We start from the raw sequence: 72,089 nt of genomic DNA, 5'->3' as shown, positions 1-72,089 counted from the left end.
AGAAGAACTACACCAAGCAGCAGAAATGACAAGGAAGGAGCAAAAGCATCAAGAAAATGAAAGATGCCAAGAAGAACTCACCATTCAAAAGGAGGAAGCTTCTTATAAAAAATTACATCATGTACAATAACCTGATCAAACCGAGGTTAAGCCGCAACCTAAAGAAATTATTACTCACAAAAAAGAAACGGTGTACGAACAAATGCAAAGAGTACAAGCTGGCACCAATCCTAAATCAGAAAAAGCTGCTAAATTGGTGTCAATCATCAGTGATCTTTTCTCACCATACAAAATACCTGTCAGATACAGCGAGGTAACCTAGGACAGTAATTCTGAAATTGATTCCAATGAATATGAGTGGGGTAGTTGTTCTGTTGTTACTGAAGACATTGAGGTGGATACCATCCATGCATACACACCCATTTCTCAAGAGGGACGAAGCTCAGAACCTCGACCGCTTGAATTTGGACCACGACATATCTATGAGGCTAGTAAGAACGAGCAGCAACAATATGAATAGGGCAATATCGAAGATAATACCATCGAAGACCTCAAAAATATCATAGACCTCACCAGTATCCCAAACAACTATAACGATGACTCCATCATGACACTTACAGCAGTTGATCTTAACTCACCAAATGACTCCTTACCGCTCATATATCTTGATCTCATAGACTGGGAAGAACCCGAACATCATGATATACCCATTTTCCCAAATGATGAATCAATTGTCCAATACCTATGCTCAGTCAACCCGGAAACGTGCCCCACCAGTGAACAAAATAACGATATCTGCAATCAGTGGAGTGTCAAGTCTCTCAATCGGAAAAGTAAAATAAACAAGGGATCTAATGGTGAAAACCAGTCAATGGCAGTATTAGATCGCAAAAAAGTCAAAATAAAGGACGCATTTGAGGGTGAAAACATTTTTGAGGCACCTAAAGATGGGAGACTTCACACTCTTCCTGAACATTATCAAGAAAGGTCACCAATATTGATTGAGCCAACTCAATCAATAAACATAGGCACTGAAACAGCAGTCAAAACCATACATCTGGCATAATCACTCACAAAAGAAGAAGAACTAGATTTTATCAAATTTTTCAATAAAAAAGCAAATCAATTTTGCTTGGTCTTACGCTGACATGCCAGGGATAGATCCAAATCTAATCATGCATCACCTATCCATCGCTGCTGGAGCTAAACCTGTCAAGCAAAAATTAAGAAAGATTAATCCACATGTGGCATTATTGGTCAAAGCAGAACTCAAGAAGTTATTAGATGTTGAATTCATCCAACCTATAGACTATGTTGAATGGATCTCAAGCATTGTACCAGTTTCAAAACCTAACAAAAGTATCAGAATATGCACAGACTTTAGGGATGTCAACAAAGCATGTCTGAAGGATGACTTTCCTTTGCCAAGCATTGAAATTATTGTGGATCTAACAGCAGGCCATGAAATTATATCTGTAGACACCTAAAAATGTCATGTCTAATTAAATAAATATTTTATTTATTTAATTATCTAAGCTTAGTTCTTCTATTAATAAAAATATATCTTTATTTATTTAATTAATTCATTTATCTTCTTCTAGCCTTATTTCTCATTTAAATAAATACATTTATTTATTTAAATTATCCTTTTCCTAAATTAAATAAATATTTTTATTTATTTAATTATCCTACTTCTTCTATTAATTAAATAAATCTTTATTTATTTAATTAATTCATTAGCTTTTTCTACACATGACACATGTCATTCATCTCTTAATTCCTACACTACCTACCCCTTTCATTATTTTATTATTTCTTTTACCTACCCTCTAATCATAGCCGACCTCTTTTTTACACCTCTCAATCTTAACCCTCCATTTCATATTGTGTCTTCTATTTAAGAAGATGCTTTCTTCATTATCAAACCCTAATGACCTAATCACTCATGCTAATGATCTTTCATGCAACTTGCTACACTACGATCCTACTTGCAACCACATTCCGTTCTTTGTTGAGCTCTTGTGCATACAAAAATCTGAGAGCAAATATATCAAGCAAGATCAATGGAGATAGGAAGAATGGAGATCAAAACCCTATTGGACATGTGATGGTATAATCTTTGTGATTTTGTTTTATTTTGCATTGTCTTAGGTAATCTTCATATGTTATGGTGGATCTTTGTTGATTGTTAGGCTAGGGTTTGGTGGTTGAATTCATTTAGCCTTTCAATATTGTTGTCATTGTTATCCATTTTCACCATGAACATTTTGGCACGCCCGGTGGGACCCTTGTCCCTTTGCATTTAACATTTTTGTTGCAGATTTTGCGTTTTTGAAGTTGCAGATCAAATACTTTTCGACAACATTTTAGGTATTTCCGCGTCTGCGAGCATTCGGATCGCGTCTCTGAATTTCAGAAGCGTCTGCGGGATCGGGAATCGCGCCTGTGTTTTTGCCAAATTTTATTTTGCAGGTTTCTGGAACCGCGTCTGTGTGTCCGAAACGCGTCTATATTACATTTGATCGCGTCTGTGTCCTGGAAGGGCATCTGTGAGTTCTGAGCGCGTCTGTGAATCACAGAATCGCGTCTGTGTCATACAGACGCGTCTGTGTATGGTATAACTGCGTCTGTGTTTTCTGTTTTGAAATGTTTCAATTTCTTTGATTCAATTTTTCGGATTTCGCGCTTAGGGTTTCAGATCTGGTTTATTTTTGGACTAACCCCTGCAAATCTAGCTAACTAAGTTTGTGCAGCTTGTTTTGGGAGCAAAAAAACGTTTTTGTTGAAGGCCCCTTTTTCACAAAGTCTTTTTGGGTCTTCTAAAATTTACCTAACTTGTGTTCTTGCAGGAAGGGGTGATCATTTGAAACAACCCAAACTACTAACAAATTTTGTTGTAGGGCCTTGGCTAGGGTTTTGTAATTTTGTTGTGTGCCTTGTTTTCATAGATTAGCAAACACTTCCATTGGTGCACTAAAATTGAATCATTGTCTTTTGTGTCTTGAGCAATAGGCTCTTTTCGTTTAATCTTTAGAGGGCCTATCTTCCCGTGTGGTCATTAGGACTACTAGTGAGAAGAGAACGACCCAAGTGGTAGCAAAAGAAAAGCCATCTTCTTCCAAGCCACTATAATCAAATGTAGTCATGGTGAAAACTATGAATAACGTGTGCTGATTAGTTCATACCGACACTATGTCTCCCCATAAACCCGTTTGATCAAATTTATTTGATCATTTGTAGGGCGTAACCCCTACCAGCTGGGAGCCTTCTGTATTTACAGAGTTGAAAGTGTCGCATGTATGGCCACACGAGCGGATGCCCTTACTAGCACCATTTTGTTTTAGAGGCCCAAATCCTTCTAGTTGTTGGGGCAGGAGGTCGGACCTCTGGTAGCGGCCCACACACATACGGTTCTTAGTAGAGATACAAAGTTCGCCATGGGGAGTTTTCATGGGGACTGATGCTTGGCTAACCTGAGAAGTGAGTGTCGAGGGTGGAGCCAGTGAGGTCAAGCATCTAAGTATCTGCTCTGAATAGCGTAGCCTCGGGGGTAAAACCCTATGTGAGATCAACAACTATTGTCTTGGCCAGCCATAAGAATTGTGCTTGACTTATTTTAAACATTCAAAACATTCAAGACCAAACAACAAAACATTGTGTCTTTTGTGTTTTCAAGTGTATGCAAAACATTTTTACATCAAACAACACACTTTTCTTGGAGTCATTTTGGAGTCTAAACACTTGCAAACATTGAGTCCTCATCAACATTGTGTCCTCTTGTCATGAAAAATAGTCAAACAGTCGGATTTGGTCACAGCAAAAACAACTTCACAGATTGGAAAAATTGCACAAAATTTACAGAAACGCGTATGTGTCTGTTCTAACCGTGTCTGAGTCATCTAAGCACGTCTGTGAAGGTCAGAATAGCGTCTGTGTCAGTAATAGCGTCTGTGTCAAATAGAGACACGTCTGTGTCTGGGAATCGCGTCTGTGAAGGGCAGAATAGCATCTGTGTCTGTAACTACGTCTGTGTCAAACAGAGACACGTCTGTGTCTGGGAATCGCGTCTGTGAAGTATACAGAAGCGTCTGTGTCCAGGATTGAAAATTTCACAGTTCAGCAAATAAAAGAAATCAGTTTTGGAATACTTGAGCTTCCTAGGTTGTTTCTTCAGGTTTCATCTAGCATTCAACCTGTCCTTGGGTCTCATACAGTCCATCATTGCTTCACATCTCATTTTACATTCACAATTGTCTAAACTTGAGTCAAAAGGTCACTTGCTTGTCCTCATCATACTTTGTCAACACACTACATACAACAACACTTTGCTAAGTGGTCCCTCATCAAGGTTTCTTACCTTTGGGTCTCATTTGGTCTTAATTAGAGTCAAGGTCAGCTTACCTCATCAAGAGAAACTATCCTCTCTTTGGAAGTCACACCTACTCTACTACATACATACTTGGTCTTACACTTTGGACATTGCAAGTACACCTCAAGATTCATTTACATTCCATACAACTCTTGGTCTTCCATACTCTTTTCATTTTTCATCTAGTCTCTCACATCTTGGTCAAACACCTAGTTCATGGTTGAAACCCGCCTTCAAAAATCTAGGAGAAAAACTAAAGAAGCTCAAGAATCCGCAAACATGAGTTCTTATGAGTATGACAATGATTTATTTTTCAATCCTGAGCACACTACATTTCCTGACATGGATGTTTATAGAAACATTCCAAATGTGGAAAACATAGACACTACAAACAACAATGCTACATACAATGACAATGTGGACAACTTTTCAATACAATCAGCAGATATAGAAGAATCCATAATGAATCCTCATTTCAATAGATTGGTTGAAGAGATAATGAAGAGGGATAGACAATACTTCTTACACATGATGGCACAAAGTGGAGCTAAAATACCTCATGATTTTGACATGTCTCAAATAATGGAACATAGACCTTTGCAACAACCTCACTCCAATATGGATCAAAGGAGACCTAATAGTGGAGGAAATAGAGGACCACATATGGTACCTGAATCACCATCAGCTTTGCTTCAAAAACCAGAAGTCCCACATACACATGCTCAAACATATGATACTTACCTTCGAAGACCATTATGGAAGTCTTATGCAGATAGATATGCTCAATCACATGCTCAAGCTATGGATCAATCAAAACAAGTGGACATTCAAAGGCATACTCAAAATTTGGACACAAGGAAACCTCATGTCAAATTTGGTGGCAACACAATAGAACATGACATGCCTATAGAATATGGTATACATGCACAAAATAGATATGGGGTTCCTCAACATGAAGCTATACCAAGTGCTCCATATATGCCGCATCAATATAGACCTCCATATGGACATGTCTACGATCAGTATCATCCATACATGCAACAAGCTCCTCCTCAAATGGGTGTTTCAAACACGGGGTATGTTACAAGAAATAGATCTCCTCCCAAGAGTAATTTGGAGCAACAAATAAGAGGTTTACAAAAGAAAATGGAGGACATGAGTACACCAAAACCAACATACACTATGAGAGATATATGTCCTTATCCATTTGATAAGAGCATCCCAATGCCTCCATTTCCTGCACACTTTGTGACATCAAAATTTGACAAGTATAGAGGAAAAGGAGACCCCAAGGCACACATAAGACAATTTTTCATAGCTTGCATTGAGGTAGCGGCAGAAGAAACATATTTGATGAGGTTGTTCCCGCAGAGCTTAGGAGATCAAGCTATGCAATGGTTTTCTCAATTACCTCCCGGTATTAAGTCATGGGGCGACTTAGTAGAGGCATTCATTCAGCATTTCTCCTACAATATAGAAACAGATATCTCAGTCACTACTCTATGCAATACTAAGCAAAAGGAAGGAGAATCTTTTGCGTCATTTTTACAAAGATGGAGAAATCTAGCTAGCAGATGCTCTTGCGAAATCCCACAGAAACAAATGGTAGAAATGTTCACTCAAAACGTTAACAAGGATATTGGCTATGATCTCAGGAAAGCTTGTTTGTCTACATTCAAGGATGTTATTGAAAAGGGCCTAGCAACAGAAAAGGTCTTAATTGAACAAGGAGTCATTAAGATATTCAAAGAAAACAAAGAGGACTTTAAAGGAAAAGACAAGCCAAGATTTTGGAATAAGAACAAGAATACAGTTAATGATGGTGTTGTTGATGCCAACACAGTGAGACCCAAATTCGTCTTTTCGGGATCAAGTTCTACAAATAATCAAGTATATACTCAAACAACTTCCAGATCACGAAGGAAGTACACCCCATTGGGAGAACCACTTGAATCAGTCTTCAAAAAGCTTGTGGCAAACAAAGTGATCACAGTTCCAGATTTTCCTCCATATGAACCAAAGGTTAAGCCGAATTGGTGGAATGATGATGAGTATTGTGAATTTCATAAGAGCAAGGGTCATAAGACAGGAAATTGCCATCGACTGAAGAACATTGTGCAAGATCTCATTGATAGAGGTGACATTGAGATTGAGGGACATTCATCTAATCAAGAACATGAGATGTTTAAGGAACCATTCCCAAAGCATGACAAGGGAAAAGGTAAAGCCACAGATGATCAAGCCAACTATACTAGAGCACCTTACAACTATGACTCAACTATCAACCACATCTCGATGGACAATCATATTTCTACTATTACTATCAAGAACAAAAATCCTAAGAATCCTCCTCAGAGACCCAAGATTGTTCTAAGAGGTGTGGGACCTTCGTCCGAGTCTACCTCTGAATGTCATGTTACAACCCGTCGAGGTAAGATTACTTTGCCAGGTGCTTCCACTAAAAATGCCGCTTCTTCATCAACCAAACCTGAGTATGACCTTGTAGAACAGTTAGGGAAGACACCCGCACTCATCTCCATCCTTGAGCTATTACGCATATCTCCCGCACATAAAGCTATTCTTGACAAAATCTTGAGAGACACCGTCGTTCCTACTGATCTGAACGTGGACCAGTTTCAAGCCATGGTGGGATACCTTTCCATTCCACATTCCCTTACATTCACAGAAGCCGATGACGCATCTGTAAGTCAGCCACATAATGCACCATTACATATTGAAGCCTTCATACACAAACATCGAATAAAGCGAGTCCTGATAGATGGAGGAGCTGGTTTAAACATTTGTACATTGAGCACCATTAAACAATTGGGATATTCTGACAAAGCTGTGAATTCTACAAATCAAATCACCATCAAGGCCTATGATGATGAAGAGAGTTCATCCAAGGGCACAGTCACCCTACCTCTAAGAATTGGGCCAGTCACAAAGGATGTGGTTTGTCAAGTCCTAGATCTAGATCTCACATACAACATATTGCTAGGACGTCCTTGGATTCATGAAATGAGGGCAGTCCCATCAACATATCATCAATGCATTAAGTTTCCTCATAATGGAGTCGAGGTAACAGTCAACGGTGATCCAAATCCGTTCATATATTGCAATAACCTGAGATCACATACTGAGACCATCATTCCCAGTAATCGTGAAGCTGTTCCTTTTTCGGCATACATTGACCCTGAGTCATTGAAACCTTCGACATCAAAACAAGGTGAACTTAAAGGCAAATTTCAAGACAAAGGCATGGGAGAATACACTCTAAATCAGACAATGTATTTACGACAAGTCGTGAGCTCTCCAAAAGAATATGGAAGGCCACATCCTAACAAACAAATCTCCATCATGGCATTCAAATGGGATCCTACTACCTTTCAAAGATGGGGCGAACTGGAAGAGGAAAATTTATACAAAATGCTTTACAAAGACATTGAAGAGGACACACAAGATCAGATCAATATACCCTGTGAGAAATATGGCAAAGGCTTCAAGATTCTACAAAAATTTGGGTATGATGGAAAAAGCCCTCTTGGGTTACGCAAAGAAGGCGCTATGGAGCCCTTACAACCTGAATTGACTGTAAAAAGGGAACGCTCAAAGGGACTTGGTTTTCTGACTTCCAAGATCCACACTAAAAGGACAGAAGAGGCATCACAAACCAAAGTTGCCAAAGTTCAACAAGAAGATTACTATTCCACAGATTCCAACGAATGGGAATGGGGTTCAGACAAATCCTCCAGTGACTATGAGCTCACCAAGACATTCAGAGAGCCAGATGAACCCACAGAAGAAGAGGAATTTTACAAAAAATTCAGAGTTGGTCAAGAAACAACTCTTAAGGATTTCCCACAGTCTCCGTTTCAAGGTTTTAGGTCGAAATCACATAGGATGAGGACACCTATCCCAGAATGCGCTAATAGTGATGACAATTTGGATTCGCTCACGGTCGAAACTGATGAGGAGAGTGCTATCGATGACCTCGATGATTGCCTCGATATACCCGAATATAACCACATCTTCACTCTTAGCCCTGCAAACTCTGAAAACATTAAAAGCCTTCCCCTTGTTCACCACCAACTCATTGACTGGGATTATGAAGGACCAGCACAATTTGACACATTTCAAAATGACGAAGCTGTTATTGACTATCTGGGCATACGAGATGATCTTCCCCCTGGGGACCACAAAGCAGGATATACCATAGAACTCAACAACGTGGCATATTTCGGTGAGGGTGTCGGACCTTCCAGTCGCAAAAATGTGAAAATAAGAACAAAACAAGGGTCTTATGGCGAAAACCACACTGTGGCGCTATCTGACTCCAAAAAAGTAAAAAGAAAGGACGTATCTGAGGGCGAAAACCTCTCTGAGGCACCCAAAGATGGAAGGCTCGACATTCTCCCAGCATCATATGAGGAAAAATCATCTATGTTGGTAGAGGAGACTATCAAGACAAACATTGGTACAAAAGAGGTTCCACACAACATATTCCTGGCTCAATCATTAATAGAGTCCGAAAGATCAAAATTCATAAGCTTCTTCAAAGAACGACAAATCAACTTTGCATGGTCATACGCTGATATGCCTGGACTGGATCCGGATTTGGTAATGCATCATTTGACAGTCAAACCGGGGGCAAAGCCAGTGAAACAGAAATTAAGGAAAATGCATCCGCAAGTAGCTTTACTAGTCAAAGCAGAGCTAGAGAAATTACTGGATGTTGGATTCATACGCCCAATTGATTATCCTGAATGGATCTCTAATTTAGTACCTGTCAGCAAACCAGATTGCAGCATCAGAATATGTACAGATTTCAGAGACATCAACAAAGCTTGTCTGAAAGATGACTTCCCATTACCAAATATCGACTTGATTGTTGATCTCACAGCAGGTCACGAAATGTTATCTTTAATGGATGGGTTTTCTGGTTATAATCAAATCAGGATTGCACCTGAAGATCAACACAAAACATCATTCACTTGTCTGTGGGGAACTTTCTATTGGAATGTCATGCCCTTTGGGCTAAAAAATGCAGGTGCTACATATCAAAGAGAAATGACCACTATCTTTCATGATCTCATGCACATAACTGTGGAAGATTATGTTGATGATCTCTTAGGTAAATCAATAGACAAAGATACACATTTGGACATACTTTCAGTCATCTTTGATCGGTTGGAAAAATACAAGGTAAGATTAAACCCCAAGAAATGTGTCTTTGGAGTGACCTATGGGAAGCTCCTAGGATTCATTGTGTCTAAAAGAGGAATCGAAGCCGATCCAGCAAAAGTCAAGGCTATCTTGGACATGCCGCCACCCAGAAATATCAGTCAACTTCGATCCTTACAAGGGAGACTCCAGTCTATACGAAGATTCATAGCACAACTTGCAGATAAGTGTAATCCTTTTCAGCACCTGCTACATAAAAATATCAAATTCAAATGGGATGATAACTGTCAACAAGCCTTTCAGACGCTCAAAGACTATCTTTTGAATCCGCCAGTTTTGATGCCACCAATTCTAGATCAGCCTTTGCTACTATACATATTAGCTACTCCAACAACACTGGGGGCACTCCTAGCACAACAAATAGCTAACGGTAAGGAAAAAGCAGTATACTATATCAGTCGCACATTGGTGGGATATGAGCTAAACTACACACCGATCGAGCGCACATGTCTCGCTGTGGTCTTTGCTTCGCAAAAATTATGACATTATATGCTCACTCACAAAACAAAGTTGATTGCAAGAATTGATCCACTAAAGTATCTTCTCAACAAAGCTACACTTACTGGTCGACTGGCCAAGTGGGTAATGATCCTGAGTGAATTCGACATTGAGTACGTGGATAGAAAAGCAATAAAAGGACAAGCAATTGCAGATCAATTAGCAGATGCTCCCATGATAGATGATGTTCCTCTACAGTCAGAATTTCCAAATGAAGCAATTTTAACAGTATCACATGCAAAGTCATGGCAACTATACTTTGACGGCTCATACACACAGCATGGGGCAGAAGCTGGTATTCTCTTTATAACTCCTCAGGGTGATTCTATACCAAAGTCATACCGCTTATCATTTCCTTGCACTAACAATATAGCGGAATATGAGGCATTAACAACTGGATTACGAATCGCGGTTCAATGGAAGATCCAAGAACTTCGTGTTTTTGGGGATTCTCAACTGGTTATCCGTCAAGCAACTGATGATTACCAAACAAAAGACGAAAAACTAATGCCTTACAAACAACTGGTAGATGATTTGAAACAGCACTTCATAAAGATAGATTTTGAGCAGATACCAAGAGAGCAGAATCGTGCTGCAGATGCCATGGCTACAATTGCTTCACTAATTAACCTACCTCAAAATGAAACCTGCTATGAATTTCTGGTAGACAACCTGTTGGTTCCTTCATATGAGATCACTCCTACTGAAATGATATGCGTTGTTGGTCCCGAATCCCAGTTATATGGGTCCATATTCACATACCTTCGCGACAATATCTTACCTCCTTATCTATCAAACAACCAACGCCGCACTTTCATTCGCCAATCCTCTCGATATGTCATTCTAGCTGATATCCTATACCGACGAGGTCTAGATGGCACTCTTCTTAGATGTTTAGAAAGCAACGAAGCTCAGATTGCGTTACGTGAAGTGCATGAAGGGATATGTGGTCCGCATGCTAGTGGTCCTACCTTGGCCAAGAAACTCATCAGGACTGGATATTATTGGCCCAATATGGAAAGAGATTCATATCAGTTTGTCAAGAAATGTAAGCAGTGTCAAATTCATGGAGACCTAATACATGCACCAGCACAAGAATTACAACCACTTGCGTCTCCTTGGCCCTTTTGTCAGTGGGGACTCGATCTCATAGGCAAGATTCACCCTCCTTCTTCCAATGGTCATAAATTCATTATCACAGCCACAGAGTATTTCACAAAATGGATTGAAGCCGTGCCTCTCACACAAGTCACTGGGAAACAAATTGCTACCTTCATCCTGAACTACATCATTTGTCGATACGGTATTCCCAATTCCATTATCACTGATAACGGGCGTCCATTCAAAAATCAGGATGTTCGTGAACTCTGTGAGCGCTTCCATATCTCCCATTGTTTATCCACACCATATTACCCCCAAGGTAATGGCCAAGCTGAGGCGTCTAATAAAACAATTATTAAAATCCTCAAAAAGACAGTCGACGACGCTGGCCGTAACTGGCATATCCAACTCAATCCTGCACTTTGGGCCTACCGCACAAGTGTCCGCACACCTACAGGAGCTACACCCTACTCACTTGTCTACGGCGCTGAAGCCATCTTGCCTATTGAGGTCGAGTTACCTTCTTTACGAGTCTCTTTGCAAAACATCATCAACGATGAAGATTACAGGGTCTCTCGCTTACAAGAACTAGAACTGCTGGATGAACGGAGACAAACTGCTTTTAATCATCTTAAGGCTTACCAACAGCGAATGAGTCGCAGCTACAATCACAAAGTCAAGCCTCGCACATTTGAGGTAGGTGACTTAGTCCTCAGAGAAAACCCCAAGAATCAGCAAGACAGAGATAAGAAGGGCAAGTTCAAACCAAACTGGCTAGGTCCTTACATCATCACAGTAGTATATGGCTCTGGGGCATATCAGCTCTCAACTACAGAAGGTGAACCTTTGGAGGATCCTATCAACAGCATGCACCTTCGCCGGTTCTACACATAGCTCATCAGAATATCCTAATTCAAAAATACAAAAAAAAAAAATTATAAAACAAAAAAATCGTTACTTGGTGAAAACCTGGCAAACAGGCACCTTGTGACACAAAAAAAATTGAAAAAATCAAAAAAAGTAAAGAGAAATAATTTCGTCCAACGGTGAAAACCACTTCGGTGGCGCCCTGGGCAAGTACCATGGTGAAAAATGGGTCACCAGCGCCATGCGTAGAGACATTGCTCCTCCCTCCTTCAGGATTCACTTTCATCCTTTCACTTTGCACACACTCACAACCTATTCATTCATAATAAACTTACCCAGTCCCATCATGGCTTGTTATTGATCTACCTAGGATTGGTTAGCCATTCATAATAAACCTCCCTTTTCGCATCCCTTTCCATCTATAATAAATCAGATCCTATCTGTGGCTAAGACAAATCCTACGTCTAATGATGGGTGTGGAACTAAGAACATCACATGTTTCGAGGAGTACAGTTTCTTCCAGTGTTCTTCAGTCTATCCGCGCACAATCCGCAATAAAGCAACATTTGCATCACAGATCCGCAATAAAGTTTCATCTTCTCCGCAATAAAGTATCAATTTCATGGATTCAGTCAGTTTTAGATGAGACACAGCAGCAACAATGGGCTTCAACAAATCAAATCTTTCAACAGACTCAGACAACATATGGTTCAGTGCTATCTATCCTTTTTGTGAAAGTAAACATTGTGACCATAATCAAACATGACTTATACAAGTGACAAGAGACACTAAACTTGAGGACTACAGTGGATGTTGGTGTCAATTCTTGGTTTTCTTTTGATTTCATCTTTTTTTTGGTGACATGTCTTTTAGCTTTTCCGGGATGTCTTTGACTAGAGATTCTATCTCCAGGATGTCTTTGACTAGAAAGGCGAGGATGGGGTATCGTCACCTATTTGTATTTGCTGTCTGTGGATTGTCCCTTAGTAATGCTATGACTTGTCCAAGGATATGAGGACACTGTGAGTCTAGTATGAACTGGGGCATTCCTTGTTTGTGACTATCTTGTCTCCATGCAAACAGGTACAATGACTTTCTGGGTCGAACATATGCCTCGATTGTCATAACCTACTTGCCATATTAAAGCTCAATGATGATAACGCACAAGAAGCTCTTTCACTTTCATATCTTTTGTCTTTCATCCCCCCTTTCTTGATTGACTTCCATCGTCCTTCTCGAGTCCGCGTAGCCCGCTATCACATGACTGAGTATAATGACACACCAAAAACACTTGCATCTCATATAGTTTACACCTGCATTATCACATATAAGCATTTCATACATACATATAGATATCACAATTGCATCACATCCTGCATACAACACATGTTAGCACATCTTACATTTCCATCATGTAACTAATCATTTGCATTATCATATTCATTTGCATTACATACATTCACATTTGCATCATGCATCACATATAAAACATAAAAGAACAAAAATATATTGCATTGCATCATATCATATAAGCATCCATATCATAAAATATGTATCACATAAGAACATCTCATCACATAGGTACACATGCATATAGCTGCTGCAAAAATGAATCATCTCTCATATATAATCAAATGTGTCATGATACAATGATGTCAAAAGAATCATATGGCTACAAAATCACCCGCAGGTGTCTACAATACAAAAATGGTACATATACTGATACAAGGGAGCCCTCTATGGCTATGATGAACTCCCTCCCTCGGAGCCGCCTGGCCTCGACAGACGCTGAGCTATAGAAGGACCCGCTCTAGGATCACCCTGTCTGTCTGGTGGTGGTGGAGGACCCATCACCCCACCACTAGATGCCTGCCTCCTCCGACTCCCTCCCGTAGCCGTCGCTGTGCGTGATGGTCTATGGAAGCTCCTCGCCTGCTGATCCGCTGGCACTGCACCATAGTAGAGGTCCCTCTAGTAACCAATCTCCTCTCCGGCTCGCAAGACATATGCGTAGCCTGCCCCTGCGTCCTCTGCCGCCTGCCTCCCTGCCCTCAGAGCTGTCTCAGCCTCAGTATAGCACTGGATAGCCTAATCCCTCTCCCGCTCAGTGTCCCTGAGCCTGATCCTGAGACGATCCCTCTCCCACTCCAACTCCTGGATCTCGTCTGCCTGGCCCTGGCAGATCTCCCTGAGCTCAATCAGCTCATCCTCCTCTGGATCTCCACCCTCAGCCTCAGCCTATGGCTCTCCCTCTGTGGGTGCCTGTACCTGTGTCTGCCCCTGTACCTGTCTCGGTGCCTGAACCAGTACCTGTCTCTCTACATGCCTGGGAACCTGCACCTGTCCCTGCACCTGTCCCTATCTAGGTCCCTGTGCTCTAGGACCCTGTGCTGCTGGTACCTGCAGGGGCAATCCACCGCGACCCCTCACCACCTGTGCTGGTCCCTCCTGTCCCCCCTCCCTCCGAGGTGCCACCCTCCTCTCCCCCACTGCTCCCCTCCGCCTCCGTCGGCCTCGGCCTCCATCCCCTCCACCATCATCATCATCATCCCCTCCAACCTCTCCCTCCAGCAGCTCTCCCGGATCTGTCAACCGCGGAAACGGATGCTCTGCCCAATACGCGGAGTACTCTGCATCCATGCTTGCATCCTCAACCTCCGACCACATGTCTCAGGGTAGTGGCATCATCTCAGCCAGCTGTGTGACGACCTGATCATAGGACAACAGCGGTCCGAACTGCGCCTGATCCCTGACTGTACGGACATACATACCCGAGCCTCGTGGCATCCTCTGGATCCTGCCAAACTGCCTGCCAACCCTGTCCACAAGCTGCCTCTCCAATATGTAGGGTGTCTGCCCAATTAGATATCTGCTCCTGAATGTATATGGCAGCTCCACTGCGTTATCCTCCCACTCCTCGCACCCTAGGTACGGCCTCCAGATGACTGTGTCAATATCATCTATCACACGCCTCCAGTGCTCTAACCTGCCAATCCGAGGCTGTGAAGTGATCATATCGTACAAGTGAACAAAGCTCCACCCCTGACCTCTGCCCCTGAAGTGTATCGGGCGTGTGATAGGTAGATGCTCGTATGCCCACACCTGTAGCAGTGTCACCCCACAACCCAGTCCCACTGATCTATGGTAGACGAACTGATGCAGCTCATAATATAGATGTGCCAAGACGCATGGACCCCATGCATATCTGGTGTGCTCAGTCACCAATATCTCCAGTGCTCCTCCCCAGCCCACTGCCAACCCCCATGTCGCTCTATCCGGACACAAGAACCCACTGATGGCTCCTCCGATCACAGCTGGCAAAGCTAGTCCTGTCGCGGTCATGGTATCCCATGCCACGTGCCCTGCTCTCATCTCTAGCTCGGGATCCTAGAATACCCATCTCAGCGCCTCTCTGTCTCCATCTCGATCGTATGGGATCAGCTCTCCATCGATCGGTATGTGCAAAATCCTGTAAACATCCTCGAGGGTCACTGTCATCTCCCCCATCGGCAAGTGGAAAGTGCAAGTCTCGGAGTGCCATCTCTCCGCCAGCGCAGTCAGCAAACCCATGTTTGCCCGAAACTCAGGCACATATAGCACATGTCTGAGGCCCATCTCCTCAATAGAATCTCTGTCCTCAAATGACAACTCTGGTCGCAATCTCTGTGTAGACGGGAATCTCTCCCGTGACTCTAACATAGGCAGATACTCCTGCAGTCACACAATCAATCATGTCAGTTATCGTGGCATTCACTGTTTATCACAAAATGCTACTTGCTATCTAAATGCATATGGTTATCTATCCTAGTGACACTCATTGTTCATCACAAAGTGTTGCTATCTATCCTAGTAGTGCTCCCTGTTCATCACAAAGTGTTACTCACATTTGCACTCCCTGTTCATCACAAAGTGCTGCTCATACTTTGGGTACTCCCTGTTCATCACAAAGTACTCTATCCTGGTACTCACTGTTCATCACAAAGTGCCTTGATCTATCCTAGTCTTCCTAGAGGACCTGCTTGAGTGTATCCTCTCAGCAGCTTATCCAATCGATAGCGTATATTCATCACAGAACTGCCGATTTGACCTAGAAGACCAAAACCTTGCATTTTTTTGACATATACGCGCTTTTAACTCACAAACGCGCCTATTGACTGCACAAGCGCGCCTACAAAACACAGACGCGCCTTCTGAACATAAACGTGCCTACATTATGCACAAACGCGATTTTGGAACATAAACGCCCCTACAGGGCATAAACGCGTCTGAAATGCACAGACGCGGCCGCATTCAACGCAAATGCGGTCCCAGACGTAAACGCGCCTGGAACTGACACAGACGCGCCTGGCGGACACAGATGCGCCTGGCACCGACATAGATGCGGTTGCACGTTTTTGCATTTTTTTGGTACCCTATTCCTAGCGCATTTATTGCTACCTACTGTGCATTAATGACAAAAAAGAAAATGCGTCATAGTACGAGGAGGTTTGGTGGTACTTACCGGCTCTCCTGCCTCTGCTGCCCTCTGAAATCGGCGAACGCGGTCGAATCTGTGTACGAAAGCCATCGCTGCTGACTGCTCCTGCTCTTTTCTTGCTTTGCACTGTGATCTCGTGAAGGTGTAGATGACAATGAGGATGTCTTTTGCCCGTGGTCTATCTTATAGCCTACCCTAGCCCTGGCCTTCATTTCCCGAGTCAGTCTTCTTTATCCCGTGACTTTGTCACTTTATCTGATCAGTCCATTCTCGCCTTTCTTTCTTATCGAGAGATTGTCTGCAATCTTTTCAGACATTTTCATCCAATCTCTCGAGGGGGCATATCATTCCCATTCTGGGGCAACTCTGTATCAGTTCATCTTATCTTATTTGAAACAACGCGACAAGCCGCATTGTCTCAAAGAGGGGCAAAATGTAGACACCTAAAAATGCCATGTCTAATTAAATAAATATTTTATTTATTTAATTATCTAAGCTTAATTCTTCTATTAATTAAATAAATCTTTATTTATTTAATTAATTCATTTATCTTCTTCTAGCCTTATTTCTCATTTAAATAAATACATTTATTTATTTAAATTATCCTTTTCCTAAATTAAATAAATATTTTTATTTATTTAATTATCCTACTTCTATTAATTAAATAAATCTTTATTTATTTAATTAATTCATTAGCTTTTTCTACACATGACACATGTCATTCATCTCTTAATTCCTACACTACCTACCCCTTTCATTATTTTATTATTTCTTTTACCTACCCTCTAATCATAGCCGACCTCCTTTTTACACCTCTCAATCTTAACCCTCCATTTCATATTGTGTCTTCTATTTAAGAAGATGCTTTCTTCATTATCAAACCCTAATGACCTAATCACTCATGCTAATGATCTTTCATGCAACTTGCTACACTACGATCCTACTTGCAACCACATTCTGTTCTTTGTTGAGCTCTTGTGCATACAAAAATCTGAGAGCAAATATATCAAGCAAGATCAATGGAGATAGGAAGAATGGAGATCAAAACCCTATTGGACATGTGATGGTATAATCTTTGTGATTTTGTTTTATTTTGCATTGTCTTAGGTAATCTTCATATGTTATGGTGGATCTTTGTTGATTGTTAGGCTAGGGTTTGGTGGTTGAATTCATTTAGCCTTTCAATATTGTTGTCATTGTTATCCATTTTCACCATGAACAATATCATTAATGGATGGCTTCTCTTGCTATAATCGAATCAAGATAGCCCCAAAGGATCAAGATAAAACTGCATTCACCTATCCATGGGGAACATATTGTTGGAACGTCATGTCTTTTGGCTTGAAAAATGCTAGGGCAACTTATCAAAGAGCCATGACAATAATCTTCCACGACATGATACATACTTTCATGGAGGATTATGTGGATGATTTACTAGCTAAATCATTCACCTGAGTAGAATACCTGGGCATACTAGATAAAATCTTTCAACGATTGGAGCAATTCAAGGTCAGACTAAATCCTAAGAAGTGTGTCTTCGGGGTCACCTCTAGTAGATTTTTGGGCTACATTATATCAAAAAAGGGTATCGAAGTAGATCCAACAAAGGTTTAGGATATCATGGAGATGCCACCTCCTAAAAAAATTAGCCAACTCAGATCTCTGCAGGTGTGGCTGCAATCCATCAGACGCTTAGCTGGTAGATAAATCTCTCATTCAATCATTTGCTTCATAAGAATATACCTTTTAGATGGGATGACAAGTGTGCGGAATTGTTCCACCAGCTCAAATAATATCTGATGAATTTGCCAGTTTTGGTACCTTCGATAGCAAGCAAGCCACTCATTCTCTATATATCAACAATAGAAGTATCATTGGGGGCACTGCTAGCACAAGAAGATCCAGCAGGCAAAGAATGGGCTATCTATTACATCAGCAGGACTTTGAAAGGATATGATCTCAATTATACATTCATTGAGAAAGCTTGCTTTGTAGTGGTGTTTGCTGCTCAAAAGTTATGTCACTATATATTAGCCCACACAATCAAATTGGTAGCAAAAATCAATCCTCTCAAGTATCTACTCAGCAAGGTAGCTCTCACAGGATGATTAGCTAAATGGGTCATAATTCTGAGTGAGTTTGATATTCAGTACACAGAACGTCGGGCTATCAAAGGACAGGTAATTGCAGATCAACTGGCAGAAGCACCACTACCAGACCAACAACCATTGTAGGTGGAATTTCCAAACATGGATGTACTCACTGTCACACCCAACCAATGGATCCTATACTTTGATGTATCCTATACACAACATGGATTGGGTGTCAGCATCATGTTCGTAACTCCAGAGGGGAACACAATTCTAAGATCTTATAGACTAATGTTTCCATGTACCAACAACATTGCTGAATATGAAGCCCTGGTAATAGGAATCAAAATGGCTATGGAATGGAGAATCACATAATTTAGAGTCTATGGAGATTCTCAATTAGTTATCAACCAGATCAACGATGACTATTAGACAAGGGATGATAAGCTAATGCCTTACAAAATAATGGTGGATGATTTCAAAAAATACGTTGTGCACATCACCTTTTAGCGAATCCCAAGATTGGACAACAGAGTTGTCGATGCAATGGCCACTATCGCTTCACTGCTACAAATTCCAGATAAACAGAGTCGTTACGAGTTCCTGGTAGAGCAATTGTTTTCCCCAGCCTATGAAAATTTTGCATCCCAAGTCATCTATGTCCTAACCAGTTCAGATTCACCTCTATATGAGAAGATCTATGATTATCTCAAAAACAATACTCTCCCTTTCGACCTATCTCACAACCAAAAATGCATCTTCATCTGGCAAGTTGCCCACTATACCTTAACCACTAACACACTTTACCGTCAAGGTATAGATGGTACTCTTCTTCAGTGCCTCGATCGTAATGAATCCGACTCTGCCTTACACAAGCTTCACGAGGGTATCTATGGTACGCATTCAAGTGGTCCTACTCTCACCAAGAAACTTCTAAGAATGGGATATTTATGGCCGAAAATGGAAAGAGAGTCCTATCAATTTGCTAAGAAATGTTCTAAATGTCAAATTCACGACAACCTAATCCATTCACCAACACAGGAGCTGCAACCGTTCACAACATCTTGGCCTTTCTGTCAATGGGGACTTGATTTGGTAGGAAAAATTCATCCTTCCTCTTCAAATGGGCATAAGTTCATTATCACTGCCAGAGAGAATTTCACCAAGTGGATTGAAGCAGTCTCGATGACCACTGTAACTGGAAAACAGATCTCATCATTCATCCTCAACTATCTCATTTGCAGATATGGCATTCCCAGTTCCATCATCACAGATAACGGATGTCCTTCAAGAATCAAGATGTGCGAGAGCTATGTGAACGATTCAAAATCCAACATCACTTCTCCACACCATACTACCCGCAGGGGAATAGCCAAGCAGAAGCATCAAATAAAACAATCCTTAAAATTCTCAAGAAAACAATAAATGATGCTAGCAAGGATTGGCATGTACAACTCAATTCGGCACTTTGGGCCTACAAGACTAGTATCCGGACACCTAAAGGGGCTACGCCATATTCATTGTTTTATGGTTCATAAGTAATTCTACCTCTTGAGGTCGAAATCCCATCTCTCCGAGTATCTTTGAAAGGCCTCATACCAGATGAGGAACATTGAGTAAACAGGTTGCATGAACTAGAACTTCTTGATGAAAAATGACAACATGCATATGACCATCTCAAGGCATATCAGCAGTGAATGTGCAGAAGCTATAATCAAAAATTCATCCCATGGGCTTTCAAAGTCGGTGATATTGTCATGAAGGAAAATCCCAGAAATCAGCAAGATCGAGAAAAGAAGGGAAATTTTGAACCTAATTGGTTGGGACCCTTTGTCATCATATCAGGCTATGGATCAGGAGCATATCAGTTGTCAACTTTATAAGGGGACGTGCTCGATGAATCAACCAACAACATACATCTGAAGAAGTTCTACACTTGAGAAAAATGAGAAAAATACAAAATAATCAACAAATCAAAAAGTGCAATAAAAACAAGTGGTGAAAACCTGGCAATAGGCACTATTTGTGAGGGAATGACTCCTCTATCTATCAGTACTCATATCTTTGATTCATCTAGTCTCAGCTAATAGCCATCGCCGAATACTTATACACGCAGCATTATCCCAGACATACTTAGCGTAGTCACTGTCCTCGATTATCTAAAATAGTTAATTGTATCATATCCCACTATGGCTTGTTGATCGATGTATATATCCACATCGACAAATATCTATAACTGGGGGCAGCATTCCTCTCACTTTGGCATTCAGAAAACACACAAGGATCACAGCATACTAGAAAATCATTGTCAAAACTGCTCATCGGGCTAGAAAATGGGATCATTATCCAGCTGCAACTTTAACACACACACGATGGATGATTTTTTTGAATTACGATTTATTTACATTCAGCATGATTTTTTGACTATTTGTATCTTTATTCCTGAATCATTAGATCTCTTGAGCTAGTCAAGGATGCACTGAACTAGAGAAGCAACGAAGGAATCTGACATTTTCTTTGGTTTTCTGTCTGTGAAACGATCATTCATATGGTGACAATTTGTCTCGAGAAATGATTGGAAACATATCATTGAAGACATTTTCTACTTTGCACATGCAAATGGTTAACTCTTGTCTGTATTACGCAAGCAACACTCAGGTTGTCTTAGTTCAATTATACGTCGACGCTTGTGTCATCTTGCAATATCAAAAATTCATTTAAGTTTTACTCAGGTCATTATGGTTCAATTATACCATAATACTTGTATTAAACTTTCAACAAATCAAAATCTCAATGATGACAAAAAGAGCACAAATAAGTGACTAAACGAGAAAGACAACGACAGAATTAAAGTGATCATTTAGTTACATATCATTTTAAATTTGCATTTAGTTGCATAAAATTGCATTTTAGTCGCATATCATCTTAATCTTGTATACATAATTATCATACATCTCATTTTCAAGATACATCTCACATCATTATCATTATCATTATCATTATCATACATCTCATTTTCAAGATACATCTCACATCATTATCATTATCATACATCTAATTTTCAAGATACATATTACATCATTATCATACAAGATACATCTCACATCATTATCATTATCATTATCATTATCATACATCTCATTTTCAAGATACATCTTACATCATTATCATACATCTCATTTTCAAGATACATCTCACATCATTATCATTATCATACATCTCATTTTCAAGATACATCTCACAAATCATAACATCCAGATAGCATTACATCTCACATCAAAGTAATCACAACAATACATCATTGCATTATCACCCATTCCATCATGAATCATGCATTCACATAATAATCAAAATCAAAAATCAAGAGCATCATTATCTAAGCATCTAATCATCCTCATAGTATCATCATATCAAAACATAATGCACATCATAAGTCAATCATCATCAATAAGCACATCACATGTGGATCAGAGAAATCAGTGCCAAATATATATATATATAATGGTTGAAATGTACAAGGGATATCATGTCTGTCAAAATACAACAAAAATGATCAAAAACAACAGAGACAGGTCTCTTAGGTATGACTATCTCCTGAGGTAGACAGTCTGACAGTAGATGTCCTAGCTCTCGGATCTCCACCAGGTGGATCACATCAGACAAGCCCTGTAACACCTCTTCTCTCTGTCCTCGTATGACTATGACCAAATCAACTGGACGCCACTGCAGTATAGCTTGAGCTCTGTGATCTCGAGGGACCACCTCCTCATATAAACGCCTATAATACTCAGCCTCCTTGGTTGAGTATTGCATCTCTCTCAGTGTGTCTCAAACTGGGGCACTAGTCGTGGCTCTCTCTAACCTGTCAGCAAGGGCCTCTGCCCGGCCCCGACGCTCTATCTTTGTATCCTACTCTGCAATAACCTGTGTAATATATTGTTGTTGCGCTAGCACTTGTGCCTACAGCTACTGCACCGAGACCTGTAGCGCTCAAATCTGAGAATCATGTCAATGGGTAGGCACCCTAATCTGAACGGGTACATGTGTCGTGGTCCCACCCACACCTGTCCCAGTCTGAGGCGCTGGTGGAGGTAGAACATCATATCTCCTCCTTTGGGCGGGTCGCCTATCATCCTCTATCCATCCCATGGCAGCTAACACCGCACCTACCCTACCACCCCCACCCACACCAAGAACGAGACCTCCTCTATCTCCTCCACCCTCTCTACCTATGTCTCCACCTCTACCTCCTCCTCCACCTCTACCTCCTCCTCCACCACTTCCACCTCAATCTCCCCCACCACCGCCTCCACCTCCCTCTCCTACCTCCTCTCCCTCATCCAAATCTCTTCATCTAGCTCCCTCTCACCTCTGTGGATGCTCCTCCTCATCATCGTCAAAAGCTGGCAACAAATTTGCCGGATCAAATATGTGTGCCACTGCTTTTGCTAGGAAGTAGGTAGAGAACTCCTTCGTCATCCCAACATCCAATACCCCTGCCCCATAATCCCAGATATGTCCTGCTAGAGACATATACTCCTCTACAATTGATCTACTATCTAGGGTAGGTCCCCACTCCGGCACATCCTGTCACCGACGAGCATACAAACAGGCTCCCTATGGCATCCCCTGTTGTCTACCATACTATCGATGAACGCGGCTATGCAAGAATCGCTCAATAATAAAGGGTGTATGCCCAATTAGGTACCTCAACATATATACATAGGGCATCTCTAGCCCGTCCTCTGCCTGCACCTCATAATCCATATACGATCTCCAGATGACTGTATCAATATCATCCAGCGCCCTTCGCCAATGCTCTAGTTTGCCCAGATTCCGTTGGACAACTACACCTATATACCCAACCAACTAGCCTATCCCTAACTACAAGTAGTCTCAACATTGGTATATGCTCCCAGGCCCACACTTGTAACAATGTCACCCCAGTTGATAAACTAGTATATCCCAGATATACTACCTGGTGAATCTCTCCATATAGATGGGCCAACATACACGACCCCCATGCAAACCTACGTCCTTGTGTCATCATGTCCTCCAGCACTGATCCCCATCCAATAGCTAGTCCCTTCGACCTACCGTCGGGACACGGGAACTTAGCAATGAAACCTACTAGTACTGATGGCAGCGGAGCGTAACCTAAATCCAAAAACTCCTGCCACGAGATCTCGTAGCCACTAATCTCATCATCCTGAAAGATGCGGCAGAGAGCCTCTGTACCACCCTCCTCGGTCTTCTCGTAAGGAAACATAGCTCCAACCATAGGAATCTACAGAATCTGATAACAGTCCTCTAATGTGACTATCATCTCACCAGTCACCAAGTGAAAGGTGTTCGTATCACTGTGCCACCTCTAAGCCAAAGCTATCAATAACCCTCGGTTAATGATATATTGGGGCATGTCTAATAATGATGATAACCCACATCTCTCAATCACATCTCTATCAGCCTATGATAAACATGGAATAAGTGTCCATGGCCTCAAAAATCGCTCTTGAGACTGGAGCACGCCAATCTCTGCCTGCAAATCAACAAGTATCCATCATCAGTTCTCAATTACATCCAATCTATCTACAATCAAAGTAAATCAACTTGAAAAAGTGAAGCATTTCAAGAGCACATCAGAAATATATTCACATCAATCAGTATATCAAAAATCAAGACTCATGTCGAAAATCAAAGACTCATATCGAAAATCAAAGACTCATATCAAAAATCAAGGACTCATATCAAAAATCAAGTTCCATATCAAAAATCAAAGTTCTTGATCAAAAATCAAGACTCAGATCGAAAATCAAAGACTCATATCAAAAATCAAAGACTCATATCGAAAATCAATCAAAGTTCCATATCGAAAATCAAAGACTCATACCGAAAATCAAGGACTCATATCGAAAATCAAGTTCCCTATTGAAAATCAAAAGACTCATCGAAAATCAAAGACTCATATCGAAAATCAAGACTCATATCGAAAATCAAAGTTCCATATCAAAAATCAATACTCATATCGAAAATCAAAGACTCATATCAAAAATCAATCAAAGTTCCATATCGAAAATCAAGTTCCATATCGAAAATCAAAGTCTCATATTGAAAATCAAGGACTCATATCAAAAATCAAGTTCCATATCGAAAATCAAAGTTCCATATCGAAAATCAAGACTCATATCGAAAATCAATCAAGACTCATATCGAAAATCGAGGACTCATATCGAAAATCAAGTTCCATATTGAAAATCAAAGTTCCATGTCGAAAATCAAGACTCATATCAAAAATCAATCAGGACCCATATCGAAAATCAAAGACCCATATCAAAATTAAAATCAAGACCCATATCGAAAATCAATCAAGACCCATATCGAAAATCAATCAAGACCCATATTGAAAATCAAGGACCCATATCGAAATCAAAAATCAGAACCCATATCAAAAATCAAGGACCCATATCGAAAGCAAAATCAGGACTCATATCAAAAATCAAGGACCCATATCAAAATCAGAATCAAACCCATATCGAAATCAAGACTCAAATCAACTCAGCAACTCATATCGAAAGCAATTCATATCAAAAGCAACAAGATCCATATCAAACACAGATTCATATTGTAATACAACAGTATATCAGAATCAGGCATCATCACAAAACATGACTCACATTGGATCATGAACCATATCAAAGCAATCAACGGACCCATATCAACATCTACATAACCTATCTAATCTGTTTGACTCATGACGCATTATTCACAACACTTTTTTTCCAACTTTAGACCCTACGCGCTAAATCAATACCCCGAAGCGCTAAGCTGCCACCAATGCGCTAACCTTTTCCATAAATGCGCTATAAAACATACTCAATGCGCTAAACCTATCCTATGCACTAACTGGCACACCATTTGCGCTACCCTGTTTACCCAACACACTAAGTTATCCTACGCGCTAACTAAACTACCCATTGCGCTTCTATGCATAACCTATGCGCTAAAACCCTCCTACGTGCTAACCTACCCCCTGACCTCGCTACCATTTAACCCTCAGATGCTAAACCTACCTAGTTTTTTCTATGTGTTAACCTTCCTATTATATGTACTAGACAACCTACCCTGCGCGCTAAACCAGCAAAAATCAACCCAAAATTGAAAAACATGACCAAAATAAATAAAATTAATAAAAAACGAAGATGGATTTTGGCCACTTGCTGGTGGTCCATAGGCAGTGGGTCTCTAGTGTCGCCTAACGTGCTCAAATTAGTATGAGGAGTATGGAATCGACATCGTTGTCAGAGCTCCAAATTTCACAATCACAAAGAGACAAGTGTGCAAATGATTTTTCAAAGTCACTTTTTACCTTTTATCAGGGTAAAATAAAAAAAGGTTAATAAGTTGGGCATGTATTTTACTCCCATTTTTTCATTTTTAACCTTATCAACATCATTTTCAGGAGATGAATCAATAATGTGCATTCAACGTAGTCAATATTCTCATATTGCAATTAATTCAAAAACGCTCATCAACTTGACAATTTTTTCATTAAATCCTTGATTCATCTCCCGATGGGGCATCATCAATATCGTTCACCAAATCTACATCTGGGGCATCATTTCGACACACAACATCATATCAATCAAACTTTGGCAGCATATCCAACAAATTTTCTTTGAATCAACATGTGCACACACGTCACTTCAAAGAGGGGCAAAATGTAGACATATAAATATGACCACTTTCTTAAATAAATATTTAATATTTATTTTAACCCCATTCCCCCTATTAATTAAAATCTTATTTAATTAATTTCTTCATTTTGATCTATTTGATTAAATGAATTACTCAATTTATTCAATTAAATTCACCTAAACCTTTTCTAACTTTTAATTAAATAAATCATTTTATTTAGTTGATTCCCCTTTCTCCCTTTTTAATTAAATTTACATTTAATTAAATTGATCCTTGCAAATAAATAAATTTAATTTATTTATTAAAATCCCCCCACTTGTATTTATGCAAGTTGCATCTATTTTGGTTGAAATAAAGTAATTTTATTTTAATTAAAATCTTTTTCCCCCCACTTGCATTTTCCTACATCTCCCACTTGCCTCCTAAACCCCTTCTAGATTCTTCTAATCACTTCCAATTTGGCCTAATTCATCTCCTAATTATTGTCACATTCCTAAGCAAAGAGAAGACACTTCTCAAAGCCTCCAAAGTCTTCAAAAACCATTAAAGGCTTTGTGTCTTCAAATGGTTAACCTCTAAAAGTCTTCCAAATCATTAAAGCCTCTTACATAACCATTAATGGTTAACTCATCTTTGACCTTTGGTTAGAGACTTCTTGTCTAACTTAACCCTCAGCTAACCCAAGGGTCTCATCAAGCATTCATGGCTTTAACCTTGGTTATCCTATTAATCCTTGCACAAGAGTTTACCCCTTGGGTAAAAACTTTATCCATTAGATAACCCTAACCTAGCCTTAAACCTTGCTTCCTAGGGTAACCTTCATGTCTTCTCAGGCATTTAATCCTTCTTGCATCTCCTCTCAAGCAACCCTTTGTTGACAATTGTCACCATTTCATTGGTGAGTATGAGATTTTGCCAAGATCAAGGGCACAATGAAAAGTATAAAAGAGAGACAAAAGAATGACAAGAACAAACTGTATTCTCATCAATATGCAAATGATCAACTGGATTCACCAATACAATGAATATAGGCCTGCTTATATAGGCAAGGCCATATCGATGTACGAGCACACAATCATGACATGTGGTTCAATGAGAAACAAGGGTAGGTAAGAAATACTAGGGGTAGGTAGGAGAAATAATATAATATTCCACAAGAGGTGGATGACCCACTGAATGTGGAATGTAACAACAAAATAAGACCACAAAAGGTGGAATTTATCCTACAAGCTATATCCCTATGTGCACACTTCCCTAAGTGTCTCAAATCCAAACTACGAAGAGATACATTATCCTAAGTTAACTTAAGTAAAGTGTAATAATATCCATAATGAATATTTATTTACACAAATGAGAATTGTAAACATGGATTGATTAACTTTCAATCCTAGCCCTTGTTAAGATTATTCAATATTGACCATCCATTGCCCTATTTTACCTATAAATAAAGCTCTCATTCTTCATTTTCATATCAACAATCTTTCAAGCATCTATAGTATAGTTTAATTTACTAAGCATTTTAGCCTCTCTTTGTTAGAATATCATCATAACATTTAGGAGTATTTTTCATATCATAAGATATTCATGTTAGGATAGTATATCATGCTAGGATAATTTGCTAATCTTTTATCATATCATCATCTTCATACTATCTTAATCATCATAGTTTTAACATCATATATATCTTAGAATGCATTCATGCATATAAATCAAACATCACTTGTTCTTGGAGTTGTCATTCCTTAGTCACTTTGCTCAATGATCTAAGAACAAAACATTGACTTTAGGGATCCTGTGAGATAGAGAACAATGGGACACCCCTTGGGAAGTTGAACTAATTGAATTAGTTCATATACTTGCACCAAGAGTCTCATTGGTATGTGGGTCTTTTGGATTTAATTTATTCATTTTTGTCACCACATTTTCCCGCATACAATACTATTAATTCTCAAAGGTCATCATTCTTTAAGACTAGGATTGGCTATGAAGAAAATGAAAATTCAAAGGTTCCAGAACCTCCTAAAAAGATATGAGAATACACTTAAGGGATCTATCAATAATGAGGATAGCAAGAATAAAGATGTCTCAAGAAACCAACAAGCATAACAAGGGTTTCAAAATATTGTTTGTCCCTAGAGAATCCCCTATGACTAGGTTCTATAATGTGTTTTTTGCTTCTTCTTTTTTGTAATCATTTTGGTCATAAGGCAACAAAATGTAGGGTAAATACAAATGCATTGAACAAGAACATAAATTATGCAGCATTTTTTAATATGAACTATAATTCATTTCATTTCTTAATGAATTACAATGTTAAATGTTATAAGTGCAACAACTTTGATCATATAGCACATTTTTGTAGAAGTGGTTTTGTGGAACCTCCTAGACAAGACAAGAACGTGGACACCTCTACTAAGCAAAAGGTAGAACTTGCAAAAGTTTATAAGATGAAGTAGAAGAAAGAAGAATGGTAGAAATATAATTTATGCTTTAGTGAACTACCTTTCATGTCCAAGATGAAGGAAATCAATTTATATTGTTAGTGGATGTTCAAGCCACATGACAAGGGATAAGAGAAAGTTTCACAATTTGAAGAATGTAGATGGTGGCATTATGAAATTTGTTGTTAATGCTACAAGAAATATAGTTGGTAAAGGTACTATTAGCTTTGACAATAGTAAGACAAAAAAAATTAAAAATTGTATGTTGAAGGACTGAAACACTAACATAGGAGAGTAGATTTGAATGACTAGTTGTTGCAAAGCATTGAGTTACAATGAGGGGTGTTGCAAAGTACCACATTCCACCATATTTGAGAGTTGGTATTAGTGGTTTGGAAGGGGAGTATGTTTATACCTACTGTGTCTTATTCTAGAGTTTCTAGAGTGGATATTTTGGGATCAGGATGTTTGAAGTGGTAGAGTAGCTACATGGTGAGTTGGCCAACTAGGAGTTGTTCTAGAATGATGCGCCAAAGAAGGGAAATGTGGCCAGCAACGGGAAGCATGTGGAGGTGAATTGGTATCATTAGGGCTTGTCTTGAAAACTGTGTGATGTTATTTTAGGTCCGGAGATTATTTAGGACCAAGGGGAGGCCAACTACACATTACATAAGGTCTGGTGTTTAGGTTCAACCAATGGCTGATGTAGATTGACTTAGGGAACACAAATGGTATACAAGAAAGATTTGTGATTGTTTGAAGACATCAAATAAGACAAATGAGATCTAGAGAACGAGAGTAGAAGGTTGTTTACTAGAACTGAGGGTAGTGGAGGGTTCTAGAGGAGCTAGATATTTTTCTAGAGGTGATATTGTGCCCTGGAATTGGTGTATGAGACTATTATAATTCCAGGTTGTGGTTGAGAAAGTATAAAGTCCTAGTGGTAGATTTATTAAGTTCCTTTATTGATCAAATATAAGGAGATGAGGTTGGGTTTTCCCATTTGAGATTTTCTTCAATATAAATCTTGTGTATTGTGTCTCCATGTATGGATTTTTCTTTGTGTGTTGCTTCTATTTTATGCTATGGATTTATTATAGAAGGTTAAGGATACAAGGTTGGATGGTCAATTCTAGACCCTCTAACCTTGAATGTGTCAAATTATATCAAATTTGGCCATTACATCCTTTGGAAGTAATGGTGTTCTAGAGGATCCAGAGTTCACTTGGCAAGTCATCTCAATTTGGAATTATTATAATTTCTTTCCATGGGGAAGATTGGGAAGAAATTAAAAAATGAGAATAAGTATTTAATATGTGAAAAAGGTATTCTGGAAAAAGAATTGAGGAATGTTAAAAAGAAAATTGAGGAGTTAGAAGGAGAGTTAGAGCTATTTGAAATTTTTTAAATTTTTTTTGGAGAAATAGAGGAAAAGTTGGATTTCTTGTGGAGGCCCAAAGAAAGAATGAAGAGTTGGAGGAAATGCTAAAAATGATAGAGGGAAATAATTTACAAAAGAAAGAAATATCAGAGTTGAAAGAATAAGATCTCTATTTGTTGAAGGAAAATGAATGTTTAAGGTCAAAGCCAATAATGTGTGACATCTCTTGTGATACAAATGATTATAATTATTTACTTGAGGATGAATCTGATAAGTGTGATATAGTTGAAGAAAGAAAAGTTGAAGATGATGTCTTTTCTAATCTGGAGGACGAGAAGACAAGTTGGTTTGAAAAGAGTATTGGTTTAAATATTATGGAGAGGATGGGTTATGAAGGCGAAGGATTGGGGAGAAATGGTCAAGGAATCTGGGAACCTGCTAAACTAATTATGCAACCAAAGTATGAGGGTCTTGGATATAATTTCGATAAGAGTAATAAAAGTAATGGTAGAAAATCAATTCAAGGAAATTGGTCTTTTCAGTGTTCCTATTATGAAAGAAGTTAATATAGGAAATAAAAGTGTTGGGATCTCCATCCTTGTAGCATATGTGGGTTGAAGAGTCATCCAAAAACTGAGTGCTAGAACTAGGAGTGGAAGAGTGGAACTGAGACAAATCAGATACATGTGAATTAAGGATGGATTGATGGATTGAAGTGGAGAAAGATTACTGGTATGGTCTAGAAGTTATATAAGCATAATCATTCAATTGTGGAAGGGGATAGATCAATTTGCAACAAGGGAGGACATATGGAGCATAATAATGAAAAAATAAAAGGGAAGAGAGACCAATGCTAAGAGAATGTCTTGTTTAGTGGCTAAAAAAATAGTTGGCACCGAATTGTGGCCCGAAGGTGGTATCATAGTTTTCAACTTGAGGAATCTTCTAGAGAGGACCTATACAGACTATCAACCATTGAAGCAATACAACAATTCATGAGCAGATCATCAAAATCAACTTAAGTCAACTTTCAAAGAGGAGTTGTGCAAACTACCTACCTTTGAGGCAATGCAAAGTTTCGTCAGTAGATCATCAAACCCATGGAGTTACATATTCATTGATGCAGCTTCTAGAGGATCTGTATAAACTGCTAGCCATTGAGGCAATGCAATGATTTATGAGAAGAACACCAAACTCAACTTGAGGTAGCTTTTGAAAAGGACCTATACAAACCACTAACTATTGAGGCAATGTAGTGATTCATGATAAGACCATCAAAGTTGAGGATTTATCTAGACCATAGGTTAAGATTCAATTGAATGTGCCTAGTTGAGCAAGTGGGAGGCTCGCTTTTCAATTAACCAAGGGAGTCTAATTCAAGAGCATCCTAAATATTTGAATTCCTGGTTGTTATGTATCATCGATTTATAGTGAGGGGTGTTGCAAAGTACCACATTCTACCATATTTGAGAGTTGGGATTTGTAGTTTAGAAGTGGAGTACATCTATATTTATTGTGTTTGATTCTATGGAGTGGATATTTTTGGACCGAGATGTTTGAAGAGGCAGAGTAGCTACATGGCAAGTTCGTCAACTAAGAATTGTTCCAAAATGATGTGCTGGAGAAGGGAAACATGCACCAACAAGGGGAAGCATGTGGAGGTGAATTGGAACCAATAGGACTTGTCTTGAAAATTATAAGATGTTATTTTAGGTCCATAGATTATTTAGGACTGAGGGGAGGCCAACTACACATTACATAAGGTTTGGTATTTAGGGTCAACTAGTGGCCAATGCAAATCAACTTAGGGAGTACAGATAATAAATAAGCAATTTTTTTTATTGTTAGAAGACATCAAAGAGACATAGGAGATCTAAAGCACAAGGGTAGCTCAAAGTTTTTACCAGAGTTGACGGTAGTGGTGAGTTCCAAAGGAGCTAGATATGTTTCTAGAGGCGATGTTGTGCTTTAGCATTGGTCTATGAGACTATTGTGATTATGGGTTGCAGGTGAGCATGTATAAAGCCTTAGTGGCAGATGTATTGAGTGCTTTTATTGATCACATATAAGGAGATGAATTATGAGGTTGGGTTTGTCCCTTTGAGGGTTTTCCCAAGATAAATATTGTGTCTTGAGTCTCTATGTGTGGATTCTTCTTTGTGTGTTTCTTCTTTTATGCTATGGATATATTTTGGAAGGTTAAGGCTGCAAGGTTGGACTATCCATTTCGGACCCTCTAACCTTGATTGTGTCAAGCATAATCTTCTTAGTGTTAGTCAAATGTTTGATCAAAGATACAACTTCATATTTCATGCTCAATGAATTGATATCAAGAAGGAAGGTACAAAAAAACTTGTTGCAAAGGCAAGTAGAACGACAAATAACTTTTACAATCTCAGTGATATCAAAGGAGGAAACTACTTTATGGACAAATAGATGAAATTTGGTTATGACATAGAAGAATGGGGCATATAAACTTTGATAATATGGTAAAGATAAACACCAAGAAAGATGTGAGAGATATGCCAAATATTGCTAAACCCTCAAACACTCTTTGCAAGCAATGTTAGCTTAGAAAACAAATAAGAGAAATTTTCAAAATAAAAGTGTATCCAACAAGGTTGTTGAAATTTTTTCATACAAATCTTTGTGGGCTTCCTACATGGTGAAAGGAATGTTATGTTGCTTATTTATGATTATTCTAGAATGACATGGTTTACTTTATTAAAAGAAAAATCTTATGAATTTGAGAAATTTCAAGTTTTTAAAACTTTGGTTGATAATTAAATTGGTTTAAAGATTAAGTACTTGAGGTCAGATGGAAGAGGTGAGTTTGCCTCTAATGAGATTTTAAAAAATTATAAATATCATGGTATAAAGAGACATTACTCAACAATAAGGATGTCATAGCATAATGGATTTGTAGAAAGAAAAAACTATGTTAAATGAATCGAAGCTATCAAACTTGTTCTGGAGAAGTTGTTTGCACAAAAATTACATTCTAAATAAAGGGAGTATTAGAGTAAATAATAGCAAAACTCCTTATGAACTGTGGAAGGGTATACCTACAACAATCAAATAATTTAAAGTTTTTGGAAGCAAGTGCTACATAAGAAGAGAAGATGAAGACTTAGGAAATTTTGACTCCATTTTTTTAAAAGGCATCTTCCTTAGTTATTTTTCCAAAAGCAAGGTGCATATAGATATTACAACAAAATATTACAAAGATCATAGAAAATGTGAATGTGAAAGTGGATGAAGTAAGGCTCAAAAGGAGAAATCACAAGAGGATACTCACTCAAAGGAATTAGATTGTAGGGAAGAAGGAGGAGAAAAATAAGATGTATAATGAAAAGATACAAATATGGTATCAAAGACACCATCTAAATTTGTCTAGCAGAATCATTCTAAAGATCTAGTTCTTAGTGATTTAGATGTTGGAATATAGACCAAAAGAAGGCTATAATGGACATATAAACATGAAAACCTCCCCTTACTATCCAAAATAGAGCCTAATGAATTTGCAAAAGGATGCAAAGATAAGCATTGGATTGATGTTATGGAAGAAGAGTTGAGTCAAATTGAAAAGATTGAAACATGAGAACCATGGGAACTTGTTTTGAGACCGTACCAAGTGATTTTTAAGAATAAGTTGAATAAAGAAGATCAAGTGATAAGAAATAAATCAAGGCTAGTTTGTAATGGTTATGCTCAATTTGAAGGTATTGATTTTGAAGAAGCTTTTGCTACTATTACAAGATTATAATCTATTAGGATGTTTTTGGCATTTTCTTGTTTCAATAATTCTAAAGTCTATCGAATGGATGTCAAGTCTATTTTTCTCAATTGAAATTTAGAGGAAGAGGTTGCATTGAACAATCAAAAGGATTCTTGTTATCAGAAAAAAAGGATTGTGTGTGCAAATTGAAAAAGGAATTTTATGGGCTAAATAAAGTCCCTAGAGTTGGGTATTCAAGACTGGAAAAATACCTACAAGAACAAGGCTTCAAAAGAGTAATTTTTTATAGTAATATATACATCAAAACTGAAGGTGAAATTCAATTAATTGTAGTGGTCTATGTTGACATCATTTTTTTAGGCAACAGTGACAAAATGCGCAAAGAATTTGTAGAGGATATGTGGATGGAGTTTGAAATTTCCATGCTTGGTGAATTGTCATTATTTCTTGATTTAAAAAAAAATCAAACTAATAAGGGTATATTTATTTCACAAACCAATTATATCAAAGAGATTTTGAAGAAATTTAGAATGGAAGATTGTGCACTAGTGAGCACACATATTGTTACAAGTTGTAAGTTGAGTAAAGATGATGAATTACTTAAAGTAAATTAGACATTGTACAATTCAATGATTGGTATCCTATTGTATGTGACATCATCAAGTCTAGACATTGTAGAAACATTTGGCATTGTAACTTGGTTTCAGTTAGAACTAAGAGAATGTTGGAATATTCAAGTGTTGGCAATATGTGTTGTCATTCATGTCAACTTGATGTTTCAAAATATATGTTTTCCTTGACTATTGTTCTCATTAATGATATGGTGATTGGTTGAATTTATTAAGGAAGTGATCATGGATTTGTATGCTCATGTTTGTCAGTGTGTAAGGAGATTGTTGTCGGTTGGCTGTCAGTTGTTGTCATTATGTTTTGCATTACTGATATGAAGAGATTAATGTAAAGAATATATGGATATTGGTCACCAATGGTATGTGGATGTCCATCTTCTTGATGTTTGATGTCTACTCTAAGTATGTTATGTTGATACAATTGACAATGTGGTTGATGGAAATGATAGCATGATGAGGTTTAGATAACTTGAGATATTAAGATGGGGATTATATGCATGATAAAGGAATGAATATATTGTACTGAGTGAAAAGGTGATGTTTTGGGGACATTTTGGTCCTTGAAAGTTTGATAAAGCAAGTTGGTGTAGAAGTATGTATCGATGTGTGTGTAAAAGAATACTCTAGATTCCTTTGTATTTGTTGATATGGTCTTGCAAACTTGGATATAATGTTTATTCTCTATGGACGTGGCACTCCTATCATTTTAGGTCCTTGGTGTTGCAAGTGATATGGTTAGTGATTCCAGTTGGCTTATTATCTAATTGTCTGTCAGAATTTGTCTAAAAAATGTTGTGTATTTCTCCACATTGACATTTCAGGTGTTGCAACTTGGAGGAAATGTTTATAACATTTGTGTTATATCTCAATCCAATTTTTAAAAGTTGGTGTTGTCTACAGGCAGTGATAATAGTGTTTTGTGTTTGGCAGGCTCTTTGAAATGAAGTGTTTAGTGTCAATTGTGTTGTGACAACATGATCTTGATATGAAAAGATGAAAGAAGGATTTGAGAATGTTTTTGGATGTTCAAGGAATGTCCTTATTTTCTTTGCATGGTGTTGAAAGGTCTAATTGATGGTGCATTGTGACTATAATTTGTGGTTCAAGGTAACTACTCCGGTTTGGCCGACAAAAGGGGTTCTTCTACTAGTGGTGAATCCTTGGATGTCTTAGATTGCTTTCAAGATAATGTTGCATAGGTTTGGGGTCCTAACTTGGTGTGTGGGGATCCGTTTTACACTTGTTCATCTAGAAAATATGTTTTGGGTTGACTAGTGATGTGCTAATCGATGTATCTACACATTACTTTGTTGTCAACCTTTGAGGATGTGTGATAGCATGTGAATTGTGTCTAACTACTTAGGAAGAAGTGATATGATGTTTTTGGTCCTCTCTATCTCTTGGATTAGACCATATTCACCACAATTATGTTTTGGTGGCCAACTCGATAGGATCTATGTTTGTCCTCTATTTTGGTTGACATAATTGATATTTATAATGAATAAAATGGTATATATAAAATATTAAATTGGTGTTGATGGAGTGAATGGGTGTTTGGATCAATATGATGTATATTCTTACATGAGTATATCATTTGCAATGCGAAGTTGTGACAAAGGAAGTGTGTGGTGATTGATGTGGATTTGGCTGCTTGAGCAAAGATTCAAGGACAACTTCACACTTGGATGTTGTTAGAGGCTATGTTGTGGAAGGCCTATTCATTCTTGATTCATATATTCATGTACATTGCTTCGGGATAGTGAGTCTCCTTTGCAATTTGTGTATCTTGCACTGATGTAGTGCATCTCAACCTCTAAATCCCTTGTATCTTTCCCTGGGATAGTGTATCTCAACCTACAAGTCCCTTAGGGAGTAGTGTGCTTCCTTGGCAGTAAGCCTAAAATAATATTATAATTATTTCATATATTGTGAGTTGAATCTTACCGTGGTTTTTCCCAATTTGGATTTTCCACGTAAATTTGGTGTTCTCTTGTGCATAGTGATTCATTATTTCATCTTTCATTATTGTTGGTAAGGTTAAGATTAATTTGACTATGAGTTGTGAAAAGTATTTGGTTCAAACTGATTCGCCCCCCCCCTCTCATTCCTAAGGTATGTTCAACATCAAGAACCCATAATGAAGTTTCATACACTTCAAAGGATCAACCAAGAAATATGCCTTCCACAAGAGAATATTGCAACATGTGCTTTGCATGAACATGAGATTGAAATACTCAATAATATATAAAAATGATACAATGTACAGATGATCCTTGCTTATATAGGCAAGGTTATAAGGTAGTTTGACAACTACCCTTGATATAAATATTAGATGCATGATGCTTAATGATTAATGCCTAAAGTAAATATCAAATAATGTGACATGATTCATATCTTTTAGAATGCTAGATAGGATAACTCACATGATCCTATGAACATTATTAAATGATAAGTTGCATAAAGAAATTTTATGAAAATTAACTTATATGCAAGCTAGGTCTTAAGTAAACTTAACATGTGAATAGGGTCTAACTATGAACTAGTTAGGATCTAACCTTATTCACACAAACACCCCCCCCCCCCCTCCTCCTCCCTTAAGTGCAAGATAGGGATTAAAATTATGATGCAAATAATGCAAGACTAATGTGAAGATACAATATGGGTCCCGACAACTAGGCCATGTTAGGTACCCATGTACAACTAATCATGTAACTATTCTCACACAAACGGAGAAAGGAGAAACCTTGTGGAAAAAAATCCTTTCAAAAAAGAGAATCAAATCATGTACAAGTGAAATACTAAGTGATGGAGTTCTTGATATCCCCTCCATAGGAGAGAAAGAAAGAGTATATGTATAACCCCTGAAATGTATCTTCCAAAGTTGAAGTATAATAATAACAAACCAAGTCTAAGATAATAGATAAGGATCCATCTTGTAACCACAAATATCAAATATTGAATATGTCCTCTAAATATTTTAGACAATGATGTTATTGTCGATTAGGAATGATAGAAGTCTCAAATGACTCTAGATAAGAAGTCAATAAAAGTGAAGGTGGATCAACTATCTTTGAAGAACTAGAATCGGGAACCTCTGAAGCAAGCTCAACCTCATTTGAAGTCTCAAGATAGTCAAAGGTATCAAATTTCCTAATAGTATAACAATCAAGGGTATCGTCACTTAAGGGTGAAGAAGTACATTGAAATATGAAACATGATCATATAGGAATATATGATATTAGGATCACCATACACTCCCAAACTTTAGTCCAAAGAACATGAAGACACTCAAAATCAACAATAGACTCCAAAAATGTCAACATTTGCATGCATAACAATAACTCCAAAGACATGATCCCTCTTGCAATTACAAGTAAATCTCTAGCTAGGAGTGCCAAGTATGGGAACAATATCATACAATTGCAGCAACAAATGAAGCCATCTAAGATGAGTGATAATGCCATCTCTCCATTGTTTGTAGTTCCCCCTCTTCAAGATGGTCAAAGAAGGATGAAATAAAAAACCCATTATAGACAACTATAATTCTTCACAATTCAAAGATAGAACCATCACATAAATATAGAAACCTACAAATATGATAAGAAACTAAAAATGAAGGCACCCCACAAATTGTACTTCTCTAAGTGCCAGGATGACCAAGCTATCAAGAAAATGACCCAAAAAATTTAAAAAAAAAAAATCAATAGATAGTACTTGGTGCTAAAACTAGAAAAAGTGCATAGACAAAATGATAGAGCTCCTTAATACCTTTCTCATGCCACAAGAATGACAAAAATTGGAGATTGTGGCAAAAAAGTTATAAGCTCGGGAGTCCAAAAATAAGGGTTGACTTCCAGCTACAAAATATGTTGATAAATGACAAAATCAAGTAGATTGACCTATACCATTATAAAGTTGGTGGAACCATCTTTCCAACGACATATGGAACGCAAAATTTTGACTCCATAGTCCCAAAATATGCTTCAAGGAAAAAATCACCTATATGGAGCCTAATGAAAAAAATAGGGGGTCAGATTGAACCCTAGGCGGATTAGTCTTCGGTCACTGGTATGACCACCTACAAAGAAGGGACAAAAAATAAAATATGCAATCGGACTAAAAACAAGTAAAAAAACCCCAATTTGCTAACAATGGCAGCAAAGCCCACTAATTGGACAAGTGGCTAATAGGGGTGGAGCCAGATAGGCCTTTCCACAATGCAGAGTGCACTGGTGTTGTAAACTCATGTGAAAATAGTCAAGATAATTTGTAGATATCTAAAGGTGATTATGGACTTTGGTTTGTGGTGTCCTAGACGTGAAGATTTCACTCTAACAGCATGTATGGATGCAGATAGGGCAAGTAGTGTTGATGATATGAAAAGTATAATTGGGGGAGCATTCCTCCTTGTAAATAGTCTTGTGTCTTGGCTAAGCAAGAAGTATGCTTTAGTTTCTCTATTTATAGTAGAGGCAAAGTACATAGCAGTTATGTCATGTTTCGCATAGGTTATTTGGATGAAGCTAACATTGAAGGACATCAAGGTAGAGTATGATCATTTAATTTCAATATTTTGTGACAACACCAATGCACTAAAAATATCAAAGAATTATATTATGTATTCAAGGACAAAGTATATTCTTATCAAGCATCATTTCTTGAGAGAGCATGTTGCAGAATAGTAGGTCAAATTGGAATACAATGCCACAAAAGATCATATTAGAGACATCTTCACAAAACCTCTTCCAAAAAGAGACTTTTATCTCAGGTAGAAGTCAGGAGTGGTATCTCCTTTATCTTGTCATTAAGGAGAAATAAAGTTCAAGGATGGCTAATGATTGTTTTATCTATCAGCCTCATATAATTATGCTAAGTAAAAGATCAGCCTATGAATTGTTAAAAGGAGGAAAGCTAGAGAAAAAGTCAGAGAGAAGTAATCAGAGTGATGTTTTTGATGTCAAAAACGAAAGTTATAGTAAGGAAAAGTTGAACAGAATAAGGAAGGGTAGTGCAGTACTAAATATCCTTTGTCATTGATGTCAAAGACGGAGGAGAGATACAAAAAGGGGGAGATTCACAAATAGTGGTTGTCATCAATGACAAAAAGGGAGATTGTTGAAAATATTGATATTGATGTCAAAGGTTGACGTTGTCTTTGTTGAATATGATGTCATTGATGTCAAAGAGTATTGATGCATTTTTGTTTAAGCGAGAATGAGATTGTTGAAATTATGGTAAAAGTATCTCGTGAGTTTAGTATTCAAAGTTCTATTGGCAAATGGTATGAGGAAGAGTTGACCCCCGACCCACGAAATAGACTAGCTCCTCATCGACGTTCAGTATGCATGTTTAACACTTTAAATTTCATGATTGTTGTCATATGGTGAATGTTCGACCCCTATCCACCGATTTGGCCTTCGACTGCCACTACTTAGGCATTTTCATTATCAAGTTTGACATTTTTGGAATGTGGTAACACAAAATGCCAACCTTCGACCCTTGATGAATATGTTTTGCTTGCAAGTTTTGCTAAGTCTTTTCTCCCCATCTGCCATTAGTGTTCAACACTTCTCTCTAAGCTACAATTGTTTATTCTAGCATGGAGTAAAGGAAAACCCTAATCCCCAATAGAGCAACAAGCAAAAAAACTTGAAGTATTTAAATATTTTCTTATTGTTGGTAGTCAGTGGTTGAAGATATGACTTGTTTTTGGCATGTGGTAGAGGCGAATTCCATCCCAAGATGGGTCGCCCTAGCACTTTAAAGTCCAAAAAAAAAATTCAAAGGCAAAATTTGGAAACATGTTTGGCTAACCTTATAATAGTTTTTTTTAAAGGGTGACCAACCTATGTGCTTATTGCATTGAATGTTGGCGCCCAAAAGGGGTGTATAAAGGAAAAGCATTTTGCAAGTAAAGTGTGATTGAGTGAGTGCTGAAAATGTAAAATCATTCAAAAATAGAAAAAACCTAATGCAAAGAGATGTATATATGTATGTGGTGAGAGTGTGTGGAAGTCAAGTGTGTGTGCAAGTGTAATGCTTTATCATTCAAATACTTAGCCGAGTAATATAAATGTAAAGCACAGAAAAGTGGATTTGAATTATAGTAGAGCAAAGCATATTTGAATTAAAGTAGAGCTATTAAAAAGCAACTTACTTTAAGATGATTTTTTGTGCAAAAAAGGTTGGTGTCTCTTGCTTAGTTGGAGCTTAGTTGTGGGGATTGGTGTCTTCAATAGCTCAATGCCTACAAATTTTGTAAGTGGGGATTGGTGTCTCTAGCAAGTTGGTGTCTACAAATGCCATAAGATCTTTTTATCATTTTGTGAGGTTGAATTTGGACAATAGATCCGAGGAGTCCATGGTTTTCTCCCAAAAGGGTTTCCATATAATTTTGTGTTCTCGTGTAAATGTTAATGTTACAATTGTTATGGCTGTTAAGTTTTAAATATGCTCTTTAAAAAGCCCATATGCAAGATTATCTCAACTTCAAGGTAACTACCAATGATAACGACGATAGTACCCATACTTAAACCATCGAAAATATCGTTTTCCCCTAGATTAGGCTAGCCATTTTTAGATTCAAATGAAGGGTTCTTCTTAATGAAAAGTGCAACTATGAATGAGACCTTGGCATGCAGATAACTCAAAACCCTAAAAGATAAATCAGCAAATAAAACCCTAGAGGCCAAAATAAGGGTGCACAAGCTTAGGTAAAAACTAGATCTCAAAAATGAAAAGATAAAGTCTAGTCAGGGTATAGCAATAAAGCACAAACATAAGTGAATCTTAACACTACTAAAATTAGAAAAATATCATACAATCAAAAAGTCATATCAAAAATTCATCAGGCCATGTAAGAATGTCAAAATTGCCACAAAATGTCTGTGAACAAGAGTACCTTTGTATAGATATCCTAGAGCATATAATAGAATAGCCGTTAAAAAAAATATGGTAAGGAATTGGAACTAGAATAACAAATGTGAAACTAAAAAAAAAAAAATTTAAAAATGTAATACCTAGCTCAAATCCATGTGGGCAAATATACTATTGAAGATGCCAAGAATGTAATTACCAACATGTTAAGTAAGTCCTCATCCTAAAGAATACCTCAAAATTGCGAACTAATTGTTCCTCATTCTTGTTCAAATCCATACTTATGGGGCTAAACTTGGTACAAGTAAACAAACATTATCCACATGATTAGATTCTCAAAGAACAAACAATTATTACAAATGCACCTCAATTCATTGTACCTATGCTTGAAGGAGAGTGTTTTTAAACAACATTGCAAGCAACTTCAAACAAACATACATTAGATTTCCAACTGCAAGAAAAAATAATAAAGCTCAACATCTACACAAGCAAAAATAACCGAGGTCTATGCCTGCAAACCTCAACCAAGGTGACAAGTGAAGAGGATTAGAACCGAATCAAAAAAATAAGTGGTGATGGAGGAAGACTATAAGACTATAATAATTTCATGGGCTGATGTTAATGCAAGAATATACTACCAGTTGACTTAGTAATGCATACAAGCCACTACTCTAAGTGAGCACAAAACATGCAGTAGGAGGACATGTATGGGCATTGAATTTTCACCATTACAAGAATAAAGATTCATTAGTATGTAGGGTTGCTTTCATTGGATATTTATAGGTCGAATTAAAAAAAAAGCCTCATTAGTATGTAGGGTTGCTTTAATTGTATATTTATAGGTCGAATTAAAAAAAAAGCCTCATTTTATAGTAAAGTTGTTTTATATGTATTTCTATTAGGTTGAGTGAAAAAAACAATCTTGGTGGTCTCATTTTTAATAAATTGTAGCCGTATATAACTAGTTATTCGACCAAATGCTGGATTGCTAGTTATTGGTAGCTGGGGATCATACGTCAAAGAAAAATCATTGATATGATTGCAATAGTGTTTTACCACTCTACTTTGCATGTCTGAAAAATGCAACTTTATACACCAACTTTTTTGTATGGTCATTTTTTTTCCATAATACTGAATGTTAGAGCCCACCTTGGCCTGCAAGATTCCCCCCACTATCCATCGGGTCAATAGAAATTGTGATTTTTATCATTCTACTAACTGAACGGCTGGGTTTTAATTCCACTCGCTATATTTAATTGGCAGGCATTCTTTGAAAAAATGTTAGTTGTGTAAACCAGGCACCATCCATTACATAAGTGACACATTCTCAACTCTGATTAAGGTCATCTTAATTCTATTTAGAAATCTTACAACTCAAACAAGATCTTAGTCTAATTGCAACGAATATCTCATAAGGTACTCCAGTTGCTAATCATTTCTCTACAGAACATTAAACCTTTATCAACTAGTGCATAACAAATCAGAGATGGGTATTGAACATTAATCAAATGACATTTCAAATTATACAAACAATATTATCATAAAACCTAGCAGTTCTTTGATCAACTTAGAAATCAGGTGCCAAAAAAGACACACCTATATATCAAAAGAATATGAAAAACCTGTATAGGAAGACCAAAAAGACCTAGAGAACACATATTTCGAAAGGGTGAAAAACTGAGTCATTTCCATCATTTGTTTACAATTAGAGAATGCTACTACACCCTAGGTATATGATTTTGAAGTTGATTAACATGGAATATCAACCCTCACCTGGGCTGCTAAAGTCCTAAAAGGATTAACTTGCCATTGCATAGGGCACATATTCGAAGGTTATACCTATTGGACGAATGTCCACTTTATGCTATTCAAGAGAACTACCAAAATATAGTAGCTATAATTTCAGTTTGGGAAATTTAGGAAGAATATCAGCAATCATGGGCCAAGTCAGCTCCACCTGCTAATACGTCTAAATCTAACCCACAAAAGTCTGCTACTGAATTACTTCAAAACTGTCAAACTAGAAAACAAGGTTCAATGGATCAATGACGCCCCAAGTAATTAAAATCAGGACAGAGCCACCAAAAATTAGATATTGCATACAAAAGCACATTCTTACAAAGTCATCCAAATTCTCTGCCAGTCTTGACAACATGCTGTACAAAAATTCCCGTTCAGTCCAGTGACAGGAACTAATTGGAACCAACCCATAGCAGAATTGACTCATTAAATGAGCTCTAAGTGTGTCGAGCATCAGTGGCTGCAAGAGTAGAGATTTCTCTTGTGATCGGTTCTTCTTCACACTCTCTCCTGAGCTTCAAATTAAGGGCACGGGGAGTCATTTTCTCAACCTCCTCTCGGGTATATATAAAAATCTTGCGCACAATGCTGCAGAATTCTCTGTTTTCAAAAAAAAAAAAATTCATCGAAAATAATTACAACATAGCCAGGCTATAACAGAATCACCTATTGACAAACAAGCTATTCTTATTGGATGGAACATTGGACATTGATACTTACTGCCATGGATCATCTCCTGCAAGCATCATATCTCCCTCATCATCTGTGTAGACAACCTGCCAGCCTTTGCTTGGATCCTCTAGTTGTCCTTCAAAATTGAACATCACCTCAAGCTCATGGATGAGCTCTTTGTATCCTTCAAATTTTGTAAGATCCACAGCTCGCCCAAGAGCACTACCCTGCTTATGTACCTTCATTGTGATGAAAATATGTTTTTGAACTGTCAGAATCTTTCCAACAATATATAGAACTTACAAAATTCTACTTTTTGTCCTACACAGATGTAAAATGATTACTACCTTAGTACAGCTCCTTGTAGTATTACTCTGAGCTCTGCACTGTGTTTCTTGTGATGGTCTCCGAGATGATTTTTCTTGCTCACAGCTTACAGCAGGTGCATCAGACTTGATCAACCTTGTTGGCTCTAACTGTTGATCACCTTCTGAGAATTGTGAATGAAAATCTTTTGGGGTGTGAGCATGAACTTGTAGGTCTTCCTCGTTGACAGAAACTCTATTTTTTGATGAATTTGGCTCACTGCCTGAGAAATTGTCAATCAAATGAAAACCAAATAATTTGCAATTATTGTCTGCAGGGCGTGAAATGACTTCAACTCCCTTATCTTTAGAAGCCTCCATTGAAGCAAAACCAGGCTGATGCTCTGTTGTTCCCTGTTTATTAGCTTGCATGTTCCTCATTAAATTTCTGTCCACACCACCATGTCCCCCTGAAACTTCTGAATGGCATGGCATCATATGCATTTTCCAGTTTCCCAATGCTTCCATTCCCAAGTTTGAGAAATGTGGGTACCCATTGAAGCCATTCCACCTCATATGTCCACTAGGTTTGGGAGATGGTGCCATTGAGGTTAGATATTGTTTCCGATTAGACTCGTTCAGTTCATGTAAGTTGTTGGGAAAACTTGTCACCCATGGGCCAGATGAATCTCCAATTTTACAATCTTGGTCCTGAAATGGTTTTCTGGAAAGCTTCATTTGTTGTGGATCTTCCACAATACGATTAGGATATGGCCCACACAGTTCTTGCATTTCACTAATGCCCTGAAAACTGGGAAACGAGTCTCCATATGCTGAGTCATGTCTTTGCAGTGGTATCCAATTTTCAGAAACCAATCTTCTTTGGGAGCCTACACCTTCTGTTTTAACATCATCTAGTTTCGGTCCCCACACAACTGCCTTTTGAACATTCTCCGCGTCACTGTCACCCAAAGATCCTCCCAAGGTCATAACTTCTTGACCTTGCAAGACCCTTGTATTAAATCTATGCAACTGTGTAGATTCAACTGATGCCTTATCTGAGAAATCAGACAAAAGAAAAAGAACTTTGAGAAAAAAAAAAAAAAAAAGCAACAATGTCACTTTAATGATGACTCTTTGCTAATGTGTGATAAATAAACATAATCCTCACCAAGAACTGACAAATCTGGATTTGAAGGCAATATATTTGGCCGGGGCCTCTTGTTTTTAGCTATTGGCAAAGGATTAATAGCTGATGGGGGCAAGGCAGGTTCTATTTTCCATGGTGAGACCCTCTCCGGTCGTGGAATAGCTGATATTTCATCCCATTGCACCTTAAGTTCACAAAATTGGAAGAGTGAATATAAGCAAAAAGTTGCGCACAGATTTGTATTGACTAGATAGTGATAATATCATAATAATTAAAACTAAAGAAATACTTTCTTCTGTTCCATAAATACCTTGAGGCATCTCCACTTTGAACCTGGCCACCTCACAGGATCAGAATCACCTATTCCAATGATGGTACCAGTAAATCTGTCCAACAGAAACAAATATTAGGTGTACCACGCTGTAACGAATACATCATCTTTGAAAAGAAATTTCTGTTACTATGCAATTGCATTAATCTTCTATTTATAGCCATCAAAAAACTGCTAGTGCTAGTTACTGATCTCCTATATAGTACAATGAACATCACATATCTATTTTATAAACTTACAGCACTAGGCATCTTTTAAATTTCACCTTATCCTAATCCAATAAAGAATGGTCATTGAATGCTTCGCTATCTAATACATCATAACCCATCTATTAATACTTGTCTTGCCTAAACTACACCAGATTTTAAAGTAAAAAGTGCTCAATAGGAAAACCTTTGCTCTGGGGCTTCTTCTCCCTCAAATCTCATCCTGAATCTCATGCCAACTGAGAAATTACTGTTCATGGCCTCCATGTATTGATCATAAGGAATTATGAATTCTGACGGGCTGGTTCTGCATAAAATGTACAGATCCACACATCAAAAAAGATGAAACAAGAATTTAGACCAGGCAAACAATATAAACAGATTCAAGTAAAAAATGTAAAAAGCTCCAGGGAAAACGAGGAGTGCAGCTGTCCATAACACTTTAACATGGCTTAGAAGAAATGCTCATAAAACGGAAATAGAAAACAAAAATGCTGCCCATATATCTATTTTGTGACAGTGAAACATGCAACTGCTTTAGGAACCCCATAAAATGATAAAAATTTGTTGAAACAACCATGCAACTATCTTGTAACCTAAGGGGCAGGCTTTCGGGTGCCTAATACTTACTGCAACCCTGCGAGTTTCATATGCTACCTTTTTCTGAATATCTTGGTAAAGTACTAAAATGCATGCCATGTCCATCATAAAATTATTAAGGCTTTGTAAGTTTGTACAGTTTGCCAGCTTACCTTGGTGTTTCTTTCACATTCCTTTGATTTTTGTCAAAAAGGCTAATTAAGTAAAATAATGTGAGTGGTAAGACCCTAGTAGGAAATTTCATCAGTTTCACACACACTGCCTGACAGTTCTCACCTTGGCTTGTAGAAGACACTAAACATAGTCCTTGTTGAAACTGCGTGTGACGCAGTAGCAAGGACACCAAGATGCATGCTGTGACTGGATATAACTGAGGATGGAATGTTGCTTTGCTGACGCATGGCACGCCTGACCCCTACACGCAGTTCGCCGTTTTCACCCCTGAAGCCAAAAACATCCTACATAAATGATAAGGTTGCAACCAAAATAACATTTTAAGAAATCTCCATACAGGTGACAATGGCCAAGCCTAGAAACCTCAGAAAGATGAACGCATCTCCTGCTACAAGCCTTTTGGAGCTAACAAAGACACTCCACCCGGTTGTCAGCAAATGCCTCCTTGGCTGACCTATTTTTGCAAGCAAACAAAATTAAAATGTGTTAGTTATTAATAATTTGTTCGTTTACAAAAGGCTCCTTGGCAAAGATTATCTTTAAAGCCTCTTTCACATATTCTTAATTCACTAAATTTAGACACTCCAAAACTCAATGATATTAATGAAGAATCTTTTACAGTCTTAAGCAGAACTGATATTTCACCATATAAACTAGAAGCAATGTCTTAACCAGCTGGTTTCGGTAAACAGAAATGGACTGCTAATGATTATCAAGAACTGGAAAAAGCACTCGAGAATTTTTTTTAAAGGGGAGTTCACAGATGGTTCAAATCTAGGGTCAAAACCATGCCGCCTTCACCCATGGACTGGACCATAAAACCAGACCAAAAACAAACCACAGCCAGATCCAAATACTGGGGCTTATCTGATCAAACCAATAGCATAGCCTAAAGGCTAGAATATGTTTGGCTGAAAAAAATGCATCCATCTTTTCATAATATGGACTAAATTGAATAAGACTTTGGATGGAAAAATTCAACATTTCTTCCTAAATTTCAAATCTAGTTTAATACAAGCTAACAGAGAATATGGTAAGCCACCCACCACGAAATATGTGCCGGAAACGCCAATCATTTCCATGCAGATCTTTGGCAACTAATTCTTGAGTTGGAGGTTGTTGACTCATGTCCTATAAAAAAGCAAAAACAGAAAATTTTCATTAGATGAATGAATATAATCTGGTTAATACTATCTTCAACCAGCACCCAAGGTAAAGTAAAAATTAAATATCAATGTTTGAACAATTGTGTACTCGGAAAACTTACCAACGGTGGAAGGCATTCATCAGCATGTCTCCTGAGAACAGAAAAACCTCCATGTGTACTTGTGTCGGAAGCAGTAAGAGTCTTACAAAAGGAATGCACAGAAGGCCTTGGAGGCGGTGGAGGAGGAGGATCCATATCAGTGGAGCACTCATCCTGCTGTGAATGGAACAATCTATATCAGAGAATATCATGAATGTCCAAGAATTTAGGTCTGATATATAAGGTCATATAGACCATACATGCCAGACAGGCCTTAGCATAAGCATAAGAAGGATTGAAGAGCATACCTCTGCCTCGGGAACCAAAGTAATATGAGCAAACACTTCATCTGTGTCTGGTTCAGCCTGTAAAGAATGTCATAGCCAAGTAAGTAGGTACGCAATTAGGAAATGGACCATGAGCTTCTTCTAGATTCAAAGAATAATGCACTATAGTCCATAACAATGCAAAATGAGGTCAATCAACCGACATAAGCACAAAAGAATTGATATTAATTTACCTGCAGCAGCACATTGATTACCCGGCAAAGAATTTTGGAAGGCAGGTCATACAAAGGCATCTGTTGTTCAGCTTCCTGGTTCGTGGATGCTTCAACCTGCAATACAACACCGAATTTGTATAAACATTCACTTCAATTCATGTCTAGGTATCAGCACACAGCAGGAATTGAAGGAGGTAAAGAGGCATTCAGTACAAGAAAATATCATCAAGAGGTATATTACTAAAAGGGTAGATAGATCTCCACAAAGTGTGTTGCTAATTTAGACGAAGGCCGCAGCACACAGTGGTTATGATTTGTTGGTCTTTGCAATTAATAGTCAGTTTGTCAAAGTTCAAACAGAATCCGAATTGTATCAGGTGATTTGACACAATATACCCACAAAAACAGATAGTGATGATGCTTGTGTGGCTCGGCTAGAACCTCCACAATGCCATAGTACGTAAAATAGCTGTAATAGTGTGTCGTGTGACTGATTCGATAATGCTGAAACCCGATAGTGGGAAACGCCCGTAAATGTGTGGGGAACAAAGTAAACATATTCTTCAGTGGCAACCTCGTAATAGAGAGAGACATTATGTTGTGCCGTGTGACTGATCTGGTGATGGGTAACGCTACTAAATGTACTGAGAGCTATTAGAACATATTCGCCGAGAACACCTTAACCGCTACAGAAAGCCATCATGGTATGTCGTTCGATTGAACCGGAGGCAAAACATATTGTGAACAATATAAACATGACATGCACAGCACCTAAAGAGAGCCACACATGAAACCATGAAGATTTCCGGGCCATTAGCATATACCCAAAAGCTCCAAGAAGCCAGGAGCTATATATATGCCTTGGTAGTCCACGGAGACTTTCAATTCATGGGATCATGCTTACATTCACATTGAAGCTAGGAGCAATATATATGTCATTCCTTGGAAGAACAGCCAAATAACCATAAAAAAGAAATATACATACCTGCTCTATATGACCCTGAGGGAAGTAGAACACCCGCTCTCCAATCCTCGGAACGGTAACAAGGGGGCCAGCACAGGCATGCCAGAGCTCCTCATAGAGAGCATCGCTGGCATCTGCAACAAAATTGAAGGAACAAACAACACAGAAACCATCAGAAGATCAAAAAGAAGCCTTCCAAATGCATTGTGCAGAAAACCCATGTGTCCAAAGGCCTCCTCTACTAGAACAAATAGCAACAGCAACAAAGATCTTGTAGCACCAGCACAACCTAGCATTATAAACGAGGATACAACAACAAAGATCCTAACATACCACAAAACCACACAATGCACACCACCAGAAGAAGCAACACTCACCTGTGCAACAAGATGAATTAGAAGAAGAAGAATTCTGATGTCCATGTGGAGTCCTAGGGCCACCAGCCATCTGTCCTAAAGCAAGCTCAGATGAATAACTACTATCTACACAACCACCATTACTACTGCTGTTATTACTCTCCTTACCCAGAGCAGGAATCCTACATGACAAGTGCCTAAAGCCTTCAGCATAAGCCATTACCACCACCAACTTTAGCTGCAACTAATCCACTGGTTCCTTCATTCCACTGTCCTAAAACCACTCACAGATCTATCCAAACCGCTCCCTCATGTCACACCTTGCTCAAACTTTCAGCTCAAAAACCCCAGCTAATTGGCTCACAAATCCATCAACTCAGCTCAGAATTCCTCATACCCACTTCAAATTTCCTCAAAAACAGCACACCCATGAAACGATTTTCTCAAATCCAATGTGATTCCGTTCCTGCCCTCTCCTGCTGTCTACTCTGCTGCTAGGACCGGTTTAGCCAACCTGCGGGTAGAGTCAAGACATAACCGCGGTCGGGTATTTTTAACCCCCTAATTTGAAGGCCGGCGACAGCGGTTGGATTGCCGGGAAACAATTATCCTGCCGGAGATTGTGTAAAAAATAAAATTAGAAGTGCCACGTTGGCACCTGCTACGAACAAAAGGCGGCTGCACGACTGCCTATCGCCGGTTTCTACAGACCCATAATCATTTGCCAGTATATACGCAGCAATGGTTTTATCATTACTGGCTTAAATTGTTTTTCACGCTTAAATTTAAATTAAACTAATTACTGCATGTCTACCGCGCGGCAGGCAGTTAGGTTGGCCCTCCAATTCCCGGCAGCCCCCTCGTTTTAACCCCCCATTCCCAAGGAGACTTATTCAAACAAAATAACAATAACTAATTGTTTGTTTATTCATTTCACATTTCTTGATTATTTCTTGCTTCCTCTTTTCATGACTTTGCCTAAAAAATGGGGATTATTAGGTGAGGATTGTATGCTTCCCCATACGAGTTGAATGCACAACCTCCTCCTCTCCCTTGTCCCAATGTTAGCTTAATCTTCTGACTTTAGTGTCATGCAATAATACCTCCAATTCATTTGAGGTGATTATTAGGTGAGGGATGTATGCTTCTCCATAAAAGTTGAATGCACAACCTTCTTCTTTCTTGCGTTTCAATGTTAGTTTATATTCTATTGTCATGCAATAATATTTCCAATTTACCATTTGAAATTTTTAGAGAGAGTTATTCTGAATGGTTTAGAGCTTGAGAAAGATTAAAAGTTTTTAAATTGTATAAAATTTTAAGCAGATCATTAACAAATTATAAAGATGTGTTTATCTTATGATTTTTTCATTCTAAGACATTTAAGATGATGGAAGCTACAAATCTAGTGAAGTGAAAGAATGTAGGCAAGTTTTGGTGTAAAAATGATAATTTTGGGTTGTATAGTGGTATTATATGATACAAAGATTGAACATTCATGAGAATGTTATGCTCAATACATAACAACATGGATTGTGTGATGGCACACAACGTTTGTATGGTCAATTGGTACACATTTAACAGCTAGAGTTTAAGTATGACTTGGGGTTACACAATTTTAACATTGGTTGATCCATGTGATAATTGCATGCAGATAATAGGTGATGATTAGACAACAAGAGTACTATTAGTTGGCACATATCAAAGATAATCCAATCTACTTTAACTGGAAGATTTTTTGGGATTCTCTTGGATTTATGGCAGATTCGGTGTCTTTAATGACTACAGATTCGGTGTCTTTAATGAATACAGGGAGTTGGTGAATTCAAATGTGGGAGTGGGTTACATTAATGAGAAATCGTGAAATTTTAGCCACTAAAATTTGATTATAATTTATATAAATAGGTCTATGTACACCATTAGGACTTTTCAACAATGGGGTCTTTTCACATTATATTTGCATAGTCCATCGTATTTCACTTAGATTACTTCTAGTAAAGTTACATGAATATTTTTTAACATTTCATATCAAACCTCATGATCCATGATCTTTTGCTTATTCTTTTTAATAATAGATCATAAAGTTTGATTAAAAAATGCTCACACAATGTTTACGAGAAACAATTTAAGTGACATAAGATCTTATGTCATTCATCTTTTAACAACCTTTAAGTGTGCAAGTACAATTGAGTCCAAGTCTTCAATTTATTGTAATCTATAACCTCTACCATTAATACTCAAAAAAACATTATTTACTACCAAATCTTCATACTTTCCTCGTTATCATACAAATCTTCTATTACATATCTCTATATCACATAACTAGGCATCCCGTCACTCGAAATCTTATATCACCAACTACATCAATTAACAAAAGCTTGAAAGGGTGGTATAGCTGGTTAAAAGCTCTAGGTTCATCCCATGTAGGTTCTCGGGATCAATTCTCTCCACCTCAACTTACTCTAGTGGTTGGCATATTTGGCCTTAATCAGTCACCTCGAGAGATTATATTGAATGAGCTATTTCTCAATTAAATTGTGTGAAAAAAATTGCATTAATATTTCATATCACACTCTATGATCCACCATTAGAATGTTAGAAAGCAAGTGGAGATTGATTAGACTGCAAGGACCCCACCTCGCCAAAAAGCTAAACTCTGAATCACTAAACTAACCTCTCAATTATCCAAAAAAATATATAATTCTATTTTATCTCAAAAATTATTCTCCCTATATAATTAACTATAAAGCCATGGTATCATTAAAAAAACTTCCCAAAAAGCCACCATTCTCTCCCAACTCCAACCCATATAGATCAAAACACTAACACAAGAATATGTCTTCCCTCCATAGACCTTTATTGAGGATTCCAACTTTAAAGATAAACCTTCCTTTAATATATACCAGAGGACATGAGCAGGGAGCACAATCTTCCCAAGGCAAGGCAGTGATTGATGTATTGTTTATCCAAAAAATAGCATTGATTTAGTCACTCCCCCCAAGTGGGCATATAGTATCCATAGATTCGAGGAGGATTTGGAATTTGGGCTAGGGAGGAGAGGTCGGACATGTTTGTAAAATGTGATACATGGTCGGCCCATGCTTTAATCTTTCATGGGCCCCATTTCCTGCCTACCAACATTGTGACAACCTCCCCTCTATGCAAACTTTAGCTTTACTACTCATATATATTATTCAATCAAATGTTTATGTTGGGTGTGGGTTCGAATATACCGACATCATTTACAATTCTTTATTGGCTTTTCAGCCAAAATAGAATACATAGAATACAATGGTTTAGGTCAACTTACTTTTCTTATTCATGGGGGACAAATCTCTTAACGCATTAAAATAAACAACAAATATCTTTTATTTGCACGTTGGGATGTACTGTTTTCCCATCATCTTTACTTTTCTTTACTTTTCCCCATGCACACACACAGTACCTAGTATAAAGGCCTTGTCCACTAGGTATGTATTTAATCTATGGATTGGGTATGGGAAAAATATGATCTTTCAAGTGAAAAAGTTTGGTGGTTGACAAAGAAATTTTTATGCAAAGGAAAATATAATTCAAGATGTCATTGTCGTCTCCTAATTCATTCTTTCTGGGCTCTTGAGATCCCCTTTTGTTGGAACAAGTTGGAATATAGAAATTTGCATATCCCTGTCAATTAGTATTTAAATTTGTCATTTGGGTTTTTTTATTTGGTATTTTGTTTTTTGATCTTTCTTGTAGAGACATTCTATTTTGGGTAAGAGATGGAGTGTAATAACATGAATGTGTTTACAAAAACTCTTATTTTTTATTTTTTATTTAATAGTCATTTATATCTTTTTCCAACAAGTATTCTTTTTAAATTTGATAGTCGTCAATTGGTCCTTGGTTTGTTGGTGAAGTTGAAAGGTTCTTAATGAGCCCACTAGGGATCAAGTCTTGTTGAGTGCAAGGCTCCAACGTCAAAAGTGGATGAGGTTGGGATCGTGTCTCGAGCAAATTTGGCGGAATGGATACCCCTCGGTCCTTGGTTCTTAGTTGAAGAGGTTTAGCTTAATGCTTGTGCTCCTATATAAGGTAGCTAAAACGGATTGGTGGACAAACCTCTATCAAAAAAAATTGACAGTCATTTGTATCTTTCTTCTACAAGTGTTATTTTTCATCTTGATGATGGATCACAAAGTTTGATCCAAATTGTTGATGCAAAAAAATTGACCTAGAAATCACTCACAACAAACAACATGGAGTGTGGAAATCTGATGAGTTTATTATTTGCAAGTGACTTCATGTTTTCCAAATTGATTGCTTGATCAATCCATTGATTTCCTCTTTCCAAAGAAATGGTTTGCACTTTATATCCATTTCTTGAAGGAGCAACCACCCTTCGCAAGAAATGAGTCACCCCTTTTGACTGTTGATAAATTAGTATTAATTTTTGATTATTTATTCTTTAATTAATGTTCTTTCCACAATGAAATGCTCTCTCTTTTATATCTCATGTTTGAGGGAGCCACAACTTTTGATCACAACTACAATAGATACAACCCTTTATCCATTGTCCTTTCTTCTTTTAAATTAAATATAATTTAATATTTTATTTAATAATAAATATAAATATATGAAAAAAAAAAAAAAAAAATTGTCTTCCTTCCTCTAATCACACATTCGTAAATAAAATTATAAATGTTGTAATGAATGGAAAAATAGGATAAATAAATAAATAAAATTTGCAAGTGAGAAAATGTAGGGAATGTATTCAATTAAATCAAATTTTTTAATTTAATTACAATTACTACTCATGTTAATGTTGCACATTCATGTCAAAATACAAATTCTAAATTAAAATAAAATAGTATGTGTATTTTTTATTGAATTGTTAGTTCAAATTAATAATTCGTTTTATAAAAAAATAGATACACATATGAAATAAAAAAATGTATTTTGTTTTTAGTTAATTTCTTCAAAATCATAAAAAATAGCTATTTTAAGTAATTGAAAAAGTTATATATTTTAAGAAATAAAATAAATACAATTTATTAAAATGTTTTATTTTCATAAACCTTTAACGCTTTTGATATGGCTATGTACTTAAGATGTGAAGATATAGAATGAATAACCTATTAAAATTGTAGATGAAGATATCTTTAATACATCTATCTAAAAATACCAAACACCAAGATATCTCTTAATGACATGTGTGTGTGTGTGTGTGTGTGTAGAGAGAGAGAGAGAGGTGTATTGATGGTTTATTAAAAATCTAATTGTTTATGTGATATTATTTTTTCAATTTGTTAGTTGTTTATAGTAAAAATAATAATTGTCCCTATACAAATATCAAATTTCAATTTAATTATCAATTTTATTTAATTTTGGGTTTATTTTGAGCAAATAGCGTAATACAATTACATATTGATAGATGGTATAATATTGTGTGAAGTTGGGTTAATTACCCTATCTATATACACTTATTCATATCTATTATATTGTACCTTACTCATATTTGCACATATTGCCAAACTTTTACATTTAAAGAAACCCCTATATAAATGTTTTCCCTTACCACTACTACCATTTTCTTATCCTAAGTCAATCTTGTGGAGTGAAATCAATCCATGGTTGTAGAACTGTCCCACAAAATGTCAAATTTTAATTCATTTTTTTGACTCGTACTCATTTTATTCCTACCATGACCCAACTTGGTACATATTTTGTGTGATTTGTTGCTATATAGTGATATTTAAACGTATGCAATGTGCATTCATTTATCATCAAATATCAAGGGCATATCATTCATATGTAAGGATAATTCATTGTAAGAATCTTTCAATTTAGGGCACTAAAAAGAACTTAAATTTTCTCATTATTCTAGCACATTTTCATGATTGAAGATTGTTGTCTTCAACCATTTCCACAACTATAAAATAAATTATCTAAGGGTTTGACCTAAGAGAAGTTGAACCTAGTGATCTAGTAGCCTTCTCAAGGTGTAATGCCCCTACCCTAGTTGGACTTGTAAAACCCGTTTGAACTTGGTTGACTTCCTATGTGGCATTCTTGAATGGTAGGTTAACCGTGATGCAAAGTGTAGTTTAGATAATATAAATAATTGTGCATACCTATTATTGTGCTTTTGCATCGATTCTTGTGTAAATGTAATTGTTTCCTAACTCTTGTGATAAATCTCGAGCTAACGCCTTCATTGAATATGTATATGTATATGTATATGTATGCTTGCGTGATTCATGGGTGCAGGAGATTGCAGGGACAACACCACCTAGGGTGAGGTTCATCTCCTTCGAGATTCGCAGGTTTGAGTAAACCTCCTCCATCCTCAGAATTCGGATTTGGGGGTCATAAAACTCTCGTCTTGCCTTAGCCATGGTCAGGTGAGCATTGTGTGTGTGGTTCGTGGGGCTTTCTTTTCATTGGGTTGCATGTCGTGTGATTTGGTGGACTTCCTCGATTTGCCTGCCTTGCGTAGGGTAAGTGGAGTTTGTTATCCTAAGCATTTAATCCAATTTAATGTGAGGATGTATGCATTTGTAATTTGGAAATTTAAAATAGGTAGTTTTCTTTTATATGATTAATCGTTAATTTAAGAGATCGCTTTATTTATATTTGTAGCAAGGTTAAGCATCTAAATTGAAATGATGTGTTCATTTATGCATTAAAAGTTGAGGAATTAAAATAAATAGGTTCCTTCATGAGATTAGTCATTTATTTAAAAAGGGTCGCTTTATTATGTTGTAGCGAGTTAATTTAATAGTTAATTTTAAATAACGAAATTCAATTAGTTATGCGTTTTTAGAAAGGAAAGATTTAAAGTCATGGGGAAATAGAAATAAATTTATCATTTTCGCATTTTGGAAAAGAAAGGGGTAAATTTTATTATTTAAAAGAAATTATTCTTTTTACTTGTAAAGTTGATATGGTATAAAGGATTGATTTTTGGAAATTTAAATTAACCTAAATACCTTACCCTTGTTAACAGTTCAAAATATAAATGTTGGCTAAAGTAATATGGAGAAATTAAAATTAGAATTGAATAAGAAATAGAAACATTTTAATTTTAATTAGAAAAGCGAATAAGATGTATTGAATAGTGGAAAGGAATGATTTCCATTTTGATTTTCTTTTATTTTAAAAAAAAAAATGCCTAAATTCGAAATTGAAAATTAGGTCAAAAAAAGGGGGTTTCTCATTTAACCTAGTTTTTGAAATATTTTTGGGGGGTTCTCTTTTTGGGATTTTTTTTTTGGAAAATGGAGATGGGGGAATTTTGGGAGAAAAATGGAGCTTTGTTTGGAGTTGCAGGTGGAGCTCTCCTTCAAGTCATGCCCGGAATGCATTTGGAGGTAGGATTATGTACATTAGTTTGATCATAATGTCTTGTATTTACCTTTCTTGCAATACTGGTTTTCAGATTTTCCATTGTTGGCTATGAGTAAATTTCATTGTAAAAGAAATGGTAAAGCTTGGCTTTTGTTGGATCTTTGTGTGAAAAATGGACTGCAAATATTGTTGGATTAGGTGGTTATTCACCAATCCCTTCTATTTTTTTTGAAACCCATAACATTCTGGAAAAAGAAAAAAATAGGAATGGTTGTAACTGTGATAAATGGTTAATGGAGGTTTTATGTTATTTTAGTTATTTTATTATGTGATTTTATAAAAAAAAATTGCTTAAGTCGAAACTACACTGTATTAAAAAATGTATATACAAAAAAAAAAAAAAAGAGAAAATAAAAATTTGGGGTTTCGGGGGGGGGGAGTCGAAGCTCAACCCGCCCCTCCCCGCGGCGCCGCCGCAGCCCGCAGTTCTACCTGCGACCACAATGTGGCCCGCAGGGACTTGCGTCCACAACGTGGGCCGCAGGGAACCCCGTGTCCACACTGTGGGCCGCAGGGAGACCTGCGACCACAGTGTGGCTCGCGGGGCCTGCGTCCACGCTGTGGGCCGCAGGGAACCTGCGACCATGGTGTGGTTTCGCAGGACCTGCGTCCACACTGTGAGTCGCAGGGACCTGCGTGTGGGTTCCTCCCACTCCCGTATGGGAGGTGGGACCCGTAGGTAGGGTTCCCAAAATAAATAAATAAAAAATTGTTTTATGTTTCCTTTTTTTATATATATATTTTAAAAATATATATATATATATTATAATATTAGCGTTTATAAAAAAAATTTAAAAAAAGGGGAAGATGCCATGGGGGTATAAAAAAAAAGAGTTTGTAATATTATTGTAGAAAAATCTATTCATATAGATTTAGATTTTTAGTTGCTAAATACTATATATATATATATTAAATAATGAAGATTGCATATGTTTTTTCAATTTGTAGATTAAATAAAATTTATTAATCTTGGATTAGTGAATTTATATTAATGAACATTTAAATTTGGAACCCAGTTCTAATGGGGGAGTAATTTTTGGAAATGAGGTTAAATAATGTCTTTATTTGAAGATCTTTGAAATAAAACACTTTTGTTAACATTAGATAATATATTTTAATAAGAAGTTTTCTTTTCAGGAATAAGTATTGTCTTTCGATTTGAATGATTATGATCATCCGGAAATTTTAGAAATGAAAAAAAAACTAAGTATAGGAGTGTATGGAATATGAATCTAAATTATCTTCGTATATTTTGTTATTATTTCTTTGATATGCTAGTAGAACGAATGGAAGTTTGATAACGTATCGATTTGGAAAGTTTGTAAGTTTAAGTTCTGTATTTGCTTTGTTAAAGTGATGGCAAACCTGGATGTATATGTTTGGAACCTGTCATTGTTGAAATTGGGGCACCTGTTTAAGTCTTAGGTCTCTAAATAGAGTATCGTTGGGCAATGGACCTTGTACTTTCTTTTAGCAGGCTCAGTTGGGTCCGCCTCTATGTGGAAATCATTTAGGATTTTTGGATCAAAGTGGTCATTTGTATATTGGTTGTGTTCGCCTAAGTGGCAAAGATGTAAAAGACATATTAATTATGTATTCCTAACTATATTAAATGCCAGAGGGGTCTTGCAGTTGAGCAGACCTGGAGATGTAGCCCTTTAGGGGTGAACTCCGAGATCATATCCGTGTTATGCGATGCCTTGTCTCTTTTATTTTATACTTTAAGATATCATGTATGGTTGTATCTTGTATGTGTTTAATGGAAATTAAATGCAGCTTAATCAAAGTGCATAAAATTATTCATCCTGATAAATGTAGTAATCAGGTTCATAAAACATTGTAAGTATGATTATGGAAAAGAATTTGGTTTATGTTAATTAAAGGAAATAATGGTGGAAAGAATCTCATTAGGATGCCTTCATTGTTTTAGCTTGATATAAGTTGGTAATTTGAACGAATGTGAATGGGAAACAAAGTTAGAATTAATGTTATAAATCCTAAATTGAAATTTAAAGGATGAACCTCATATAGATATTTACCTTTTTATCTTAGTTAATGAGCATCGTCATGTTAGTATATCGCACTATATTTGATGAATTTGTTTAGTTATTTACGTCTTAATCTTAACAAATAACCCTTACCAAATTAACTTGATAATTGAGTGAACTCAACTATTTATCCATAATTATAACCCTAATAAAAGAATCTCTTATGATTGCAAAAATTGAACTAAAATGGGAAGCATTTGTATAGTTGTTTATATCTTAATCTTAGTAAATGTATATTTTCATATTAACTTCATTTAACTAAAAGGAGTGGCATCCAATAAGATGGTTATATTCTAATCCTAATGGAAGAACGTCACTATGTACTTATGTTTTAATCCTGTAATAATGAATATCATCTTGCTAACTATATTTTAATTTAAAGGATGAACTCATGTGTTCCTAATACCTTTTCACCTTAATGAAATTAGTCCATTTATTAGCATTATTAAAACTTCAATGAATGAACTCTATGGCTACTTGCATTCTATCCTCCATAAAGAAACTGCGACTCATTAGTTGGTTATGCTTGAATTCAAAGGAAGGAACCTCACTCTATTAATGGTAGTTTAATCCTCAATGAATGAATCTCACCTTATTAGCCATACTTTTAATTATAAAGGATGATAACAATTGTGGGTGGTTGCCTTAAACCCAATGAATGAACTTCGTTATATTAAACGCTTTGATCCTTTTGGGAGGCCTCTTAATGTAATTATGATTTAAAGTGCAATGAGTAAATAACCTCACGATGGCCTCCTATCCACCCGATATAAATGAACGCTTCCTAAAATTCTAAGATGTCATATCATTGAACATATATATAATCATGTCTTATGCATTATCTCGCAATTAAGATATCTAGTTTATTGGATCAATTGACGCGAGTTGAGGTAGGTGTAAGGTTACGTAATCGCGTTGGGAAACTCCTTAGGATCGTTTAGCCTTCCGTTGTGTTATAAAAGTTCTTAGATAACTCCAAATTATCTTAATGTTGTAACTAGTCAATAATACTCTTAACTATTATTATAAAAAAAAAAATGTTTACACTCTATTTGAGTGTTTTTAACTTAAACCCTTAGGGGTTTCCTGGTGGGGCATTACACAAGGCATTTCTTAATATTACTAGCCCATAACAACTACCAAGGAGAAAACTTTGAGGTGAATTGAAGAATGGAAATGCATACTTAATCATATCAAATTTGTTTGGCCATAGATAGATATGTGTTGTGGAAGCAACCTAAATCCACACTAGCAAAAGTGACATAGAGCTATGGGTTCAAGCATGGAACAATTATAGTCCTAGATAATTTTTGAGATAAAAGCTTAGCCAAATTATCTATTTTTATATATAGATCATTAGATTCTATACTACACTAGATTTATTTATCAACGTGGCCTTGATCTAAGTACCATAACCTATTGCACCTAATTTCCTAGTTGAGCATAGATTATTCAATTATCATTCTCATAGTTGTCACATTAATTAATTTGGGTGGATTATGTTGTTTTGTATGTTTTTAATTAATTGACATATGTTAGACTTATGATTCAAGGTTATTATCCTTTACATTTTTGGTGAATTTGTCCAATCTTACACCTCTTAGGGTTTACGATTAGATACCTTCTTTTCTTTTCTATTTTCATATATGTACAAATAAATCAAAAAGATGGGTACAACCCTAATAAGCCAAATCAAGAGATAGGAGAACCTTTTTGACCGGGAGAAGTTGGCCCTAGTGATCTAGTAGCCTTCTCAAGGTATTTCTTAATATCACTAGCCCATAGCAACTACCAAGGAGCAAAATTTGAGGCGAATTGAAGAATGGAAATGAAAACTTAATCATATCAAATTTGTTTGGCCATAGATATCGATGTGTTGTGGAAGCAACCTAAATCCACACTAGCAAAAGTGACCTAGATCTATGGGTTCAAGCATGGAACAATTATAGTCCTACATAATTTTTTAGATAAAGCCTTAGCCAAATTATCTTTTTTTATATATAGATCACTAGATTCTATACTACACTAGATTTATTCATCAACGTGGTCTTGAGCTAGGTACCATAACCTATTGCACCTAATTTTCTAGTTGAGTATTGATTATTCAATTATCATTCTCATAGTTGTCACATTAATTAATTTGAGTGGATTATGTTGTTTTGTATATATAATTAATTGATGTATGTTAGACTTATGATTCAAGGTTATTTTCCTTTACATTTTTGGTGAAGTCGTCCAATCTTACACCTCTTAGGGTTTACAATTAGGTGCCTTCTTTTTTTTAGATTTGCATATATGTACAAATAAATCATAAAGGTGGGTACAACCCTAATAAGCCAAATCAAGAGATTAGAGAACCTTTTTGAGGTCAAGAACCATACCTACCAGGAATAAACATTCATAATTTTTATTGTAGAAATGCAGTTTCATGGATAAGCCTCATAGAATAACAATTTAAACTTCACCATATACCAAATATTACATGGTTGTAATAGCTTTACTATATTTAGAATCGAAACAGGTTACCAATGGTACCAATGGAAGATGAGTGACAAACAAGGACAAATGTTCAAATGGCAATAATATAGTAAAGGATTAGCAACCTTATATGCACAACCATGTATTGGAAGTTATTTTTCCCACCTAAAAATATTAAAACAATTAAGGTCTATAGCTAAATATAATGTTGAGCATTTGAAATTGATGCTTCGAGCTCTTGAGGTGTGACATCTTACCAAAGGCTACAATTGTACATTAGTGGACTTAAGGACCAAATTCAACATGATGTTTGTTTTTTGGAACCTTGTACACTTAGGAAAGTTATGCAATAATAATTTCATATTGAGAAACAAAACATCACCAAACATTAAAAAATGAGAGTAATTGACAAAAAGCCGACTAATCCTACTAGCAAAAATGTGAAAAAATTCTCTAACCTAAGAGAAAGTAGTAAGATCTCTCCTTAAGAAGAGAGGTAGAGAAAAGTGAAAAAATATATATATATATTCAAATTGTGATAGAAAGGGATCAAGGAGTCATAACTTTAATAATAGTGAGAACAAGATATCATAGAAGATTTGTTCATACCTATCATCATATAAAGAAATATTTCTTTGGGGAAGGTATTAAATTGATTGTCCAAAAATTTATTATGGAATGTTTGATACACCAACAAAATAGAAGGAAACAATAAAGACTCAAGTGCTCTTACAAATATTAAGTATACCAATACAACACTTGGCAAAAATATTAATGGATTTTACTACAAGGTTGCCAAATCTAGACAATATTAATACAATTTTTCCTATTGTGCATAGACCACATATTTATTACTAATACTATGGGAAAAAGTATTCATACAAAATATACAAAAACTTCATGAAATTTCCAAAATCATATTGCAAAATAAAGCCACCTCAAAATTCCTAATCAAGTGGAAGAATTTTCTAATTGAAGATGCAACATGGAGTGATGAACAATTCACACAAAAGATTGTAAGGTTTCTAAGAATTGAGGGCAATGATTTTTTGAAGGGGGTGAGAAGGTTAAGGATCTAATATCATATATTCCAAAGTATATATTATGCATTCCTAAGTATAATAAGTTAAGCACTTACGTAGTATGCTTAATCTTAACATAAATATTAGTTAATACACTAATCCATATTAATTAGGATGAAAGGGTATGTCTCTACATAGTTAAGCCTACTGTAGACACCTAAATTTGATTAACTTAATTAATTGAATTTAGTTATCTCAAACACTTTTAATTAAATTATTACGCATTATTTAATTAATTGGTGTTCCTTCCCTCTAATTAATTCATTTTATTGATTATGCTATAATTCTCCCCTTAATTAATTAATTATTGGGTTTTGCCCCTTTCTTCTATTAAATATATCAAATGCACAATTTGATTATTTAATTCATGTTGACCTTTTCTTCCAAAATCCTCTCTTAGAATTAATTAAAATTAATTAATTCTATTTTTCCTCCACATGCCTCCTAACTTTAACAACCCATCTAACCTTTCCTCTAACCCAACCTGCCTAGTTAACCAAGGGGTTTGGTCAACCTTATCCCTTAGCCCTCACCATGTGTGTGTGCATTTCCAAAATATCCCAAATTTCTTAAAATTTGGGAAATGTCTTTGAATTTGGGGAAAATTTCCTAAAATTTGGGAAAATATCCAAAATTTCCTAAAAACATGGAAATATCCCCATATTTGGATTGGAACCTTCCTATTTGGGTGTCTCATTCCCAAATGGGCATGTGTCCTTGGGGACACATGTCATTCTCTCCAGTGACACTTGATTTTCTTAAGGGCACATGTCATTTGCATCCATGACATATGCCCTTCTCAGGGACACTTGTCTCCTTCTCATGCCTCTCCATCTCTCATTCAAGCCTATTTAATCCCCCCATTTTCCTTCCAAAATCATCCACTTTCATTTTCATACCCTCACAATGCATAATTGTTTATTCACCTTTTTGCACATCCATCAAACATCTCACATCCATCTTGCATTCATTATCATGGAGTAGAATCAAGTATCTATCATATAGCAAGCACACATCAAATCAGGGGACTATCATATTGAAGGATAAATCTAGAGTTTTCACTTTAATAATTTTATTTTGTTAATCTAGTTTTCTTCCTTCTAGTGTCCTAATCTTGAGTGTGGTCGAAATATGTGTCTATTTGATTGTTAGTTTATCTTTTCAATCTCTTTATTTTTGCATTCACAATTTTCTAGCTAGACCTTATAAACAAGGAAAAAAACTCTCTCCCATACTAGATCATATAATGAAATATTAAATTCATCTATTATTATCTAATTATTGAAGGTCACCCCCTCAAAGTGGTTTGCTATTGTGTCAACTTGGAATTATATTGACAAGTTTGGCATAAGTGGTTTGCTATGGTTGGCACATCTACATCCAAGTGGGGCATAAGTTTGTCAATTCTAGGGTTTGTTCCTAACTTCTACATTTCACTTTTTCTATCACATATGGTATGCATTTCTACCCTAACCTATCTTATTTATTCCACCCATGCCCTAGGACTCCCCATGTCCCCACCAATCAGCAATCTACCTAACCAACTTGCCAAATTACCTAACTAGAGCACCTATGTAGTTTTCCCTAAGCAACTGCGCAGAAGATAGAATGCAAGTGCACAAGTTGTGCATGCACCTATGCAATTGTCCCTTCCCATCCCCTGAATAGGTCCCCTAATTTCCTAGTTACATGTGCCATCAACCAAAATTGAAACATGGATATTTGAGCTACTCACTTGTGCTCCTACGCCCTCCAATCATTTGAAACTACGTACATGTTCCCCTAGGTGTTTCTCCACTAGAATATTCACCATCTTGAATTAGTCTCCTTAACTCCAGAGCTCCAAATTCACCAAATTAGAGAGTTTCCATTTTTGACAGGCTTCCATTTTTTTATAGGTTTCCATTTTTTGTAGGTTTCTATTTTTGGCAAGTTTCTATTTTTAGCAAGTTTCCATTTTTTTAGAGGTTTCCATTTTTAGCAGCTTTCTATTTGTAGGCACCTAAAAACGGTTAACGCTTGTGGTGTCATACTTTAACATGTTTGTGTTACCTTCTTTTAGGGTTTTTGCATTTACTAACACTTCCTCTATGTTGCGCATTTGATCTTTATCATTTGTTAACATCGTTTCATTATTTTGCTTTATTTTCCTATTCGATTCCATTTTCTCAAATTTGATTTAGGTCTTATTAATGTCGATCCTAATACTCAATCTATGGTCGTGATCAATCTTTTGTATCAATTAGACATCATTTTAACCCTAATCAGTGTCAACTAGGATTTGTTTTCAATCATTATCATTTTTAATATCAATTCTCTTTAAATTAATTTTCAGTCAATTTGGATCTCTTTGCATCTTTTTCGATCATTTTCAATCATCGTCATTATCAATGAAATCAATCTTTATCAATCCTTATCAAATCAATTGTTATCAATATTTGATCGATTTGTCATCAGGCTCAATCAATCATCAATTTTTGTCAATCTCGATCAATTTGTCATCAATCTTTTATGTCATCATTTATCAAATCAAGCTTCTTTATCATTTTCGATCGATTTGTCATCGGTCTTTGTCACTATCAATTCAATCAATGTCAATTCCTTGTCAATTATCTCTTTGATCATGATCACCATCATTCATTTATCACATTAATTGCATCATGGCATTGTTTTGACCTATTTCAAAAATGGAAACTTGCTAAAAATAGAAACTTGCCAAAAATAGAAACCTGCTAAAAATGGAAACCTATCAAAAATAGAAACTCTCTAATTTGGTGAATTAGCCATATCAAATAAATAATTTAATTATGAAAACTTATTAATTTCTCCCACCTTTTTCTCTCCCAAATCTTCTCTCCAATTTCTCCACTAATTTGTCTCTACCTTTTGCTCAATCAACAAGCTATTTTTGTGGCCAATTTGTCATAAATCATGAAGCACAATTTTCTCTCAATTTGTCATATCTTGGCATAACAATTTGTAATATGTTGGCATAACAATTTGTCATATCTTGGTATAGCAATTTGTCATGAATTTGATATAGCATTTGTCATAATTTGTCCCTCAATCATGCCCTTTTGAAACCAAATTACCTCTTCCATTTGCCTTGATTTTCTCGCATCATTTTGGAGACTTTTTCTCCATAAATTGAGCCCTTTTCTCAATAATTAACCACATTTTGATTATCCTTATGTTGTCCAATTCACTTCACCTTGCTATCAAATTGTGTTAAATACACTTGCATTTTGAATTTGAGAGCCACATTCATCCATTTGAAGGAGAAAGAAAAACAATAGAAGGGAATTGAAGAAGTGCTTGCATTGGTTTGGATTTCTTTTGAGCTTTTTGTTTTCATACTTCTATTGATTGTGTTAGGGTGATATTTCATGACATTTTATGCTTTGTGGTTGGCTTATTGATCTTATGATGATTTTTCCTAATTCCCCACCTTACACTATTTTTGTAGGTTTCGATTTTTAATAGGTTTTTATTTTTTGTAGGTTTCGATTTTTGGCAACTTTCCATTAGAGTAGGTTTCTATTTTTGGTAGGTTTCCATTTTTTTAAGTTCTATTTTTGGTGGGTTTTCATTTTTATTAGGTTTCTATTTTTAGTAGATTTCTATTTGTAGGCAATTCCTATTTTTAGAAATTTTTCATTAAAAAAAAGAAGAAAATTCAACTTAATTTTCCAATTACGATTTTCCTTTTTTGTTTTGTTTCATAACGAGAGCTTTTGTGTTACTAATATTTGATTTTTAGTGTGCGACACTCATGGCTCCAAGACAAATAATCTAAAATTACTAATATATGTGTTGCAAGGTTTCATGTTTTTATTTTTGTATTCTTGAGTATTTGATAGTTAGAAAACACTTAATTTTCTTACAAGGAATTAACCATTTTGTGATTGTCAGGTGCACTTGCACATCTGTTTGGGTGGAACCAAATTATTATGTGTGTATCCTCTCCACTTGCCTTCACAAACCTATGTGCTCGATTCCTTGTGCTTCTAAGTTTCATAGGAATCGAGCACATAGGTTTGCATAGTCCTTGCATTCTAATCCAACTATCTTGAAAAAATCCAAAAATCAAAATAGGTACACTTTAGTTCTATTGTTGCCCAAGGTATCAATTTTTGTCATTTTCTTATTTGCATTATCATCCAAAATTCCAAAAAAATTAAAAAACTTAGTGTTTATCTTAACATTTTGTAAAGTGGAAAATTGGAGGCTTAGCCAATTCACCACTTGAAAGAAGAGGGAATTTACTAAGCTCGATTTTAAGTTGGGGGAGCTTTACATTCAAAAGAGGGGGATGAATCTACTAGATCCAATCCCAAAGGATACAAGGACTAATTACTAAGTAGATTGATTGATGTTTGGAATGTGTTTGACCCTCTTTTGTAAGTTGAATAAGTAAAGTGATGGAAATTAAGACAAAGTATGTGAAAATAGCAAGCTACGTATTCGGGATTTAGTCGTGCACCTGGATCTAAGAAGTTTGAGATGATTCGGAGCTGCTCTACGAAATCAGGCAAAAGTTGCAAGGACCGTGTGTCTAGACAGGGGTGCCCTCCTATCGGTCCTCTAAACTTTTTGCATGTCGAAAAAGGTTTTTTGGTCTCTGTGAATAAAGCTTAATCCCAAAAGTACAACTGTGCACTTGCTTCCTACACACAACAACAAGAAGAAAGGGATTGGGAATAGGGGTTTGCCTATGTCAAACTCCAGTTTGGAATCAACCTTGAATGAAATACTGCAAATGCTTGAAATAAATGATTGAAAGGTATACCTTCAGATCTGCAATAAATGATGATGATGCTTTGCTTCTTAGATGTAATCACATATGTTGGATGAAATGGCATGAACATGACAAAACCCTGACACACACACATGCTTGCAAATGAATCATGTAATGTTTCTCCAATGAATAAATTAAAAGTATGCAGCCTTCAGGAATAAAGAATGCTTGAATTATTAATGCTTGAATGTGGTCTCCTTGCTTTCTCCACTTTGTCATGCTATCTCTTATGATTGTATTTTATGCCAAACGAGAGGGGAAGACCTCCTTATATACTTTCTTGTCGTATATTGTTTAATTTTTTGACATAGTCCGACATGGGGGATAATTTCCCACTCACATTTGAGATAGGTCCAAGGGAGAGGGGCCAAGATAGGTCCCCTTTAGAGGACCCCAAGGTGTCATGCCCTAGTCTTGGTGGGGACCACGACACCACACCTTGGTCCTACCCTATTTTGGGGAAGGATCAAGGTGTCCATGCAAGGTGCAAAGTGAAAAATGAAGTTTGGTTGCATAAAAGAGGCATAAATAAGTCCCAATCATGCATGGGGATGAGACCAATAAGGTGAGGGCCCAAAATACGGTCAAAATTACAAGGGGTGCAATTTTAGGATACTACATTTAGCCCCCACTTTAGTGAGAGTATGAGATTACACAAATACTCACAATAAAGTAGAAGAAGAGAGAGGAAGATGAGGAATGCAAAGAAAAATCACAAGGAGTATAAGATATCATTAATTTTGAGGAACTAAGCCCCCCAATATTAGGATCTTAACTCACTCAAACATATGCAAGGGCACACAAAACAAAACAAAAAGACAAAATGAAAGGCAAAGACACAAATGCACACAAGACCAAAAACCTAAAGACCAAAAACAATACCACAAGTCAATTAGCCGAAGAGACCTCGATATCAAAATGTCTCAACAACTAATATCATTCTTGAAAATGCCATCTCACGAACACAAGTGATCACATAAAAGAGTAAAGAAAGCATTATCCATGAACTATCAATAGAAAAACTATGAGTTCATGAGAAGAAGAAGAGATAGCATTAATACATGCTAGATTTGTTTATCTAGGTGATCCATGAGAAGAATAATGAGAGATATCATGGACTACTCACCCCTGGATGTTTTTATCTAGGTGATCCATGTGGGGAGGAGAGTAAGAATAGTCTAGTTGTTTTTAGCTAGTTCCACCCATCCTCGTGCGTGTGTGCAAGTGGTGTCTAGTTTCAAGTGTATTTCACCCCGTGCAAGAGTCTTTGCTTTGTTTTTTGGTGTACTTTAACCTATTTAAGACATGTAATGTAAATGCAAATACAAATGCCAAGGACCGATTGTGTGTGTGCAAATGTGTAATTGCCAAGTGGCAGATACATTCTTGGTTTTGTTGGCATTATGTTGTCATTGATATAAACCATTATGGAATGGTCACCAGTAAGTATGTAGTGGTGACTGGTATGGGTTAAGTGAGTAATGATGTCAATTGGTATGAAGGATAGAGTGTGTAAGTAGATAGAAAAGGTAAGTTACCGGTACACATGAAGTGCAACATCTACCAGTAAAGCAAGACCACCAACAAGCAAGCAAAGAAGCAAAGAAGAACAGAGGGATGTGATCACCGATAGACAGATAGAAGTATAATGCAATCGGTAAATGGACTTAGTGGATTGACCAACATGTTTGATGGAAGGCCAAGTTGATCCACCGATAAAGAAGAGATCAACTAGTGTGAAGGTCTATCGGTGAGGATAGGTTATACCGGTAAAGTGAGTTGAACTGGTAGTATGCCTTGGTTGGTGAAGGATGTCAAACTGACTTTGTAGTATGAGAATAGGTGGATGTTGACAAGGATAACAGGTGGACACCAGGCAATGAGCACGCAGAGGTCAGTGAAGTGTTCATCGATGTAGTAGTCTGACAAGCAGGTTGACATTAATGAAGAACCCATAAATCATGGGATGATGGCAGGATGTTGCAGTTCGAGGAAGAAAAAGTGGCAAGGTGATTGATCTAACCTTGCAGGATGATTTGATCCTTGTATTCATTGGTTGAAGGAAACAACCAAGCCATTAAAGGCATTTGACAGAGCAATGCCAAAAAGCATGTTGCAGACATCCAAAAATATAGAAAATGCACTTTGAAAGGTGAAGAGATGGCAGTGCTATTTGATGTGATGCAGATCACCATTCCAGAAAAGTAGATCAGATTAGATTTGATACTGATTGAGTTGGTGAAGGAAAACCCTAACCCGCCACCATTTGTATGTTGCTTTTGGCGAGAACCCTCATACATAAATATGTAAATTCAAGACTGAGATTGATTGATGCTGGATGTGAGTTGTGAGAGAAAAGAGAGCCTGAAAAAAAAGAGAGGATGTTTTGCCTAATATTTCTTTCGTAGAGAGTTAGAGCATGTGTTAGCAAGATGAATCGGTGAGAGGTTCTAACCGGTAGAGACATAGTAATCAGTGAATTGTTATAGTCTTAATAGTCAAGCATACCGGTAGGTATTGAAAGGTTAGGAAGGAATCCAAGTGTGATACTATGTAGGGTGAGGTTAAAGAAAATTTTCTGCTCCCCGGACACCTCAACAGAATGGATTTGTTAAAAGGAAAACCAAAAATATCTTAGATGATGCTAGAAAAATGATGATGGAAGCTAATCTACCTCATATCTACTGGAGAGAAGTAGTGAGTACAATGGTTTATACATTCAAAAGAGTACATATCAAAGGAGAAACCGGTAAGACACCTTATGAATTATGGTTTGGCAATACACCTACAGTTAAGTACTTCAGAATTTTTGGTAATAAATGTTATATCAAGAGAGATGATACTATTGGGAAATTTGATCCTAGATGTGATGAAGGCATATTTCTTGGTTATTCTAATGAAAGCAAAGCATATAGATGTTATAATTAGAGATTACAGAGAATTATGGAGAGTGCTAATTTTAAAGTAAATGAGTTGAGAAAAAGTCAAATCAGAATTTATGAGAAGGAACCGACAGTGGAAATGATTATATCTGAACCGGTAGAACCTTTACCGGAACAAAGAGTTGAACCAATTACTCCGACAACATCAAATAATTCTATAGTAACTAAAGAAAAGGAAAGAGGAATAGAGAGTCAGAAGAATCCTAGGTATGTGAGATTGAATCATTCCGAAGATCAAATCATTGGGGATAAGAGAAATGGAGTGATGACAAGAAGAAGACTGGCAACTAGTGAGGTATGTTTAATTTCACAAGTTGAATCGGTATCAATAATTGAGGCATGTAAAGATGAATTTTGGTTAAAAGCTATGGAAGAAGAATTAGATTAGATTGAGAAAAATAACACATAGACTTTGGTTCCCCGACCTAGAAATAAAAAAGGTCATTGGAACTAAATGGGTTTTTAGGAATAAATTGAATGAGGATGGTAAAGTTATAAGGATTAAGGCTAGATTGGTTTGTAAAGGATATTGTCAGAATGAAGGAAATGATTATGGAGAGACCTTTGCACCAGTAGCTAGGATTGAAGCTGTAAGATTATTTATTGCCTACGTTGCTTATAAAAACTACAAGGTTTATCATATGGATGTTAAATGTGCAATTTTGAATGGGGATCTTGATGAGGAAGTTTATATTGAGAAACCTGGTGGTTTTTCGCTATCAGATGATACTGATATGGTTTGCAGGTTAAGGAAGGCTTTATATGGATTGAAACAAGCACCTAGAGCTTGGTATGCAAGGTTGGATAAATATCTTTTGAAGCTTGGTTTTACTAAGGGCAGTGCTGATAGTAATTTATATTATTAAATCACTGATGATGATATACTGATTGTTGAAGTATTTGTTGATGACATTATTTTTAGAAGTGAAGATAAATTATGTATAGAATTTTCTAAGAATACGGAGAAAGAATTTGAGATGTCTATGATTGGTGAGATAAAAAATTTCGTAGGTTTGCAGATTACTCAGATTGACAAAGGTATTTTTATCTGTCAAAATAAATATGCTAAGGAATTGTTGAAGAAATTTGTTATGGGAGATTCTAAACCGGTAAGTACACCTATGGTTACAAGTGAGAAATTGACAAGAAAAGATGTTTCTACATTAGTAAACCCTACAAGATACAAATCTATGATTGGAGGTCTACTTTATTTGACTCAGACTAGGCCTGGCATTATGAATGTTGTTTGTATTGTTTCAAGATTTCAGAGTGATCCTAGAGAAAATCATGAGATGGCGGTGAAAAGGACTTTTAGATACTTGCAAGGTACATCAGAATATGGCTTGTGGTACCCTAAGAATGATAACTTTACTTTATGTGCTTATACAAATGATGATTGGGCTGGAGATATTGATGACCAAAAAAGTACTTCCGGTGGAGCTTTTTTTCTTGGAAAGAAGTTGGTTTCATGGATCAACAAGAAATAGTCATGTACTTCTTTATCTACTGCTAAAGCTGGGTATGTTGTTGCTGCTACTAACTATACACAAGTTTTATGGATGAAGCAAATGTTGAAGGATATAAAGGTGGATTGTGATGCACCGGTAGTTATTCACTGTGATAACTCTGTTGCTATTGA

General features: G+C 36.8%; 1 protein-coding gene across 2 annotated transcripts; it reads right to left on the bottom strand.

Annotated features, from left to right (window-relative positions):
• Window positions 1-43,465: 43,465 nt before the first annotated feature.
• LOC131077050 (auxin response factor 2B) lies at window positions 43,466-50,259 on the bottom strand. Of its 2 annotated transcripts, none has more exons than XM_058014418.2 (14): window positions 49,735-50,259; window positions 49,379-49,491; window positions 48,412-48,507; window positions 48,200-48,256; window positions 47,913-48,065; window positions 47,692-47,776; window positions 47,009-47,099; window positions 46,748-46,912; window positions 46,059-46,178; window positions 45,645-45,720; window positions 45,356-45,518; window positions 44,227-45,242; window positions 43,928-44,118; window positions 43,466-43,807 (listed from the first exon to the last, which is right to left on the bottom strand). In XM_058014418.2, exons 1-14 carry the CDS (start codon window positions 49,931-49,933, stop codon window positions 43,645-43,647), a joined length of 2,688 nt encoding a protein of 895 aa, XP_057870401.1. In that variant the 5' UTR covers window positions 49,934-50,259; the 3' UTR covers window positions 43,466-43,644. The 2 variants fall into 2 exon arrangements, with proteins under 2 accessions (XP_057870401.1, XP_057870400.1); XM_058014417.2 differs by having other exon boundaries at window positions 47,913-48,068; window positions 49,735-50,258.
• Between the last annotated feature and the right edge of the window lie 21,830 nt (window positions 50,260-72,089).

This window comes from Cryptomeria japonica, chromosome 9 (assembly GCF_030272615.1).
Source record: "Cryptomeria japonica chromosome 9, Sugi_1.0, whole genome shotgun sequence".
NCBI lineage: Eukaryota > Viridiplantae > Streptophyta > Pinopsida > Cupressales > Cupressaceae > Cryptomeria > Cryptomeria japonica.
Note: the sequence above shows the minus strand (reverse complement) of the source record. Positions and strands in the feature narration are given on the sequence as shown.

Bases quoted from the DNA above. Each gene is read 5' to 3' on its own strand.
- LOC131077050 (XM_058014417.2), bottom strand. From the start codon at position 49,933: ATGGCTTATGCTGAAGGCTTTAGGCACTTGTCATGTAGGATTCCTGCT. The intron at 47,100-47,691 runs GTGGGTGGCTTA...TTGCAAAAATAG, and splicing joins TTTCCGGCACATATTTCGTG to GTCAGCCAAGGAGGCATTTG. The intron at 45,519-45,644 runs GTATTTATGGAA...TGTGAACTTAAG, and splicing joins CAAAGTGGAGATGCCTCAAG to GTGCAATGGGATGAAATATC.